Below are 72089 nucleotides of genomic sequence, written 5' to 3'. Positions count from 1 at the left end.
ACTACCTAAAGTGCTATACAGATTCAATGCAATTCCAATTAAAATCCCAATGATGTACCTTGCAGAAATAGAGCAAGCAATTATGAAATTCATCTGGAAGAATAAAAAACCTAGAATAGCTAAAGCAATCCTCAGTAGAAAGAGCGAAGCAGGGGTATTGCAATACCAGATCTTCAACTCTACTACAAAGCAATAGTAACAAAAATGGCATGGTATTGGTACCAAAATAGAAAGGTAGATCAATGGTACAGAATAGAGGACATGGACACAAACCCAAATAAATACAATTTTCTCATACTAGACAAAGGTTCCAAAAACATGCAATGGAGAAAAGATAGCCTCTTCAACAAATGGTGCTGGGAAAACTGGAAATCCATAAGCAACAAAATGAAACTAAACCCATATCTCTCACCGTGAACAAAACTAAACTCAAAATGGATTAAGGACCTCGGAATCAGACCAGAGACCCTGCATCTTATAGAAGAAAAAGTAGGTCCAAATCTTCAACTTGTCGGCTTAGGATCAGACTTCCTTAACAGGACTCCCATAGCACAAGAAATAAAAGCAAGAATCAACAACTGGGATAGATTCAAACTAAAAAGCTTTCTCTCAGCAAAGGAAACTATCATCAATGTGAAGAGAGAGCCTACAGAGTGGGAGAATATCTTTGCCAACCATACTTCAGATAGAGTGCTAATTTCCAGAATCTATAAAGAACTCAAAAAACTCTACACGAAGAATACAAATAATCCAATCAACAAATGGGCTAAGGAAATGAACAGACACTTCACAGAAGAAGATGTACAAGTAATCAACATATATATGAAAAAATGTTCAACATCCCTAGTAATAAGGGAAATGCAAATCAAAACTACCCTAAGATTTCATTTCACCCCAATTAGAATGGTGATTATCAAGAATACAAGCAACAATAGGTGTTGGCGAGGATGTGGTGAAAAAGGAACACTCATACATTGCTGGTGGGGTTGCAAATTAGTGCAGCCACTCTGGAAAGCAGTGTGGAGATTCCTCAGAAAACTTGGAATGGAAACACCATTTGACCCAGCTATCCCACTCCTTGGCCTATACCCAAAGGACTTACAATCAGCATACTACAGAGATACAGCCACATCAATGTTCATTGCTGCTCAATTCACAATAGCCAGATTGTGGAACCAACCTAGATGCCCTTCAGTTGATGAGTGGATAAAGAAACTGTGGCATATATGTACAATGGAATATTACTCCGCAATGAAGAATGATAAAATTATGGCATTTGCAGGCAAATGGATGAAATTGGAGAATATCATGCTAAGTGAGATAAGCCAATCTCAAAAAACTAAAGGACAAATGATCTCGCTGATAAGCGGATGAGGACATATAATGGGGCGTGGGAGGGGTTAGCATTAGGTTTAGGGTTAGGTTTAGGGTTAGGGATAAGGAGAGCGGTAAGAATGAAGGAAAGAAGGACTGTATAGAGGGAAAAGAGGGGTCAGAGGGGTGGGAGGGGTGGGGGGGAAGGAAAAAAAGTAATCAAACATCATTGCCCTATGTAAATGTATGATTGCACAAATGGTATGCCTTGACTGTATGTACAAATAGAGAAACAACATGTATCCCATTTGTATATAATAAAAAAAAAAAAGAAAGAACTAGGGCTAGCTCAGTGTTAAAGCATCCCTGGGTTCAATTCCAGTACCAAAAAAAAAAAGTGACTTCTGATCCATCTGTCATATAATCCCAATAAAGAAAAGAAATTAAAAAAAAGAACACAATTGATTTATGGGTATTGATTTTTATATCCTGCTACTTTGTTGAAATTATTTACTAGCTCTAGAAGTTTCTGGTGGAATATTTTGGATCTTCTACATATAGAATCATGTCATTTGCAAATAGTGACAGTTTGAGTTCTTCTTTTTGTATTCATAACTCTTTAATATTTTTTGTTTGTCTAGTTGCTCTGGCTAGAGTTTCCAGGACTATGTTGAATAGAATTGGCAAAAGAGGGCATCCCTGTCTTATTCCAGTTTTTAGAGGGAATGCTTTCAATTTTTCTCCATTTAGAATGTTAGTCTTGGGTTTAGCATAGATAGCTTTTACAATGTTGAGGTATGTTCCATAGTTTTCCTAGTGTTTTGAACATGAAGAGGTGCTGCACTTTGTCAAATACTTTTTCTGCATCTACTGAGATGATCATTTGATTCTTATCTTTAAGTCTGAAAGCACCCAAAAATCACTCCAGATGCAGGAACTCACACAAGAGATTTTATTAAGCAGACAAGCAGAGCATCTGCCCTGAAGAGTGAGAGAGAGAGAGAGAGAGAGAGAGAATGGTGGGGGAGCTATTCTTGAGTAGTGGACTTTCACAGGCTAATAACAATCTGATCAATGACTGATAAGGAAGTTCTTGGGCTAACAATCTGAACCAATGACTAACGAGGAAGTCTGCAGGCTACCAATCTAGGTTGTAAAATGGTGTTTTGGGTGGCAGAATAATGGCAGCAGGAAAATGCCAGAGGAGAGGTGACTGCAGCCTTGTTAACCAATTGTTCCTTCATTCCCCCATTTTTGTTTTTATGAGAAGATCCTTTTTGGGCATATGAGCGAAGATCTAGCTTCAGTAATTGCTTCCTGCTGGGCATGAATGTAAAGCTGATTCAGGGGATGGAGATGCCATTGCAGCAGTTGGGGGTTGGGGACTGGATAGTTCTCCTGGGGAGTGCACTTCTAGCCAGGCACCGATTCTTCCTTTATGAGGTCCTGATGGTTTTGTAATTACAAGCTTATTAATAGTCTGATTAGAAAAAAACTTTTTTTGAATCTGATTTTGTGCATATTTCAGTGTGCAGGGGCAAATGCCAGTATGATGGCAATTATAAGGAGTGGGGGACATAAATGGGAAAATAAGTTGCCATAGTTGACCCAAAATGGGCCATGAGGATCCTCAGGTAAGTTTGTTCCTTCTCTTCTCCAAGTCCTCTTGCAGCTGTTTGATCTTGTCCTTAGCAACACCTGATTGGTTGACATAGAAGCAGCACTCTTCCTGTGAGCACTTCCCTTTTTCTAGTGAACCCACAGGGTGGCTTCCATTGGAAGATATGCATCTGGAAGCAAATTGGAAGAGAGGCACTCCTGATAATTTTGGGTGCTGTTGAAAGTCAAAGAGCTGTTAAAGTCTAGGGCGCTAGCCAGGAAGTGAGAGAACCCTGCTCTCAAGCACATTCAACATCTCTGTATCATGAGAGAGTTGGTTAAATTGAGTATGTGGTGTGTGCTGGTGACTATTTGTGTTAAGAGTAGATCCTCTGAGCATCAGCTGTGGACATATGTAAAATGGGCAAAACATCCCTGGGGACAGTAGCAGTAGGTCTTCCAGCAGTCCCATGGGCAATCTGGGAGGAAGAAAATGGCTGGCACCTGGACAGATCTGTTGGGAAAAAATCCAATAGAAAAATGGCAAACAGGGCTAATGGCAGGTGAGGCAAGAATGTAGCTTGTGGTCCAATCCTCATGACTGGGTGTGGTTGCCTGGTGCCTCAGTGTTCTGGTCCTTGGCCTCCAGAATAGGAAGAAGGGTGGAGGGCTTGATGGCCTTCAACTTGAGGTGGTCCCACTGGAGTGGCCAAGCATTGGTTGGAAGAAACCTGAAGGTTAGAAGCTGAAGAGTAGTTTGTGGATTAAGAGTAGAGCTTAACCCAAGAAATGTGTAGCCATCCTGGTAAATCTCGCACCTTGACAGCTGTTGGCTTAGCCAGGATCACAGTATGGGGTCCCTTCCATTTGGGAGATACAGGGGCTGTAGCCTCCTACAGAGGAGAGACAAGGACTTGGTCTCCTATTTGAAGAGATTGAGCCAGGGGGCCAGACAAGGGTGTAGGCAGGCAGGAGTTGGCATAACCCCATAGGAATGCCCCAATGTAGTTTAGGAGAGGAATGAATATACAGAAGGAAGAGGGAAAGGAAGGAACATTATCCCAGGGGGAAGGATGGGACAACCATACATCAGCTCAAAAAGGGAGATATTGGGAGGTTTCTTTGGGAGTGAGTGAAGATGCAGAAGAGAAAGAGGCAGGAGTTTAACCTAGTCAAGGTGAAATTCTAAAGAAATTTACTTTACCCAATGACTTTGAGTGAAAGGCAGATGAGTTTTCAGTTTTGTTCTGTATTATTTCCTGAAATTTATCATAATTAATGGGTTTAATGGTGGCCTTTTGAAGACCTGCAAAAATGCAGGTTTAGAACTCATCCCACCACAGACGCCGATCCGCATGTTATAGTCCCATTTGGGCTTCCTATCTGGTAGTGCTTCAGCCCCAATTGGGTGGGGGGGTCAATTGGTGAACCTCATCTGCATAATTGCATGTCTGTTCCTGGACTCTTTTGCTCTTCACAGGGGTCAAGGTGTTGAGCATGATCATATAAATGTCATGCCAGGTAAGATCATAAGACTGGGTAAGATACTGAAATTCCTTAATGAAGTTTGTGGAGTTGGAGGTGAAGGAGCCTAGCTGCTTCTCTATCTGGGAAAGATTGGAGAGTGAGAAAGGAGCAAGGACTCTGATCACTCCCTCTGCACTGGCCACCTCCTGTAAGGGGGCTAGAACATGTACATGGGACCACGAGACAGGAGGACTGGGTGGGCTGGGTAGGAGGGGGTGGAAGCAGAAGCAGAATGGGGCAAAGGAGATGGAGGGGCACGGATTGGAGAGGCCTCTGCCACAGGGGACTGATATGGGGATGGCCAGGTCAAAGTCAGAGGAGGAGGAAGGATTAAGACGGGGAGAAGAAGCCAAAAGGAGGTGTTTGGGTTTGCAGGAAGAGCAAAGATCAGGTTTAGTGCACAAGAAAGGGAAAGTTTGAAGATAAGAAATCTCTTTCCACTTGCTCACTTGCTCACAGAAGTTGTATAAGTCCTGTAAAACATTGGGGGTCCAGGGTGCCATTAATAGGCCATTTTGTTTGATTATCGTCAAATATCATTACACAAGTGAATAAGTTTTGATGGTTTTAAGTCAGGTTTAAGATTGTCTAGTAGGCACACCAGTGGTGAATCTGTCAGAATGGAGCACACAGATCCCATGGTGGAGACTGATAAACAGCTGACTCAGTGTCCAAAACATCCCAAGGTCACAGACTAGTTGGCTGGAGAAGAGAAGACAGCACAATGATGGGAGTCGTCACCCCCCATCAGTGTGTGCTGGGCAAAAGGCGAGGGGATTGAGGACCTGGTGCCAGGAATTTCAAGAGGAAAAGTGAAGAGGAGCCTCAACCCAGAGAGAGAATCTCTACCATAAAGATCAGGGACCCACCTGTCAGATAAAGGTCAACTAAGGGGGCCAGCCATAACTGTAAAAGTCTTGGCTGGGGGAATCCCCACTCCTCAACCACCTCGAGGGTACCAGATGATCAACAGTCATGTCTCAGGTCAGTAGAGGAGTGCTTAAGTTGACCTAGGGGAAAACTCACCAATCTGAAGGCCTGTGGTGGATGTGAAACTGAGCATCCAGAAGAATGGAAGGTGAGACCACCGTCTGGGAGTCTGGGGCATCAGATGGGATTCCACTCACCTAAGTGGTGGTAGAAGAGCCCATCCGAGTCATGGCACCAATGAAAGCACCCAGAAAATCACTCTGGATGTGGAAACTCACACAAGAGCTTTTATTAAGCAGATGAGCAGAGCATCTACCCTGAAAGGTAAGAGAAAGAGAAAATGGCAGGGGAGCTATTCTTAAGTAGTGGAATTTCATGGGGTAATAACAATCTGACCAATGACTGATGAGGAAGTTTGCAGGCTCGCAATCTAGGTTGTAATATGGTGGGGGCGGGGGGCAGAATAATGGTGGAAGCAAAATGGCAGGGGGGTAGATCATATTTCTCTAGAAATTGTTTGATTTTTAATATATATAACTTGAACTCATGAAGCAATGGATAATTATACTGTTTAATTCTTGTAATACAGAACTCTGAAACAATTCAAAAGGTTTATAAATCAAACTTTAAATGATAATGGTGAATAAAGTTAAATCTGTATTTAAAAAAAAAAGAGTATGGAAAGGACAGTAAAGGTCGATAAGAGGGCCAGCAGTAGAACGGTCATTTAAACGTGTCCCTACATGTTAAAAAAACAGTTCCTATTTCTAAAATGGTATAAGTTTCTATCTCCCAAAGAGCAACTGCATAATCTGGCCTGTTCCCTCACACAAGACATCTGAAATATCAAGGACCCATCAAGAGGAGCTTATCAACTTCTCCTTATGTGCCTTTAAAAGACAGAATGCTGTTAAGACTTAAATAGCACTCTTGCCCCTCCCAGGAGCACTGTGCTGGGAATTCTTTCTTTCACTTTTTTTTTCTTTTTTCTTTTTCTTTTTTGGTACTGGGGGTTGCTTTACCCCATTCTCCAGTCCTTTTTTTTTTTTTTTTTGAGACAGGTTCTCATTAACTTGCTTAGGGTCTCACTAAATTGTTGAGGCTGGCCTTAAAGTTGCAATCCTCCATCCTCAGCCTCCTGAGCTCCTGGGATTACTGGCATGCACCACCACACCCAGCTCACCTTTCTCTTTAGTAAAATTCCTCTCACTTGCTTATCTCTGCATTGTCAGGGTTCATTCTTCAACTCAGTGGAACACAAACCCAATTCTGACTCCTGCTGGTAATAATTTGACATGTGGGTTATGATAATAACGTTTGCTTAGGTTTCTCTTCAGGGGTTTGAAGGCCACTTTTGCTGAAAACACTGACTCTTCACTTAGGCCTACAGACATTTGATGGGAGACTGAAATGGGATGACAATGTTGCCAAAAGTTCAATCCTTGTCCCTGATGCCAATCTAATAATGAGGACATACTTATGAGAAAAATGAAAAAGGAGTTTTATTGCTTTGCTAGCAAAGAAGAAACACAGGGGAGAAGAAGAAAACGAAACACAATCAGCCCCTAAACTTCCTTGATTACATGGAGTGAGGCATTATAACCTCTATACCTACTGTGGTCTAAACTCTGGCTGTTTGAAATTACTCTGGTAAACATTTCACAAAGTATATACTTTAAATATTACAATGTTTCCTTGTCATTTATATCTCTATAAAGCTGAAAGTAAATAAAGAGGATTCTGGCTGTTTTGAAATTATATACCTTGATACTTGTATTTAAAGTATAAAGCTGGGTTTGGTGACACAGGCCTATAGTCCCAACTATTTTAGAGACTGAGAAATGAGGATTGCTTGAGGCCAGCCTTGGCAACATAAAAGGACCCTGTCTCCTAAAAGAATAAATAAATAAAGTACAGTTGTGAGCAGGCACAAAACTCTTTAAATTTCTAAATAACATGAAACACACAAAAATGGAATTTTTCATCACAAAAATAATTTGCAATTAGTAAGTACCAAGAAATATTGGATTTAATTTTACCAGTAGCTATGATGGTACGGATGAATAAAATGAAGTCTAGGGAAAGAATTAATCTTACAAAGATCCTCCTACATGTCATACTCAAACCCTGTGTGCCATATTACAGTGCAGAAATGTGTTCTGAATTGGTTCCCACTCTTGGCTCGCTTTTGTGTTTGTGTGTGTGTGTATGCATGTGTATGTTGCTTGGGGATCAAACTCAGGGCATTGTACATGTTAAGTACATGTACTGCCACTGAGCTACACCCCTTACCCATTTTGTTTCACTTCATTATTATTATTAATAATATCAGCATACAGTAATTATACACATCAATGAGTTTCACTGTGACATTTCCATACAAACATAATAATATGCTTTGTACCACCCTTTCAGCTAAATCCTAACTACCTTTTCTTCCCCTTCTTTAATAGGCCTCCTTCTATTTTCATATCTTTTTACAATTGTATTTTCTTTTACATTCCACATATAAGATTTTTAAAAATACAATAATTGTCTTTCCAAAACTGGCTTATTTCACTTAACATGGCAATCTCCAGTTCTGTCAATTTTCCTGAAGATGGCATGATTTCATTCTTTATGACTACATAATACTCTGTTGTGTATATTATCCATTTACTGTTGATGGGCACCTAGGTTAATTCTGTAACTTGGCCATTGTATAGTGTCACCATAAACATGTGTATGTAAGTATCTCTTTTGTATGCAGACTTTGATTCTATCAGACATATCCAGGAGTGGCACAGCTAGAATATGTAGATCATTTTTAATGTTTTGAGGAATCTCCATGCCATTTTCCCCAAGGAACTTTACTAATTTACAAATGGTGCTGGGAAACTGGATTCCACCTGTAGAAGATTGAAACTAGGTCCCTCTCACTCTGTACAAAAAAGGGGGAAAAGTCAAAGTGGATCAAAGACCTGAAACTTTGAAACTACTAGAGGAAAACGTAGGGGAAAACTTCAAGATACTGGTTCAGGCAATGACTTCCTGAGTAGGATCCCGATATCTCAATAAGTAATAACAGGAATTGACAAGTGGGATTATAGCAAATTGAAAAATTTATGCAGACCAAAGGAAATAACTGAGAGATAGCCTACAGAATGGCAGAAAATCTTGTACAATTGTTCATCTGACAGAGAGTCAATATCCAGAATATATAAAGAATTTAAAAAATTAACACCAAAAGAACAAATAACCTGATAAATAAATGAACAAATGAGTTAAATGGATATTTCTCAAAAGAAGTACAGATCCCACTGATGCAGGAGGTTGAGTCAGGAGGATCTTAAATTCAAGGCCAGTCTGAGCAATTTAGCCAGACCCTATCTCAAAATAAACAATAAAAAGAGACTGGGGAGATAACTCAGTGGTAGGGCAACCCTGGTTTAATCCCTTATACTGTACGCACAAAATAAGAATCCTGGTACTGTTACTGAAATCTCAGTCCTTGTCCCCAGTGCTAATCCAAGAAGAATATAAGACTTCGAGAAAGAAAGGAAAAGAAGTTTAATTTGCTAGCAAAGAAGAAACACCCAGGATTCCTGGTGCTGAGGCTGTAAATCTTCCCGGAGGTGGGGTGTGCAGAAAGCTTTTAAAGAGGTGATTCAAAGGCTTACATTCCAGGTGTGCCATGTGAGGGGTATGAATTCACCTGTGGCCCTGAGAAAGTCATTTCTTAGATCTTCTGGTGACAGGACAGTTCAGGGTTGAATTAGTTTATCTCTGGCCTGTGTACTCAAGGACAGATAACTGGGCCTAGCATGGGAAGTAATCTTCTTTCCCCCAAGGTTAGGGATGGGGAGAGGGAGAAGAGAAAAGGAGAAAAATATGTCAGTTTTAAAATAAAATAAGCTGAGTGGCAGAGCAGCAAGAGTTATGTTCGAAGCATAAAGTGAACCCTTATTACAGTGTGTAGGGGGAACTCATACACTATTGGTTCACAATTTTATTTTATTTTTCTACCATAGTAGGGATCAAAGCCAGACCTCACACATGCCACCCAACACTCTACCACTTTATTTTATTTTGAATGAGGGTCTCACTAATTTGCCCAGTCTGGCATCAAACATGCATCTGCCTTGGCCTCTCCTGTAGTTGGAGTTACAAGTATTCTTCACCACCACTGTTGGCTGTTGGGTCATTTTTAAAATGAAATTCAGAAGCAAGGCTGACCTACCAACCTTACTGGCCACCTAAACAATGTATCTGCTGGTCTCGAAATTTATGGTGGGCTTTAATTCTTGGAAATAATGGTGCTTGTGAGGAACGGGAGGATTCATTGTGAAGCTAATCAAGTACCATCTGTGACCCTGTCATTTTCCTTCCAAGCATCCTACATGTTAGCAGATTACTTAGTTCACAGTCTTGCCCCAAACTGCCAGGGAGCCAGTGAGGGCAGAGAGGAAGAATGGGAGTGACAGGGAAGCAGAAGAAGGGACAGACCAAGAAGGGAACCCCCAAGAGGGAGGGACAAGTGCCTACACTCTCCACCTCCCCAGCATCTTCCTCAGTGCCCTGGTAACCTCCCTGTTCCTCAGGCTGTAGATGAGTGGGTTGAGCATTGGAGTGAGAATGGTGTAGAAGATGGAGGTGGCCCTGTCTCCCGCTGGTGTCCGAGTGGAGGCCCTTTGCATATAGCTAAATATGGCTCCACTGTAGTAGAGGCCCACCACAGCCAGGTGAGAAGAGCAAGTGGTCAGAGCCTTCTGCTTCCCCTCAGTGGAAGGCATCCTAATCACAGCCGTGAGGACCTGGGCATAGGAAGCCACAATGACTCCAAGGGGCAGCAGCAGCATGACCACACAGCATGCGTAGATGAGGTCCTCAAAGAGTGAGGTGTCGGCACAGGAGAGACGCAGAAGGGCAGGGACCTCACAGAAAAAGTGGTCCACCTCCATAGAGGCACAGTAGGGGAAGCTGAAGACTGTACCAACATCAATCACACTGTCAGACACCCCCCCCTATCCAGGATGCCATGGCCAGGAGATAGCAGGTCTTCCAGCTCATGAGCACAGAGTACCGCAGGGGGTGGCAGATCGCTACATACCGGTCATAGGCCATGACTGCCAAAAGGAAGCACTCAGCTCCTCCTACCATGACCACTAGGAAAATCTGAGCTGCACAACCTCCCCAAGAGATGAATATATGGCCTGAGAGAAAGTTGGCTGCCATCTTGGGCACCACAGCACAAACCATGGTCAAGTCCATGATGGAGAGCTGACTGAGGAAAAAGTACATAGGAGTATGCAGGTGCCTGTCACCCTGGATGAGCAGAAGGAGAAGGATGTTGCCAGTCAGGGCAGTAGCAAAGGCCAAAAGGACCAGGGAAAAGAGGAAGCAGTCATATGATGAGTGGCTGAGCAGACCTCTAAGGATGAAGTTTGATAGGAAGGTGTGGTTCCAGATCTCCATGGCCATGACCCTGAGAAACAGACAAAAGAAAAAATAAAATTATTTTCCTGCCATCTCCATGGAGCAAGGAAATAAACTCATTTTTTCCAAAATATAGACCCTGCATGTGAGAGTGATCTGTCTATGCTATCTGCAACCTCATTGATCATAGGGGTTGATCTGGCCAATGTAGCTGGTGTTCCCCCTTCTTCCCTCAACGCTCCATGTGCTTCCCTCCCAAAACTGCACTCTGTGGAAGAGGACCACCTTCCCAGTAGAGACTGGTTCTTTGGTCACCAATATGCTAGTGGCTGTGTTCCCCGGCTAGAACCTTCAAATAAGCTCTCAAAAAACAGAGTCTCATACCCTTTCACACTACCCGACCCTTTCTTCTTAAACTGAAAGCCCATTTTCTCTCAACTGTCCTCAGGGGTTACTAAGCCATTTTTGATCCTGTTTTAATTTTGAAAGATGAAGGATAAGGCAAGCAGAGGCAGGGAAATCAGAGGGTAAAGAAAGAGAGAAGGGTGGGTGAATAAATGCCAGGAGAATAGCTGTAGATATTGCAAAAGGACAAACAGATTTTTAAGAGGTAGGGAAAGTGAACTGTTGGAGGAAAAGATAAGGGAGAAGAGAGAGGCATGGTAGGTTTAAAGGCTAATACAAATTAAAAATAAGAGACATGACTCTTCTTGTTAAATATAATGGGAGACTCCTCCCTCCTACTTAGAACATTTAATTTGACCACTTGTAAATTCTTTCTGAAATGTACGTAAATATTTTTAAAGCTTTTAAAATTAAGTAAATTTCTTGCCAGCATTCTGACCAGGAATGTCTGATTTCTCAAGGACCTGAGAGCCAGATCTCTTCCAAATGTGATCATCAAGAAAGATTGTGGAGAGACTGGGGTCGTGGCTCAGTAGTAGAGTGCTTGCTGGCATGTGTGAGGCACTGGGTTTGATCCTCAGCACCACATAAAAATAAATTAATAAAATAAAAATATTTTTAAATCTTACAAAAAGAAAGAAAGATTGTGAGCAGGACATGGTGGTGCACACTTGTCATTCAGTGACTCAGGAGTCTGAGGCAGAACGAGGACAAGTTTAAGACCAGCCTGGGTAACTTAGCAAAACCTTGTCCCAAAATAAAATTTTAGAAAGGTCTAGGTATATAACTCAGTGGTAGAGTGCTTGTCTAGCAAGTGAAAAGCCCTGGATTCAATCTCTACCATCAAGTAAAGGAAGCTTATGGACTGGAGATAAAAATCGGTGGTAGAGTACTTGCCCAGCATGTGTGAGGCCCCATTAAGAAATATTGTGCCTTTATCTCTCAGTCTCCATGGGAGAGTAAGAATCTAAATTCAGCCAGGTATCTTCCTCCAAGACGCAGAACTACCTCCTATCAGAAAGATGTGAGAAGTTTATTTTTCCTTTGGATAAAGCTAATTAACTAGCAGATTGTCACTCCAAATGTCAAGTGAATTTAAGATAAATTATGTATGATAAATGGATGTCGGTTCCTTTTGAGATAGGAATTTGAGGATACAGAAAAATAAGCTGAGTCTCAAAAGGAAAAGTATCCATGAATAGTTAGAGTACAAGTAACTCATAAGCAACCCAGACCCTCCCCCACCATCCCTGGTCCTCCTACAGGTAACCGTAGGAGAGTAGTGTGAAAGCACTAGAGAAATTGGTTTGAAGTAACAAAACTCTGCCCTGCCTCTATATCCAATTCAACCCTTAGCTACTCTCCCTTTATAAATATTAATATCTGGGACTAAGAGATTGCTATATCTCTTTCTGGAGATGGTTCACATTCTCCCTTGAATGTACTTTGTTGTTTTACCCCCAAAGTTTCTCACTCTCAAGATTACTGATGTTGAAGCCAGGTCCCATGGCACATACCTGTAATCCCAGCAGCTTGGGAAGTTGAGGCAGAGGATTGCAAATTCAAAGCCAGTCTCAACAATTTAAGGAGGCCCTAAGCAACTTAGCGAGACCCTGTCTCAAAATCAAAAATATAGAAAGGGTTGGGGATATGGCTCAGTGGTTAAGTGCCCCTGGGTTCAATCCCCAGTATATACACAAAAAAAAGATGACTGGTGTTCTCCCAAAATATGATCCCCATTTCAGAAAAAAGAAAAAATAATGGAATTCAAGAATTTCCCCTAAGATATTGGACAAAGTTTCAGTTAGACGGGAGGAGTATGATTTAATGATCTATTTAGTAGCATGGTAACTACATTTAATAAGTATTATATATTTCCAAATTTCTGTAAGAGTAGATTTTTAAAATTCTCACCACAAAAAATGATAAGTATGTGGTGATGGATTTGTTAATTAGCTTCATCAAATCACTCTGTAATGTATGTACATATCATAATATCACATCAAGTATTATTGATGCTTGAAAATAAATAAATTTTAAAAATCCCTTAATAGAAATTGGAAAGACTATCAAGGAGAGACAAAGAACATTGAAACAGAGATGATAGGTGGGTGTTTATGAACAGAAGGAAGCGAGAGTGAGATACCTGGGGTCCTATAGTCATGCCTGGGTTCTCAGATATGCTTATATCTCTGGAAAACCTGGGAATATCTTTACAAGTGCAAATTCCTTGGTCTGTCCCCCTTCCCCCAAGGTTTTGGTTCACTGGATCTGGATGAGACTCTGTCTTTAGTTGTTTTTAAAAGTTCTTCATCCAGCAGCTCAGTAAGCTGAGGCAGGAGGATCATGAGTTCAAAGCCAGCCTCAACAACTTAGCAAAACCCTAAGCAACTCAGCAAGACCTTGTTTCTAAATAATATATATATATATATATATATATATAAAGGCTAGGGGTGTGGCTCAGTGGTTAAGCACCTCTAGGTTCAATCCCTAGTACAAAAAACAAAAAGTTCTTTGTGTCACCGGGCACTGTGGTGCACACATGTAATCCCACAGGCTCAGGAGGCTGAGGCAGGAGGACCACAGGTTCTAAGCCAGCCTCAGCAACTTAGTAAGTCTCTAAACAACTTAGTGAAACCCTGTCTCAAAACTTAAAAAAAATAAAAATAAAAAAGATGGGGTTGTGTTCAGTCCCTGGTAGCAAAAACAAAAAAAAAAAAAAAAAAAAGAAGAAGAAAGAAGGAAGGAGGAGGAGGAGGAGAAGAAGAGGAAAAGAAAAAAATTTTGTGTGATTCTGATGGGGAAATAGGTTCACATACACTGGCTTAGAGTAATGTGGGTACATAACTCTGTTCTCTTCTTGGAAGTGGTAAGAAAGCTGTCTGGAGTCAAAGACTGAAAACAAATATGAAAAAGCATAGGACACAGACCTAACAAGTTTCAGAGATAAGTCAATAAAGGGAGTCAGAGCAGGCACAGAGAGGTAGAATCTAAGATCAGTATAGGCCAAAATACACAGAACACAGGGCCAAGAGGCAACAGGCCTTCCTGCTGACTTTGAAAATCAGTTCAGAGCCTGGAGAATGATGATAGCAATGTGCCCTAGGAAACTAAATTTAACATCTTCCTGGTTTCCAATGCTGACAACCTTTGTGAGTTGGCCACAAGAAGTAGTCTCCATATCCATCCTGACTCTCTGCAGAGAGATTGAAGTCAACCAACTCCTTCCAATTCCAGTCACCTTCAGTTCCTCATCTGTCAGGTCCTCTCTCATCTCCTCATTGTCTATCAACTGCATTCAGCTCCCCGATATTCACCTTCTACTTTACCTGCAAATCCTTGGCAGTGTCAGCCAGTGGTGACCTGGTGAAGGCTCCTTACACACACTCTTCCCCCAACTCCAGGGGCTCCAAGCACAAATTATAGAAGTAACCATCCAAGATGTTCTGTTTCTTACAAGATTGATAATGAGCTCATGTCCCAGCTTCATACCTCTAATTACAGGGCATATGTCTTGGGACACCAAACACAACTCTTAATGAGCTTAGGGACTAGATAGACACTCTGTATCATAAAGGAAACCAAAATAATGAATTGGCTTCAGGACAAAACTCATTCCCCATATCCCTAACTCTGAAAAGTACCCTATACTTCCATCTAAATGAAGAAAGAGGGGACATTCCGTGACATACCAATGTATGCTCCCTAAGAGGTGTATCAACTCTAGCCTTACCTTAGGCACTGAATGTCAGAGTGAATATCTATTTATCCTCTGGGAGTTTGGGGAGTTTTTTATTTGTTTTTGTTGTTTTGTTTTGCAGTACAGTGGATCTAACCCAGGACTTTCCACGTGCTGGGTGAGTGCTCTACCACTGAGCCACACCCCAGTCCCACTCTGGGAGTTTTGGTAATGGATATCAGGAAGTGGAACCTGGTGAGATATTCCATGACCCTTGTTCTCAGTTTATATCTTATACTTCTATACAGTTAATCATTGTTCACTCAACAAGTGAGCACCATGGAAATCCAAATAAAATAAAAACTTGTTTATCCAGAGTTTTCTATAGCAAGGGTCAATCACTATCATTTGACGATTTGCAGAGACTGAAAGAGATGTGGGAAAGCTTTCAATTAGCAATAATCATGCCTCAGATAAACCTCAGATAAACTTAGTGGCTTTGATACTGCCACTACAGAAAGCTGGGGTGGGAAAATTTTAAAGTGGGGGAAAAAAAAAAAAAAAAAAAAGAGAAAGTGTATTCTGACTGGAAGCTGTTGGCCTGGAGAAGCTGGAGACAGGCTAACTAGAAACAAGTTGTCCTATTCATAATTGACTACAGCAATATTGGGCTTTCTCTGGTTGATTCTAAGTTGGAAGCTGGGGAATGAATTAGAAAAGCTGTCAGTTAGTAGTCAAGTCCTGGCCATTTAGTGCCAGTTGTTGCAGAACTTATTGTTTAACTTCCTACATTATTACTAAAGATAGCAATCTGATTTCCTGCAAAGATGCATAGCATCTGGTTTCCTGAGCTTTTTATTACAAATATGGAACTTGGTTTCCTGAGCAGTTTGCTGTAGACTGTGGTCAGAGTTTCATTTTTATACATGATCTATCCATTGTCTATTTATATTTATTTAAAGTTTCTCAGTGCCTATAAATGTAAATATCTAAGACTGATTTTTTTTTTCTTTTTTTTTTTGGTACCGGGTAGTTAACCAGGAACACTGATCACATTCCCAGCCCTTTTAATTCTGATTTTGAGACAGGGTCTCACTAAGTTGCTTAGGGCCTGGCTAAGCTGCTGAGGTTGGTTTTGAACTTGTGATTCTCCTGCTTCAGGCTCCCAAGGCCCTGGGATTACAGATATTCACCACTGCATCTGGCAAAGACTGTCTTTTAAAAATTGTCTATTAGTGCATAACGATTATGTGTAATATTGAGTTTCATTGTGGCATATTAATACATGCACATAACATAGGCTGACTTTCGTATAGTACAGCACTCATGAGTTTCAGAAATAAATCTCACTGTTTATGATATAATACCTACTTCCATACTACTGGATTTGATTTACTAATGTTCTATTTGTGATTTCTGTTCTTATTCATGTGGAGCTTGGCCTGTCATTTTCCTCTCTAGTAATATCCTTGTTAGTTTATGCTGTCAATGAGAGACTGCTCTAATGAGTTGGAATTTCAGAAGATATATTAGTCAACTTTACTATAACCAAAATACCTAAGGAAACCAACTTAAAGGAAGGAAAATTTGTTTTTGTCTCAGTTTCAGAGGTTTCAGTTCATGGTCAATCAGCTCCATTGCTTTGGGTCCAGAGTGAGTAGAACATCATGGGGAAATGGTGTGGCAGAGGAAAACTGCTTAGCAGCAGGGAAGTGGAGGGGGAAAGAGCTGAGGAAACTGTACAGTCCCCAAGGGCAAACCCCACAGTGATCATCCAACTAGACCCCAGTTTCTATGGTTTTTACCACTTTCCAATACTGCCATCAAATAAGAATCCCTCAGTGGATTAATCCATTGATGAACTCAGAGTCCTCATGATCCAATCACTTCTCAAGAGCCTAGGGACCAATGCTTCCACAAGTGAGTCTTCGGGGAAATTTATATCTAAACCACAACAGAAGATTTTGTTAAAGGTTGGTATTGTAAGTGCTTAGAAGAATTCCAGTAACACATTCTTGTACCTAATACATGCTCTCACGTATATGATAGTTCTATGATAAACATTTGAAGAGATGAAAATGCTAATTACACTGATTTGATAATTATACATTGTACATATGTATATATATTAAATTATTAAACCATACCCATAAATATTTGCAAATATGTCAATTAAAATCTTTTTAAAAGTCATATTTCTTCTAAGTACAACTACAACTGCACTTTACCCATCTAAATGTTATAATTTTTATTAGTTAGCTAAAAATAAGTTGTAGCTGCTTTTGATCATGGATTGGATATTTATATATTTGTTTATTTTTGAGAGTGAATGTGTTAGCTTTTGGTTACTATAACAAAATATCTGAGAAAAACAACTTAAAGGAGAAAAATTTATTTTGGCACGCAGTTTCAAAGGTCTCAGTTTACAATTGGCTGACTCTATTGTTTCTGGGCCCATGTTGAGGCAGTTTCATGGCAGACACAGTGTGGCAGAGCAAAACTGTTTAGCTCATAGTAGCCTGGAAGGAGAGATAGGGAAGAGACCTGGAAAAACATATAGTCCCCAGCGCATGTCCCCAAGCACCTACTCCCTTCAACTCAGCCCCACCTCCTGTACTCCTGTGGTTTCCACCACCCCCAGTAGTCCATTTAGCTATGAATCCATCGGTAAGGATTAATGGATTAATCTATTGATGAGGTTAGCAGCCTCATGATCCAATCACTTCCCAAAAGTCCCACTTTTGAACTCTGCTACATTAGGAACTAAACCTTTAATACATGAGACTTTGGGAAACATTCCAGACCCAAACCATAATATGGGGGATCTTGCTACATTGCCCAGACTTGTCTTGAACTCCTGAGTTTAAGCAATTCTCCCAATGCCTTCCAAGTAGCTGCAAGTATAGGTGTACGCCACTGCACTCAGCTGATCATTGTGTTATGGGGCGCAACTTAAGAACAGACTGATCACCACTGAGAAGTCCAAATTTGAGAGTCTTTATTAAGCTGGCCGGTTGACTGCCTCACACAATGCCCCCAAAAAATTGTTATTGGGAGAACAGCCCTGACCACAGGGTTGTAGGGGTTCTTATACCAAAAATCACATCAATCATAAGTGTCTGTTGCTATGATTCGAAATTACAAACTAACATCATGAGATCATCAACAGAGGGGGAAGTGGGTCAAAATGACCCTTACCTAGGTACAAACTAAAGAATGGTTACTAACATCCACACAATCACTGTTCACATGGTACATTGTTTATGAGCAATAGGAATCAAAAGAGAGCAATTTTTCTTTACATAGGAATTATCATTCTGTATTATTGAACATGTCACACTAAGTAACTGATAATGGGCACAGAGGCGAGGTGTTTCCATGGGAGAAGCTTATTTCCTACATAACATGGAGTCTCAGAGCAAAATGGAGTCTGGTTAGTCATTTCCCTTAGAGTCTGGCCTATAACATTCTCATGGAGTCAGATCTGTCAGCCCATCACAATAGGTTATTCAAAACTGTATTCTTTAATTTCCATATTAGTTAGGGTTCTCTGGAGGAACAGAACCAGTAGGATGTATATATAATTATGAAAAGGGATTTGTTAGTTTGGGTTATATAATTAGAGGCTGGATAGTTGAATGATGGCCATCTGCAAGCTAGAGAGCCAGGAAAACTAGTAGCTGCTCTGTCCAAGAAACTGGAAGCCTCAGAACCAGAGGGACCAGCCCCAGTCCAACACTGAAGGCCTGCAAACACCCTGGAAAGTGGCTGATGTGAATCCATATTCAGAGAAGATAGAGTCTGATGCCTTTGTGACAATGGCAGCAGCAAAAATACACCTATTCAAGAAGAATGGAAGCTTGCTTCCCTTCTTCCTCCTTTTTGTTTCATCTAGGCTTCCGGTCTAATAGGATGATGTGATCCACATTCAGGGCAGGTCTTACCCCTTAATTTGACTGACCCAAATATCAATCATTGCTGGAAACAACCTCACAGATACATGCAGAAGTGTGCTTTACCAGTTTTCTAAGTGTCTGTCAATCCAGTCAAGTTGACATCCAAGATGAATCATCATAGTTTCCAATTAAGCACTCTGGTTATTTTCTAGTAGTTTCATTATTATTAATGAGAAAATGCCCCCAACTTGAAGGGTGGCTTGGGTGAGCTGAAACATCTATGAAGTGTCACATCCATTGGAGTGGACAATGGAGAGAAGCATCCAACAGGATAAGCCAGATAGAACCAGGCAGGAAGCTCCTCAATGCTGTGCATCAAAGTCAGTCTGGTCAATAATTCTCATACTTAACATAAGCTCCTCTGTGAATGGCTTCTGCTCAGAAATTAGCTTACTGCTTCAGGCCAATGAGGAACCCTTAACCCTGAGCTGTTAATACATATATAAATATATATCATATCAATGATGTTTCAACATATGTTTACATTGACCTGTTTACATTTTTTTGATTTGCCCATAATTATTTTATTGACATTTTTTATTGTTACAAAGGGAGAGCAAAGTGTTAAGAATATACAGAGGAAGTCATGCACATGGAGGATACATATCATTTTAGATCTCAGGAAGCAGTAGGCATCTGGTGGATCTTTGAGGAAACAGAAAAGGAGGGAAATCCGATAAAGAGAAAGACCAGCTTAAATGACAGAAAAAGAGAAGCCAAGAGATGCCATATCTACCTGGAATATAATAATATAATAGAGGGACTAAATGAAGTCTTGTGTGTGTGTGTGTGTGTGTGTGTGTGTGTGGCCAAACTGGGGAATGAACCCACTGACTCTCTACTCCTGAGCTATATCCCCAACCCTTTTTAATTTTTTTTTTTTTATACAGGTCTCACTAAGTGGCTGAGGTTGGCCTAGAACTTGCAATCCTCCTGCTTCAGCCTCCCAAGTATCTGGGATTACAGGCCACTGGACCCAGTTCATTTAATCTTTTCAGAGATCATAAGGTCTCTGGGGAAATCAAGGTAGGAAGAACAAATTCTTCAGAAAATTACGAGGGTCACAGAATGAATGAATGAAATTAAAGAGCCACAGACAGAAATCAGGAAACAGCAGTATTTAGGTTTTGGCAGGTGAACAGAGGGTGGCAATAATGTCACAGGGTTGCCATTTGTTGAATCACAACTACTACCTGCCAGGAACTATGTTAAACTCTTTACAAAATGATTCCTAATTGTTGAAGCAATCTCACAAGGTAGGCCTTCTTATTTCTGTAAGGAATCCCATGAAAACCACGCTGGACACAAGAAATCACATAAGGGAGTTTATTAAGCAAACAGTGTGTCTCCCTGCAGGGTAAGAGAGAAAATGAGAGGAAAAGAAAAGGAAAGAGAAAGGGTGTGTGCAAGAAAGAGTGTGAAAAGCAGGAGGAGAAAGTAAGCAAGTGAGTAGGAGAGAAAAGCAAGAGAAAAAGATGGTGGGGTAGCTACTGTGAAGCAGTTGAATTTCACTGGGCTAACAGGGGACCAATAATGGAGAAGGATACTTGCAAGCTGACTAGCTAGGATAGCTAGTCAATAGCTAGCTAGGATGTTCAGAGACTGACAGTAGTTGGGAGGTGGGGAAATGGCTGCAATGGAAAGGGCGGAGAGAGAAGCTTTGTACATTACATTCCCCCGTTTCGGTTTTTATAAGAAAATCTTTTGTTCTCCGGTTCTTTCCAAAGCCTTCTCTCTCCTTCCTGCCTAAGTGGCTGGGGCTGGTTTTGCAGGTGAGATGTAAAAAGTCCATTCTCCCAGGGGCAGTCTTCAACTTCCACACTTCCAGAGGCAGATGGTTTTCATGGACTTCATTTCCTCAATTTGACTGATCCCCTATTTCTATACTAACTGCCTGTCCCCAGTTCTGGCTTCATTCACCCCTCTAATTTTAGGAACTCCTTTACTGCTGTAGGGAAAGGTGGATGATGACCATTCTGGCTTCTTCAAGCTGGAAGGGGGCAGCATGGGGCAAGCAGTTTGGAGTTCCCTTTTTAGAAATTGGGTTAATCGAGGGGTCCATGGTAGAAGTCTGGTTGGGGAAGAGCAGGTTGTAAAGGCATCTGGGGATGGGTACTTCTATGAGAGAAGAACAAAAAGACATGAATACTGAAATGAGATTAATACAAAATAAATGTTGCAGAATCTGGAACATGCCAATGAATATCATAAAGATGACAGAAGTCAATAATTCCTCACCAGGGGGTGGAAGAACTGAGTTGTTCCCATAACAAGGCCTAGCAAAGGCTGGAGAGGACAAGGCCTTTATTTGGGAGCTTTAACATTGTCTAGGTTATCAGGAATGTAAACACAACATTTAGTAGAGATACTAGCAAACATAGATTAAGCCTACCTGTGTCTGTAGGCATTAAACTGACTAAAACTTCTGACTCTGGAAGTTTCTCTTCATAGTTATCAGGCACATTTGCCTAAGAATCTCTCTTTTGTAGTTTTTAGTCTTTATTCTAGTGGGCTAACACAAGTGTACATCTTAAGTTACATTTAACTATTATTTCTTTTAAATGCCCAAGAATGACTATATTTTGGTTTTAACTGTTTTGCTAGGTGTTTAAGATCAAGCTGGTCAAAGTGACCTATTCCTGTCTGTTAAAGAGTCGGCTGAGTTCCCACAGGGGTCACTCATAGAGAACTTAAGAGCAGCTTCTTAGCTCCATTAGTGCCATTGGTTAGGCAGGGTCTCCTCCATGAGGTGGTTTCCCTTGGAAGAATTAGGGGTGTCTCCCTTTTTCCATGACCCTCCTCTGCAGCAGGTGCACTGAGTGGCTTTTCATTCTCTAGTGGCCTCATCAATCTCCTTGATCAGGAGGTTGTGTGACCCACCCAGAGTTGCAGAGCTCCTTAGAGAAGTCCTCTTGTTCCATGGGTTCAGACTGACTTTGAGGGCAAGACCCAAATATGGACTTTTCTTGACTTCTGTATTTAATCTCAATCTCTGAGTTTGATCTTAACCATCAAACAAGCCAGTCTCACCAGTCATAAAGTAAGAGTACTGGGCTTTAACTTCAATGTCTATAACTTTACAGTTATTTACCCCCTTTTATCTAATTGGAGTCTACATTATCTGTCCTATAGGTGTTGACTTTTCAAGTTAATCTACAGTGTACTGCTGCAAAATATCAGGCAACAGCTAGCTTTTACAAGGAAATACACAATGGAATAACCAACAGTAGAACATTCAGTTTGTGCAATAGCTATCTTGAATTTTGGCTGAGTTATTCATTATATCCCCTGTTTGAGATCACAGTAATCTTTACAACAAACATCAAACTTTTGAACACAACTTTAAATGAGTTAAAGTCTGGCTTACTTTGGAGCCATTCTAAAGTGCAGCAGGGTTGTGAGGCAGAGCCTTATCTCAGGTAAGGCAGGGCTTTTCACAAATCTTAGGTAAAATGTTCTAATCCTGAAGCTAATTTTTCCTCTTTTGGCAAATTCTCAAGTTCAATGAGGGGCAAAGGAGTATTAGAAAATAAAGGTTTATACACAGAGTTTGAAGATTAAGCTGAGATCAGATGGAGCTCTGTTCTCTGATGGAAATGCAGATCTACAGAGTTATGTCAGCAATCTTTATATATGTATGTAAGCATTATTCTTTGTTTTCAGAAAAGTTACAGAAACTAGGACATTAATGTAACTTTTTTTTCAGAGCTGCAAAGTGCAATGTTAGGAGCTCTGTGTAGCTCTCAAGGAAGTCCACTGTCCAAAGTTACTGTTGTGCCTCTGCACAGAAGCACTCCCAGGCACCAGGCATGCAAGGTGGGAAGGAACCAGAGAAGGGAGCTGATGAAACACTGGTTATCTAGCAAAAGAATCACTGTTGTCCCATTTTTGCTACTGCGCATTACATTCTTTCTTAAATGTATTGACTCCTGAGTCCATATGAACATTAGTTAACACAATTTAACATTATATCTAAAACATGAATTAAAGAAAGGCTGAGAGAGCTTTTAACTTTCCTTTTGTGTGGCAAAATGGCAAAATGCTTTCATTTTTAACCTTTAAACATATCAGGCTCTCAATAACTTTTAGAAATACATTTACATTTAAATTTCTTTTATCTCAGTGTAACAAATTTTACATATATCCTATTGATGACAGGACCTATAATAGAACATTACCATTACAGACAAGTTTAATTTGGAGAATAGCAGCTTGATAAATTTTCTACTTTAAAGGCTTGTATACCTGGAAAATATGAACACATTTAATATACAAAGAATAATGTTTTTAAGTATGTTACTCCATGAAATAACTTTATAAATTAATCAGATGTCTCTGACAAACACATTTGAGTAATCCCATACATGTCGACTTTAATTCACTCATCTTATTGTAAAAATATCAAGATGTCAGACAAGTGTACTGACAGTATTTGCCATCTCTTTCCTATTGAAGAAAAGCCCTAGAAAAATTGACGTTAGACATTTTATAAACATCAACATTTTATTAGTTTGACCACCTAGAGACTTTTGAGCTAATTTTAAAGATATTTTACTTCTATTAGTTTACCCAATTTAAATTGAACCTTTTTAAATCACGTGAATTAAAAGTATTTGGTTCCATTTTTTAAATTTTAATTTTTATGCACACTTATATTTAACACAAAAGCAAAGGCCTTATAATGTTTATCTCCATTGCAATGTAACACATGTTCAAAAATAACTCTAGAGTTGAATAAAAATCATTAACCTAGGTATGTAGGATCCAAATTGTGAGCTCAAAAATATACCATTTAAGAAAAACAAGAGTCCTAGAAGAAAAATGATAATGGCCATTAATTATAGCATGAGAAAAATGGGAAAGAGAAGGGCAGAGAGAAGAGAAAAAAAGAGAGATAAAGTGTTGTGTTGCAGCCCAGGAGAAATTTAAAATGGACACTTTTTTTCCTTGGGTTTGAGACAGGTCTCCCACTGCGCCTTCCTCCATTTACATTTCAATGTAAGCCTTGACTGAGATCTGAAAGGGGCTAACATGTTCTAGCAGAAACTTGATGCCTAGGACATTTTAACCCTTTTTCCTGGTTAGTAATCAATTAAGGTTTGGATGCAGAAAATTGTGAAACATTATCTCCCGCTACTTATGGGGAATGGGGCTGCTATATCATACTTCTTACTGGGACATGCCACTGATGGTTGGACTGGTTACTCCCTCCATATCAGGGCAGGAGGACTAGGTGGGCTGGGCTGGGGAATGGAAGCAGAAACAGTTGAGTCGAAGTTGGAGGAGGAGGAAGGATTAAGAGGGGGAGAAGAAAGAGGTTTTTGAGTTTGCAGGAAGAGCATAGAAGCATAAGAAAGAAGAGACTTGAAGATAAGGAATACCTTTCCATCTGCCTGCTCACTCATGGAAGCTGTGTGCCATTTTGTGACCATTTTGTATTGATTATCTAAATGGTACTGTGGCCAAATATCATTAAGTTTTGATGGCTTTAAGTTGGGGGTCAAGCAAAGGGTTCCCAGAGGTGAATCTGCTGGAATGGAGGACCCAGATCCCATGGTGGAGACTGATACAACTGAGTCTATGACCAGGGCATCCCAAGGTCAGAGTAGTCGACTGGAGACGAGAAGGCAGCACATAGATGGGTTTGAGTCATCACACAAACATCAATGTGGGGCCAGGCAAAAGCTGAGAAGAGTTGAGGACCTGATGTCAGGGTTTTTGAGTACGAGTGCAAGTGGGAGCACGAGATGAGCCTCAACCCTGAGAGAGAATCTCCACCATAAAATCAGGAATCCACCCGGCAGATAAGACCAACTATAGGGGCCAGCCATAACTATAAAAGTTGTGGCTGGGGGTACCCCCACACCTCAGCCACCTTGAGAGCCCAGGACACTCGATGGTCACTTCTCAGGTCAGCAGAGGTGTGTTTAAGTAGTCTAGAGTGGGGACCTGTCTAAGGGAACTCACCAATCTCAAGTCCGGTGTTGCATGCAAAAAGCTGAGCATCTGGGCAAATGGAAGACGGGGCTGTATCCAGGGTCACTGGGGCGTCAGATGGGTTTCCACGTGCTTAAGACACAATGGAAGGACCCATCTTGAGTTATGGCACCAATGTAAGGAATCCCACGAAAACTACGCTGGACGCGAGAAATCACATAAGGGAGTTTATTAAGCAAACAGAGTGTCTCCCTGCAGGGTAAGAGAGAAAGTGAGAGGAAAAGAAAGGGAAAGAGAAAGGGCGCATGCTACAGAGAGTGGAAAGTGAGGAGGAGAGAGAAAGTGAGTCAGGGTGAAAGAAAAGCAAGAGAAAAGATGGCAGGGTAGCTACTGTGAAGCAGTTGAATTCCACCAGGCTAACAGGGGACCAATAACGGAGAAGAATATTTGCAAGCTGACTGATGAACCCAATAGCTAGCTAGGATGTTCATAGACTGACAATAGTTGGGAGGTGGGGAAATGGCTGCAACGGAAAGGGTGGGGAGAGCAGCTTTGTACATTACAATTTCAGTTTTTATGGAGGAGGACATTGAGGACTCCAGATTAAGTATCCTGTCCCAGTTGCATGGTCAACAGGTGGTAGGGCTGGGAAAGGAACCCAGATCTGCCATGCTCTGAAGTCACAGTGCTTTCCACGTCCCTTCTTTTCCATGTTCCATCCTTCACATGAAGGGTTGGAAGAGAATGACTTGGGTGTTTACAAGGATCCAGTGAAGATTAAAAAACATAAATTCAGGGTTTCAAGATGGCGGACTAGGGGGCGGCTGCATTTCATGTTGCTCCAGGATGCAAGATTCAAAACAGGAGATAGTGAGAGACTTGGGACCAACTCAAAGCCGCTGGGTGAGTCTCTCCCATTGGGAAGTCATCCCGGATGGGACGGTAGCCCCGGAACGCAGGGAACTTTGTGAAGTAGAGTTGCCCGGTGAGACGCCCCTCCCCCCACAGGAGCGGTAAACAGGGACAACTGGGATCATCGTAGAGGAGGCGGCTCAGCACAGCGCTTGGACTCGGAGCAACCACTGGGGCTCCAGGCGGCTGCCTGAGGAGGAGCTGCGTGGCGAGCTGTTTGAACTCAGAGCGAGCACTCCTGAACACTGGGAGGTTGCCCGGAGGAAGAGGAGGAGTGCGGCGGGTCGCTTGACCTACGAGTAACTGCATCAGAGCCACAGGCGGTTGCCAGAGGAGGAACTGCGTGGCAAGCTGTTTGAACTCAGAGCGACTGCTCCTGAGCACCGGTGGCCTGCCTGGAGGAGGAGCACGGTGGGTTGCTTGGTCTAGGAGTGACTGCATCAGAGCCACAGGCGGTTGCCAGAGGAGGAGCTGTGTGGCCAGATGTTTGAACTCAGAACGATGGCTCCTGAACACCGGGGGGTTGCCCGGAGGAAGAAGAGAAGTGCGGCGGGTCGCTTGGTCTAGGAGTGACTGCATCAGAGCCACAGGCGGTTGCCAGAGGAGGAGGCGAGTGGTGAGTTGATTGGACTAAAAGCGACCGCTCCTGAACACCGGTGGCCTGCCTGGAGGAGGAGTGTGGTGAGTCACTTGGTCTCGGAGCCACCGCTCCTGAACACACAGGGGACTACCCCAAGGAGGAGGAGGAGGAACAGGGCGGGTCACTTGGACTCGGAGTGACTGCCTAGGGCTACGGGCGGTTGGCGGGAGGAGGAGACGCGAAGTGAATTGCTTGGGCTCCTAGTGACTGCGTCGGAAACCCAGCCGCTGTCCGGAGGAGGAGGTGTGTGGCGGGTCTCTGGGTATTGGAGCTATTGTACGGGGCTCCAGGTGGCTGCTCAGAGGAGGGGCCACATAGCCAGGCAATTAGGTGCAGAGCAGGGTCCCAGGAGCTAGGTGGCTTCTTGCTGGAAGAGTCGCACAGAGACACACCTGGGGTGGAGCGAAGTTTCCAGGACTGCGGGCAGATTCTCTGGGAGAGGCAGCCTAAGGAGACTCGCCTGCGAAGGGTGAGGCTCCCAGGCCCAAGAGGTAGGTCCGGGCCCCTGGGAACGTTGCAGAGGAAGACAGCCCAGCCCAGGCGGTAGTTGTAGATTGAGGGGAACCTCTAGGAGGGGAACTGACCAGCGACACGTCCCCACCGAGTGAGTCTTCCCTGCCGGGTGAGGTTTTCCCACAGGGTCGGTAAAACCAGAGACACAGGCACAAACAGGACTTGCCTCAGCCCACAGCCTAGTTCCCCTTTGGATGACCATTGGTCAACAAGTGGAGGCACCTCTGCCCACTAGCAGGGAATATACGCCACCTGAGGGTCACCACCCCTAGAGAGGCAGCTTCTTCGTGGAGCTCCGCATTATCAACTTCCTCCAAGACTTCAGGCTACTGAAGGATAAGAGGGAATATACTAGCAATCTTCAGGGACATTATATTTCAATAGAGGAAATCTGCAATAGCCTAATGACCCACTGATTCCTGAACAATATGAGAAAACAAGGGAAGAAAATGCCCCAAACAAATCTAGATGTTACATCAATAAAATCCAACGACAGCATGGCAGAAGAAATGACAGAAAGGGAGTTCAGAATGTACATAATTAAAATGATTAGGGAAGCAAACGATGAGATGAAAGAGCAAATGCAGGCATTGAATGATCGCACCAATAGACAGTTAACAGAGCAAATTCAGAAAGCAAAAGATCATTTCAATCAAGAGTTAGAGATATTGAAAAAAAAAAAACAAACAGAAATCCTTGAAATGAAGGAAACAATAAACCAAATTAAGAACTCCATAGAAAGCATAACCAATAGGATAGAACACCTGGAAGAGAGAACTTCAGATATTGAAGACAAAATATTTAACCTCGAAAACAAAGTTGAACAAACAGAGAAGATGGTAAGAAATCATGAACAGAATCTCCAAGAACTATGGGATATCATGAAAAGGCCAAATTTGAGAATTATTGGGATTGAGGAAGGCTTAGAGAAACAAACCAAAGGAATGAATAATCTATTCAATGAAATAATATCAGAAAATTTCCCAAATCTGAAGAATGAAATGGAAAATCAAATCCAAGAGGCTTATAGGACTCCAAATACACAAAATTACAACAGGCCCACACCAAGGCACATTATAATGAAAATAGCGAACATACAAAATAAAGACAGAATTTTAAAGGCTGTGAGAGAAAAGAACCAAATTACATTCAGGGGGAAACCAATACGGATATCAGCAGATTTTTCAATCCAGACCCTAAAAGCTAGAAGGGCCTGGAACAACATTTTTCAAGCTCTGAAAGAAAATGGATGCCAACCAAGAATCTTATACCCAGCAAAACTTACCTTCAAATTTGACGATGAAATAAAATCATTCCATGATAAACAAAAGCTAAAAGAATTTACAAAAAGAAAGCCAGCATTACAGAACATTCTCAGCAAAATATTTCATGAGGAAGAGATAAAAAACAAAGAAGCAAATCAGCAAAGGGAGGAATTACCCTAAAGGAACTGTCAAACAAAGGAGGAACCAAGATGTGTCAAAAAATAAATAAATAAATAAATAAAATTTTAAATATGAACCAAATGACCGGGAATACAAATCATATCTCAAAATAATCCTGAATGTTAATGGCCTGAATTCATCAATCAAAAGACATAGACTGGCAGATTGGATTAAAAAGAAAGATCCAACAATATGTTGCTTGCAAGAGACTCACCTCATAGAAAGAGATACCCATAGACTAAAGGTGAAAGGATGGGGAAAAACATACCATGCACATGGACTCAGCAAAAAAGCTGGAGTATCCATCCTCATTTCAGATAATGTGGACTTCAAGCCAATGTTAGTCAGAAGGGATAAAGAAGGACATTTCATACTGCTTAAGGGAAGCATAAGTCAGCAAGATATAACAATCATAAACATCTATGCCCCAAACAGTGACTCATCCATGTATGTTAAACAAATTCTTCTCAATTTTAGAAACCAAATAGACCATAACACAATAATACTAGGGGATTTTAACATGCCTCTCTCACCACTGGACAGATCTTCCAAACAAAAATTGAACAAAGAAACCATAGATCTCAATAACACAATCAATAATTTAGACTTAACAGACATTTATAGAATATACCATCCAACCAAGAGCGAATACACTTTCTTCTCAACAGCACATGGATCCTTCTCTAAAATAGACCATATATTATGCCACAAAGCTAATGTCAGCAAATACAAGAAGATAGAGACACTACCTTGTATTCTATCAGATCATAATGGATTGAAGTTACAAATTAATGAAAGAGTAAAAAACAGAAACTACTCCAACACCTGGAGATTAAACAATATGCTATTATATGATGAATGGATATTAGGAAGGAAATTAAAAAATTCTTAGAGGTAAATGAGAACAAAGAAACATCATATCAAAATCTCTGGGACACTATGAAAGCAGTACTTAGAGGAAGATTCATTTCATGGAGCACATTTAATAAAAGAAGTAAAACTCAACAAATAAACAACCTAACACTACAGCTCAAAGCCCTAGAAAAAGAAGAACAGACCAACACCAAAAGTAGTAGAAGACAGGAAATAGTTAAACTCAGAGCTGAAATCAACGAAATTAAAACAAAAGAAACAATACAAAAATATGACAAAATAAATAGTTGTTTCTTCAAAAAAATAAACAAAATTGATAAACCTTTAGCCACACTAACAAAGAGAAGACGAGAGAAAACCCAAATCACTAAAATTCGGAATGAACAAGGAAATATCACAACAGACACGACTGAAATACAAAACATAATTAGAAGCTATTTTGAAAATCTATACTCCAACAAAATAGAAAATTTCAAAGACATCAACAGGTTTCTAGAGACATATGAATTGCCTAAACTGAATGAGGAGGACATACACAATTTAAATAGACCAATTTCAAGTAATGAAATAGAAGAAGTCATCAATAGCCTACCAACAAAGAAAAGTCCAGGACCAGAGGGGTTCTCAGCCGAGTTCTACAAAACCTTTAAAGAAGAACTCATTCCAATACTTCTCAAAGTATTCCATAAAATAGAAGAGGCGGGAACCCTCCCAAACTCATTCTATGAGGCCAATATTACCCTGATACCTAAACCAGACAGAGACACATCAAGGAAAGAAAATTTCAGACCAATATTCTTAATGAATATCGACGCAAAAATTCTCAACAAAATTTTAGCAAATCGCATACAAAAACATATTAAAAAGATAGTGTAACATGATCAAGTGGGTTTCATCCCAGGGATGCAAGGTTGGTTCAACATCAGGAAATCAATAAATGTCATTCACCATATCAATAGACTTAAAGTCAAGAATCACATGATTATTTCAATAGATGCAGAAAAAGCATTTGATAAAATACAGCACCCCTTCATGCTCAAAACACTAGAAAAAATAGGGATAGTGGGAACATTCCTTAACATTGTAAAGGCCATCTATGCTAAGCCCATGGCTAATATCATTCTAAATGGTGAAAAACTGAAAGCATTCCCTCTAAAAACTGGAACAAGGCAGGGATGCCCTCTTTCACCACTTCTATTCAATATCATCCTTGAAACTCTAGCCAGAGCACTTAGACAGACCAAAGAAATTAAAGGGATATGAATAGGAAAAGAAGAACTCAAACTATCCCTATTTGCTGATGATATGATTGTATACTTAGAGGAACCAGGAAATTCCACCAGAAAACTTTTAGAACTCATAAGTGAATTCAGTAAAGTAGCGGGATATAAGATCAATGCACATAAATCTAAGGCATTTTTATACATAAGCGATGAATCTTCAGAAAGAGAAATCAGGAAAACTACCCCATTCACAATAGCTTCGAAAAAAATAAAATACTTGGGAATCAATCTCACAAAAGAGGTGAAAGACCTCTACAATGAGAACTACAGAACACTAAAGAAAGAAATTCAAGAAAACCTTAGAAGATGGAAAGATCTCCCATGTTCTTGGATAGGCAGAATTAATATTGTCAAAATGGCCATACTACCAAAAGTGCTATACAGATTCAATGCGATTCCAATGAAAATCCCAATGATGTACCTTACAGAAATAGAGCAAGCAATTATGAAATTCATCTGGAAGAATAAAAAACCCAGAATAGCTAAAGCAATCCTTGGCAGAAAGAGTGAAGCAGGGGGTATCGCAATACCAGATCTTCAACTCTACTACAAAGCAATAGTAACAAAAACGGCATGGTATTGGTACCAAAATAGAAAGGTGGATCAATGGTACAGAATAGAGGACACGGACACAAACCCAAATAAATACAATTTTCTCATACTAGACAAAGGTTCCAAAAATATGCAATGGAGAAAAGATAGCCTCTTCAACAAATGGTGCTGGGAGAATTGGAAATCCATATGCAACAGAATGAAACTAAACCCATATCTCTCACCATGCACGAAACTAAACTCAAAATGGATTAAGGATCTTGGAATCAGACCAGAGAGCTTGCATCTTATAGAAGAAAAAGTAGGTCCAGAGCTTCAACATGTCGGCTTAGGACCAGACTTCCTCAACAGGACTCCCATAGCACAAGAAATAAAAGCAAGAATTAATAACTGTGATAAATTCAAACTAAAAAGCTTTCTCTCAGCAAGGAAACTATCAGCAATGCGAAGAAAGAGCCTACAGAGTGGGAGAAAATCTTTGCCAATCATGCTTCAGATAGAGCACTAATCTCCAGAACTATAAAGAACTCAAAAAACTCTACATGAAGAATACAAATAATCCAATCAACAAATGGGCTAAGGAAATGAATAGACACTTCACAGAAGAAGATATACAAGCAATCAACAAACATATGGAAAAATGTTCAACATCTCTAGTAATAAGAGAAATGCAAATCAAAACCACCCTAAGATTCCATCTCACCCCAATTAGAATGGCGATTATCAAGAATACAAGCAACAACAGGTGTTGGCGAGGATGTGGGGAAAAAGGTACACTCATACATTGCTGGTGGGGCTGCAAATTAGTGCAGCCACTCTGGAAAGCAGTGTGGAGATTCCTCAGAAAGCTTGGAATGGGAACACCATTTGACCCAGCTATCCCACTCCTTGGCCTATACCCAAAGGACTTAAAATCAGCATATTACAGAGATACAGCCACATCAATGTTCATAGCTGCTCAGTTCACAATAGCCAGATTGTGGAACCAACCTAGATGCCCTTCAGTTGATGAATGGATAAAGAAACTGTGGTATATATATACAATGGAATATTACTCGGCCATAAAGAATGATAAAATTATGGCATTTGCAGGCAAGTGGATGAAACTGGAGAATATCATGCTAAGTGAGATAAGCCAATCTCAACCAATGGACGAATGATATCACTAATAAGTGGATGATGACACATAATGGGGGGTGGGAGGGGTTAGTTTTAGGGTTAGAGTTAGGGTTAGGGAGGGGGGCAAGAATGGAGGAAGGAAGGACTGTATAGAGGGAAAAGAGGGGTGGGAGGGGTGGAGGGGAAGGGAAAAATAACAGAATGAATCAAACAACATTACCCTATGTAAATTTATGATTACACAAATGGTATGCCTTTACGCCATGTACAGAGAAACAACATGTATCCCTTTTGTTTACAATTAAAAAAAAACATAAATTCAAAAAATAAAATAAAATAAATTCAGAGTCAAGCAGAATATTTACAAGTTTCACAGGATTCTTTGGATCCTGGTTCCTAGATTTTCCAGGGATGAGGTGTGTTTTTTGTTTTGTTTGATTGTTTTTTTTTTTTTTTTTTTTTTTTTTTGTAGCACTGGGAAATGAACCCAAGGCCTTGCATGCTAGGCAAGGGAAGGTAATTTGATTTGGGAGATTTCCTTGAGGAAGAGAACTGACTGGAGGAGTCAGATCCTATGGTGGATCCTACGCAGTGATCCGATAGTTGGGGTGAACCTGGGGCCTAACATCGCAGACCATGCTAAGAAGGTGGGCAGGGTTGCACTCCTGGTTTCTCTGCTGGGAGCTCTGCATGCCCTGTACCTGGCGCCTTGTGGCCTGCTCCAGTTCGGCTGACAGGTTACCCTGGGAGCCCATGGCCGCCTGCTGCTTGTTCTGGAATTCCGGCTCTCGATCTCGGCGGTATTGCTCCACCTCCATCTGTGCTTCCTCCTTTGCCTGCTTCACTCTCTGGGCATTCCTCTTTCTGGCATCTGCCACCTCAGCAACCTGCTTCTCAGCTTGCAGGAGCTGCTGGATTCCCTGGGACTGACTGGCCATTCCTGTCCTTACAGCTGATGCTGTTTCCAAGGGGTGTCATTATATTTTTGACATGAAGAACTGCTCAGAAAATGATACCCCCAGAACTGGTGTTTTGACATACTGAGAATTCCTAAAACCTAATTCAGAATCCCATGATGTTCCTTTATTTATGGTTTGGATCTTAAATGTTCCCTAAGGCCCATTTGTTGAGGGCTTGGTCCCTTGTTGATGGTGCTGTTTGGGAGGTGGGGAACCTTTAGGGGGAGGGACCTAGTGGGAGGAAGATAGGTTATTGGGGGGGCATGCCCTTGAAGGGGATATTAGAGCCCATTCCTCTCTCTGCTTCCTGGTCACCATGAGTTAAGCAAATTTGTTCCACCATGTGTTCCCTACCATGTTGATCTGCCTTGCCACAGGCCCCAAAACAAAGGAGTCAAGTGATAATAGACTGAAACCTCTGAACCATGAACCACAGTAAATATTTCCTTAGTTTAAGTTGATTATCTTGGGTATTTTTTCACAGCAACAGGACACTGATTAACACACCTTTTCCCCCTCCCAGTGCAAAGAGAAGATTTTTGTAAAATTCTTTTATTCACCTGTTTGAATCCACCAAAAGAGGAACACAATTGTCTTTAGTCTTTTTACAAATTGTATTAATCAGAAAAAACTAGACTTAAGCCACAGAAAGAAAGACTAAAGTCAGTCACTGACAGAATTTTGTCACACACACCATTATCCTCTATTTTGGTGTCATACAGAATCATTTATAATCCATCTTCTGTCCTGTGGGCAAAACAAACTTTGTTTCAGGTTCATTTTTGTCTCCAAGTACAATTCCCCTGAAAATCTTTACATTCTGTTCATCTCATATGGAAAAAAAGGAATATTTAAGTTGCTGAATCATGTTGGTCTACTAGGTGATCTCACTCCTGTAATCCCCACCATGCTGTAGTCTTCCCCCTTTTGTATGTTAATGTGTGTGCCTTTTCTCCCATTTAATCTGCCTTTGTCAGTTTATTCCAGTGAACCTTCAGAGTTCAGAGGACAAGAGGAAAATTTCCCTTTGCCCCTGTAGGTCCTATCATGCCTTCAGGTTTCTTCTTTGATTTCTTATTGCTGCTATAACAAATTACTATAAAACTTAGTGCTCTAAGACAACACAAATCCATTCTCTTGCCATTCTAGATGTCAGAAGTCCAAAATCAGTTTCATTGACTTAAAATCAAGGTGTTGGCAGGCTGACTCCTTCAGAAGAATGTTTTCTTGCCTTTTCAGCTTCCTTTGGCTGCCTGTATCCTTTGGCTTCTGCCTGCTACTTCTATCTTTAAAGCCAGCAGAATAGCATCTTCAAATCTGTCTCTGTATTTATTATTGTCTCTACTTCTAGTCCAAATCTCCTCAACCCCTGCCCCTGCTTTTTCTTCAGTGCTAGGGATCAAACCCAACATCTCATTCATGCTAGGCAAATGTCTTACCACTAAACTATACCTCCAGACCACCCTCTTACAATGACTTTTGTGATTATATTTAGGGTCATATAATTCAAGATAAACTTCCCTTCTCAAAACCCTTATCTTAATCAACATCTGCAAAGTCTTCTTTGTCATATTTATCAGTTTCTTGGAGCTGCTATTACAAATACTATGAAAATTATGCAAAATGGATTCATTTCTGTTACACCCCACTAAAATGGAATTAAGAGACCTCAGGAAAAACATGCAGGTCATAGACAACTACTCCAGGAACTATATCCTAAAACAATTTCAATGGAATAGCAAGCTATAACTTTAAGACTAATTTTACCTAGTAAATAGTCACCCCCAATCAGAGCCCACCAGTGCCAATGAGTTTTTTTAATACAGATACGACTCAGGTGACTGTATCCTTCCTTCTTACTTTCCTCAAAGGGAGAGAGGAACCATTGTCAATGGCAAATGGTCGCTGCAGGCTCAGGAGACAACAGAAGGCTCTGTTTCTACCTTGTGGTTTCCAATATTCTACACATTGAGAAACTTCTAGTAACAAATTATGGAAACAATCTCTGAAAGCATAATTATTCAATGAGCTATCTTTGAAAACTTTTCTTTTTCTCCAATAAAACTCCAAACTTCCTTTTGTTTCCTAGACCTGCAAAAGGCCACCCCAGCCTATGCATGAATGTCCTGGATTATAATCCTAGTCTTTGTTTATTCCCAAATAAAAGTTTCTTTATATTAATTCACCTTCATATTTTTGTTGGATTTTTGGCAGTATCAAGAACTGATGGTTTAAACTGTCACCGTCCAGTGGGACATAAATACACATACACCTCAGATTGTCATGAAGGAGTTTTTTTTTTTTTTATTCAGATAACACCCTCTATATATAAGCAGTCTCATGCATAAGCAATTTCCATCAGATATGTCCACCCAATCCTGTTAAAGATCAAGCAATCACAAGCTCAAGCATACATGTAGCCAATTGTAATAGCTTCCTGTTTTTCTCCAGGCATACCAAGGATGCTCTTTGGCTCCCTGCCAGCCCACATCTCACCCTGTTTGTTTATAAAAAGACCGTGCCTGTCTTAGGTTGTCCATGACAGAGCAATATCCTTACCCGCCATCGGAAAATGAAGCTTATATCTTCATTCCCTGTCTTAGGTTGGTATGAGCTCTTCACGAATCTTACCCATCTCTGACTACCGGTCTAGCATAGCCAAACTTGGGGGGAGGTTCCCACATAACCTGCTAAGTTGTAGGAGCCATTTGGGAAGGGTGCTAAGTCAGGAGAAAAGGGTACAGTGGGTAACCCTAATGTGGAATTAGTGGTAAGAATAGGAGGATATAGATTGGAAGAGTTAGTAAGGGGCAAAGGGCAAGGCCACGCCTTTACTATCCCCCATAGGTAACGCATGGCTCCTCCATTAACATGGTGAGGGATCATTAGCAACAGCATTTGGAGGACTTCCATATCTTCTTGTTGTTCTTGGTTTTCTATTGAGGAAACCTTGACCAATCTTTCAGGCACCCAAATTGGCGATTGTGCGTCCTGCTGGAAAACATAAACAGATCCTCGGGTTCAGATTAATACTGGATCCAGGCCTTTCCATTGTCCCGATAGAATGTCCTTCCAGAGCACTTGAGGTAGATGTTTTTTATTAGGCTCTGAATGATTGGCCCTCAGAATCGAGATTTTAAAAATTTAAAATGAACAAGGCAACAGATAATTTGTCTTTTGGGGATCTGTGTTATGCCCCTATTCCCCCTTTTTGTTTATAAAGCATGTTTTAAAGTGTTAAATGGGCACGCTCAACAATGCTTTGTCCAGTAGGATTATAGGGAATTCCTGTGACATGTTGAATGCCAAAGGTGGAACAAAATTGTTTAAAGACCTGGGATGTATATCCAGGACCATTATCTGTTTTAATTTGTTTGGGGACCCCTAGGATGGAGAAAGAATGTAAACAGTGTGTTATTACATCTTTGGTTTTTTTCTCCAGCATGAGCAGAGGCCATAATAAATTCTGAAAAGGTATCTATTGACACATGGATGAATTGTAGTTTTCCCAATTCTGAATAATGAGTTACATCCATTTGCCAAATATGATTGGGCTGAAGCCCTTTTGGATTTACTCCTAACGAGGGGTTAGGAATAAGTGTAGCACATTTAGAACAAGACTTGACTATGTCCTGAGCTGTTGCCTTAGTAATCTGATAGCGTAAACATAGAGTAGAAGCATTTACGTGAAATTGGGAATGAAAATTTTTTGCATTTTCAAGTGCATCAAAGATATGTGGGTCTCTGGTGGCCTTGTCTGTTAAATCGTGTAAACTTAGAGGACCTGGAAGGCCAGTATGAACCCAAACATGCCCAATAAAAAAAGGGCTTTTTCTATCCCAAATAAGTTTTTGTAAAGATTGTAAATACTTAGTGATGGTGGAAGTGAGGAAGAGCAGACCAGTTAATTCTAAATTTTGAATAGCATTAACAACGTATTTGCTATCAGAGAATAGGTTAAAGGGCTCATGGTGAGTTCTGAATACTTCTATAGCTACTAATAGTTCTGTTTGTTATGCAGATAGAGTATTAAACAGCAATGTTTCTGTAACATTATTTACAGTAATAGCACCCATATCATTTTTTGATCCATCAGTAAATATAAGGGTAGCTCCTATAATAGGTTCTTTTCAGGTGACTTTGGGGAAAATTATAGGATGTTGACTCCAAAATTGGAGAAGAGGATCAGATGGCAAATGATTGTCAAACACAGCAGAAGTACTAGTAAAGACTATAGCCCGTGAATTTGAATTATTAATAAGATATTGTATCTGATCAGTAGTATACGGAGTAGTTATTGTTGAGGGATGTGACCCAAAGGTGGAAAGGGATACTTTTAATGCCCTAAGGATTAATTCTGCCACAGATCCAGTAAACAAGGATAAGATATTGTTAGGGGCATAATTCATGTGAACCCATAGAATAGGACCCTTTTGCCAAAACACTCCTGTGGGTAACTTATTTGTGGCCAAGACAATGAATGATAAAGGCTTAGCTAGGTCAATACAATCAAGATGAACCTTTTCCATAGCTGTTTCAATAAGCTTGAGAGCTGTTCGAGCCTTAGGGGTAAGCACCCGCTTAGAAAGGGGATCAGAATCACCTTTAAGAGTGTCAAACAGGGGGCCCAAACTTGAGGTGGGTAAGTGAAGGTAAGGTCTAATCCAGTTAATGTCACCTAATAGCTTTTGAAAGTCATTCAAAGTCTTAAGTTGGTCTACTCAAATACTAATTTGTGGGTTTAACCATAGTTGCATTTATGATAGATCCCAGGAAGTTTTTGGTGTCTGTCATTTGTGACTTATCAATGGCAATATGTAAGCCCCACCTTTTTAGTGACTTTATTAAGGAACTATAACAATTTTCCAAGACAGTTTTTTCTTTATGAGCTAACAAAATATCATCCATATAATGATAGATTAAAAGTTGAGGGTTTGCTAGGTGTATGAGTTCAATGGCCTTGTTTACATATATTTGACACATAGTGGGGCTATTGGCCATGCCTTGTGGGAGAACTATCCATTCATATCTTTTATTAGGAGAACTGTTATTAAGTGAGGGCACAGTAAATGCAAACCTTTTGGTGTCTGAGTAATGTAACGGAATGGAAAAGAAGCAATCTTTTATGTCAATTACAATAGAGGGCCAATTAACTGGAATAGTCAATAAAGTAAGTAATCCTGATTGAATAGGTCCCATGGGCTCCATTATAGAATTTACTGCTCTTAGGTCATGTATTAGCCTCCATTTTCCTGATTTCTTTTTTATTTTGAATATTGGTGTGTTGAAAGGAGAGGTGGATGGTTTGATGTGTCCAGCCTCTAATTGTTCTTTAACCAATTGTTGGGTCACTTCTAATTTGTCTTTTGAGAGGGGCCACAGAGGGACCCAGACAGTTTTATCAGATTTCCATGTTATTTTAATTGCTTCAGCAGCCCCTAATGAAAATCCAATCCCTTTCTATCTTGTTTTGGAGTAACTAAAATGGGTGAAATAGGTCCTTGACTATTTTTCCCAAGACCTTTTCCCCATTTGTGTCTTTGGGCTAACATCATTTGATTAGCTTTTAGATTACTGTATGGGATCTTGGATGTGAGATATAAATCCATCTGTTCCATGATATCTCTCCCCCACAAGTTTACCGGGAGATGTTCAAGGACGTAAGGTTGGACGGTACCACTATGACCTTCTTCATCCTTCCATTTTAATATGGCTGCGCTTTTGTTAGGATTGGAAGCTATACCCAATCCCCTTAAAGTCTGATCTGCCTGATGAAACGGCCAGGCTTTGGGCCATTCTGTAATTTTGATAATACTTTTGTCAGCCCCAGTATCTAATAAGCCCTCAAAACTTTTGCCTTCTATCACTAACTTTGTCATAGGTCTATCTTTTAAATCCAATGTTAACATGATCATATTTTGGCCAGTAGAACCTAACCCTTAATTTCCCCTAATAATATTCTTTGATGGATATTGATCATGGCAGCTGGCTAAGACCAACAATTGTGCTATGCGATCACCCTGAGCTAATAGCTACACCTCTTGGTGAAGAAGCAAGGATTTTTATTTCTCCTGTAAAATCAGGGTCTATAACTTCAGGGACAATATTTAATCCTTTTAAAGCAGAAGAACTCCTCCCCAGAACCGAAGTTGGTATTGGTTGTACTCCCATCTCTGGAGTTAATACTGCTCTGGTGGAGGCACAGAGGTCCAATCCTGCACTTCCTCTTGTTTGTCTAGTTGGGGAGTCAAGGGGTAATAGGCCCGAGGTACGGACTGGATAGCCCCATATATTTGTGGACCCTGAGTCCGGGGGCCCTGATTCCCATTTTTTGGAGGTAAAGGGTTACCATCTTTGTCTCTAGTTGATTTACAGTCACTTGCCCAGTGTTTCCCTTTTTTACATCGGGGACATAATTTTGGCACAGGACCCTGGAGGCAGTCCTTTTTATGTGTCCATATTGTTTACACCGATAACACTGTTGGCCTGGGTGGGAGTTGGCATTGCCTCTAAGACCCTGTGCAAGTGCTGCAGCCATCACCTGACCTTGAATAAAAACCTCATTAATATCCCTACAAGCCTTTAAATAGGCTCCAAGGTCTTTGCTTTTCCAAGGTCTTATTGCTTCTTTACACCATTTATTTGCTTGCTCATATGCAAGCTGTTTGACTAAAGGCATAGCCTGGTCTACATCTCCAAATATATGTCCTGCTGTTTGAATCAATCTGTCTACAAAATCGGCATAGGGTTCATTGTTGCCTTGAATAACCTTAGATAACTGTCCTTGAAGATCGCCAGCACCTGAAAACGTTTTCCAAGCTTTAGTGGCAGCAGCACTAATTTGTTGATACACACTGGGGTGGAAATTAATCTGGTTTCCTTGCCCTTCATATGGTCCTTGGCCTGTCAGCATGTCTAGATTCCATTGAGGATTGCCCGCAACTGCATTACGTCAGGCAGTATCAGAACATAACTCTTGGTTGGCCATCTTCCACATAAGATATTGTCCCCCAGATAAACATGCTTTTGCTAAATTACCCCAATCAGTCAGAGTAAGATTTTGACTTGCAACATTCTCTAATAAAGAAATGGTAAATGCAGCTTGTACTCCATAGGACATAACTGCCTCTTTTAACTGTTTCACTGTTTAACTGTTTTATATCTAATATTTGATGATATCTCTGATTGTTTTGATCTTCAAATACCGGGAATATTGGGAACACTGATCGAGATGCTACATCAGCCCACTGTCTGGGGGCTGCCCCTGTGCAGCAAGTACATGTGCCCCTACAACTTGGAAAAGAGTGGTGACCTGGATTATATGCCAGAGGGCGGGGCACAGTAGGGGCTAAATGCCACTGAGAGAACTTCTTTTCTAGCTCTGTCTCAGATAGTTCCTGTTCTTCAGAGTTACATCCCTGTTCTGAGTCTGAACATCTACTTTCTCTTTCAGAAGCTCGACTTGATTGTTCTTCTTTTACAGTTTCTAATATCTCTTCCCCTTCTCTTAGCTGTTCTTGAAATTTTGGTTTTTTGGAAGTCAGACAGAAACAAACTAATGTCCATATAGGCAAAGTACCATGAGGGAGAGGCATTTTTTCATTTTGTTTACGGAGGTCCTTTCCCAAATGCTCCCATTGAGGGACAGTAAGGAGCCCTTCTTCTAAGAATCAAGGACAGGCTTCTTCTATAGTTTTAAGGAACGTCCGCACAGTCTAAAACTGTGTGGAGTTAGACTTTAACGGAGTTCCATTTTCTCTTAACAATGCCTTAAGAGAGCCTTCCATGCGAATCCATGAAATTTCCAATCCCATGGCTATAATATGGCCTCTCTGATCACCACAACAACAACAAACAGAAACCAAACAAGAAAAAGTAACAAAAATATTAACACAACTAACACCTTACACACATTCATTTACTACAGGACGTCCTTTGCTGTCTCTTGGGACAGACTTCTGTTAAGTTCCTTCACTAGGGGAGCCTTAAGGCCACTGTTTCCTCGAATAGGGAAACCTGCTAGTTGACTGCTAGTTGACTGTGCTAGTGAAAAATTTTCTCCTTTATTACTTACTTGAGCACTCACCGTTCCCCATACGGGCCACCAAATGTTGCTGTCCAGCGGGACATAAAGACACATACACCTCAGATTGTTATGAAGGAGCTTTTTTTTTTATTCGGATAACACCCTCTATATATAAGCAATCTCATGCATAAGCAATTTCGATCAGATATGTCCACCCAATCCTGTTAAAGGTCAAGCAATCACGAGCTCAAGCATACATGTAGCCAATTGTAATAGCTTCCTGTTTTTCTCCAGGCATACCAAGCACACCCTTTGGCTCCCTGCCAGCCCACATTAAACATTTATCATGTCAGTTCTGGAGGCTAGAAATAGACAATTGATGTTTCTGAGGGATGAGGGACAGTCTCTTCCATACCTCTCCAAGCTTCTGATATCTTCATTATTTCTTGCCTTTTTATGAGATTCTCCTGTGTCTTCATATACTCTTTTGTTTATGCCTGTACATCCTTTTGTCCACATTTCCCCCTGATTACAAAGACAGTCCTCTTGGATTTGGATCCACCCTAATCACCTCCCTTTACTTTGATCATCTTTAAAGACCCTATTTCCAAACAAAGTCATATTCTGAGGCAGTAGAGGATTCCAACATATCTTGTTGGGGAGGTGGAGAGATGAAATTCAACCCACAGCATCATATAATATTCATATATTCTGGGGATTAGAATGTGGAAACTTGAGAGGAGGCATTACTCAGTCTACCACAGGTGGTACCATTGACCTTAGATGACCAAAAAATTCTAAGTCCCTTGACATGGAATGCCATTCCACAGGCCCTGCCTTTTTTGGCTTCCCCAGACCCTTCAAGTTCCTTAGACTGTCTCTCAAGCAGAGCAGCTAGTTTAAGGGAAAGGGCTGAGGCAAAGTGAGGACAGTTATATTTCTTTCTTTTTTCTCCCCCAGAAAGTGATGTTTATTGGTTCACCATTAGAGTGTTGGTTGTCTGTGTCCTTTGCCAGTCCCCCACTAGCAGAGTCCATATCTGCCTTTGTCACACTTTGTCCCCAGACACAATAGGATTCCATCAAATATTACAGATGAATGAATTGACAGTGTGCCTAGGAGTTGGAACCTGAGCTCCTGGAAGTCCTTGCTCTGCCACCCACTCTTATCTTTGAAATTCTGACACCCAGGTGGTCTCCATGGACTCCTTGGGTACATCCACTCACCCATCTTTAATGCTAAGGCTGGCCTCACCCTCAATTACAACTTTGTGAAGCTCATTTCCTCACTGACCTGTGCCCTCAGAGGAAGGGTGGGGCTTGATTCTGAGCACGGTTCCACTTTGGAAAACGGGGATCCCTGAGGCAGTGGAAACCCTTGTAGCCAAAAGCCACACTAATTCTTCCAATTCTCCTAATGGTCTAAACTCCTTCCCACCTTGGGACCTTGAGCCACACAATTTCAAACTCTTGGAACCCATTACACACCTTGCCCACCTCCATCAATAGCTCTCTCCCTGCAGATTAAAGCACAACATTTTAGAAGAGTTCTAACAGTTTTAGAGCAGTCCCTCAGGACACAACTTCATCTTAGATATCAGAAGCGTAATAGATAAGTAATATTACTTCTATTTGTTTGATGTCTGCTCTTCCCATTGGATTACAAATGCAAGGGTAGACATGGTCCAACTTGTTGAAAGCTTTACCCCTAGCTATTTGCTCTGTGCCTGTTGCATATTTGTGGAATGAATAAGCTGAGTCTAGTAGATCTGAACTATTTCCTACAGACTGAGAATTCTTTATTTAGGTGGGGTTTAGGCTCCCATTAGCTGGTATCAGTGAATTTCAACACCCCATCAACACCTAGGCACATGGGATGTTGTCCCTACTCCTTTGAGTCCCTTCAGTCCACTAGGTTCCCCATTTTTTTCAGAAGTTTTCTTCCCAGACATATGGAACCTGCAGAGAACTAAATTTCAGCTAGAATAGCTTTCTCATTTCACCCCTGACTGCAGGTCTTTCTGGTTCTTAGAGAAGGGACAGATCTGAGGACCCTACAAGCATTGATTTTCAAAGTCATTGAACCTAAGATTCATTTGAGTTAACAATTTTTATCTATTTTCATAAAATATTTAAAAGGAATGTTCAGTTTATGTCATCTTCATCTTTCTGGTATCACTGTTGCTTGAGAAAAGAAGGAAGTCATCCCAAAGCTCAGAGGGAGAAGACTGAAAGTCATGGGAAAAATACATTCATGAGAATATGAAGCAGCATCAAAGAGTGATCAAGAGCAGGAATTCTAGAGTCAGAGTTGGATTGTCACCAATTACCAGCTGTGTGAACTTAAGCAAGTTGCTTGGCTTCTCTGTTCCTTGTTGCTAAAGCAGGTTTATAATAATAGCATGTAACTCATAAGGATTATTATGAGGAGTAAATTTATCAATATTTGCAAAGGTCTCAGAAAAGAACAAAAACCAATTGCATAATAAATGAATTATAAATAAAATGTGTTCTTCAATAATATATTTTTCCTGGTTTTATTATAAGAATATATTCATGATCAGACATAGTGGCACATACTTGTAATCCCAGCAACTGGGGAGGCTGAGGCAGGAAGATCACAAGTTCAAAGCCAGCCTCAGCAACGCAGTGAGACCCTGTCTCAAAATAAATTTTTTTCTTTAAAAGGGCTGGGAATGTGGCTAAGTGGTTAAGCACCTCTGGATTCAATCCCCGGTACTCCCGCTAAAAAAAGAAAGTATTCATAAGAACATGTCTATAAAAGGATGCATTAATCATAAGTACAATAGCCATATAAAACTATCTAATCAATAAGACCACACAAATAAAAATAAGCTTAAGTTACATTGCATGAAGGGCAAGGGGCCAGCACAGTGGGACAGTACCAGGAATATAATGGAGGCAAGCCAGAGCCAGTGATTGCTGTGTCAGAGGTAACCAGGGTGAGCTCTCCTGCCAGAATAGGAAAAAGCAGAGCAGTTAGGTCAAGGGAAAGGGCTGAGATGACTGGCTTGCCCCTATTGCCTTGCAAGCAGAGGCACTTGAAGATAATGCATCAGAAGCAAAGGCCAATGAGAAGAGGAACCTGCGTAACATTGTGGCTCACGCTGTTTGCCTACTTGCCTGGAGCCAGGCCTGTTTTGTCTGTATTTCCTCCCACTGGCTCACAGGTGCCTGCAGTGATGGCGTTCCCTTTACCCTGAGTCTTCAGGGTCCCTTTTGTGTTTCTTTCCCCTTAGGGAGCACCTTCTCCCTTTAGTACTCTTTTTCATGTCCCAAGGTATTAAAAGTTGTCTTGTAATTAAAAAAAAATCATAAAATATTCTGTATTCAATAATCCATTGCTTTGTATCTATTGTTGCCTTCCAGCCTCCCTCCCTCAATGCCACTGTCTAATGCAGCACTTAGCCTTCTGGAGCTGGAGCAAAAACACAGCCAACCTTCCTTGTATGTCTCAGTTAACTGACATACACAAGCTTCCAAATCATCTTTGCCGTTTTTTTTATGCCTGCAATGATACATCTATACATCAGTTAACAGTGAATCAGAGAAGATTCAATGAATGCCAGATATGGCAGAGGATAGGGGAAGGTGTGTTAGTCATCTTTGTGTTACCGTAACAAATTACTTGAGATAGTAAGAAAGAGAAAAGGTTTATTTGGCTCAAATATAAATATTTGTACTGGGGATTCAACCCAAGGTGCTTTACCACTGAGTTACATCCTCAGTATTTTTTTAATTTCCTTTAAATTTAGAGACAGGATCTTGCTAATTTTCCCAGGTTGGCCTTGAACTTGTGATTCTCTTACCACAATCTCCTGAGGGACTAGGATTATACACATGCCTGGGCAAGATTTCAGAAAGGACATTTTTTCCTTTGGTACAGGAATAGAATCCAGGGTCTTGCATACGATAGGCAAGTACTTCATCTCCAAGCTACATTCCCAGCCCTTATTTTGGCTCAGTTTCAGAGGCTTTGGTCCATGGTCAGTTGGTCCTATCGCTTTTGGTCCTTTTGTGGTGAAGCAGTTCATCATGATAAGAAGTACGTGGTGGAGCAAAACTGTCACCTCACGGCCTGGAAACAGAAAAAACTGGGAAGAGAAAGAGTAGGTCCCACGATTCCCTTTGAGGGCACACTCCCTGTGACCTAAAACTTCTCTCAGTTTCCACCTCTTAAAGGTTCCACCACTTCCCAATAGGGCCAATCTGGGGACCAAACCTTTTTTTTCCCCATATTTTTAATTGGTGCAATATAATTATACATAATGGTGGGATTTGTGCATAGGATATAGCTATATAATTTGCCCAATATCACACCTGGGGACTAAGCCTTTGACACATTTGCTTTGAGGAGACATTCTAGATCTAACTGTAGAAGGCTTAAGAAAAAACAAGATATTAACATTGCCTCAAAATATCTGTACATAATTACATATTAAAGAAAGAGAAAACAGTCTGAAGAAACCAGAGAACACTTTAAGCAAGTGGTCAAAGTTAACCCTCAATAGTAAAGAGGCAAAAGTCACTTGCTCAGAATTCCATTCTCTGAGAACGAACCCATCACCTACACAGTTCAGTATTCTAAGAAAGCTGCATTGTCTTAATATAATCATAAGGAATCAGGGAAACCTAAGTGATGGGCACTTGGTAAACTAAGATGCCTGTATTCTTCAAAAAGATCAACATCAGTTGGGCACAGTGGCACAGACACAGAAGCACACACTTGTAATCCCCATGAGTCAGGAGGTTGAAACAGGAAGTTTGCAAGTCTGAGCCCAGCCTCAGCAATTAAGAAGACACTGTCTCAAAATTTAAAATAAAAAGGACTGGGTTTAAGCCCCGGAATTTAAAAAAAAAAAAAAAAAAGATTAACACTACGTAATGACAAAGAAATGCTGAGAAGGACTGGGGTTTCTAAAAAAAAAAAAATGCTGGGACAATTGGGGATATTGAATTATAAACTGTAGATTAGAAAAAGTATTGTGTTATATGACAAGAGCTCCAAAATGGTAAAGCTGGGTAAAATACAGATGTTCATATTATTCTTCCAGGTTTTTGGGGTTTTGTTTTTTGTTTTTGTTTGTTTGGTTTTATTGTGTTTTTCCTTGTTTTGTTTTGTTTGTTTTGGGGTGGGGGCATTGGTACTGGGGATTGAGCCCAAGGGGAGCTTTACCACTGAACTACATTCCCAGACTTTTTTATTTTGAGAAGCAGTCTTGCTAAATTGCTTTGGGTCTCACTAATTTGCTGAGGCTGACTTGGAACTTGTGAGCCTCCTGCCTCAACCTTCAGAATCACTGGGATTACATGCACCACTGCACCTCGCCAGTATTCTTCCAAATTTTCTGTAAATTTGAAATTTTTTTTAAGAAAAACTTTTGTGATGGGCTGACAGATCTGGCTCCATGAGAATGTTATAGGCCAAACTCTAAGGGAAGTGACTAAATAGACTCCATTTTGCTCTGAGGTTCCATGTTATGTAGGAAATAAGTTTCTCCCATGGGAACACCCCACCTCTTTGCCCATCATCAGTTACTTAGTGTGACATGTTTAATACAATGGCAACTCCTATGTAGTGAAGAATTGCTCTCTTTTGATTCCTATTGCTTCTAAACAATGTACCATGTGAACAGTGATTGTGTGGATGTTAGCAACCATTCTTTAGTTTGTACCTAGGTAAGGGTCATTTTGACCCACTTCCCCCTTTGTCGATGATCTCATGATGTTAGTTTGTAATTTCAAATCATAGCAACAGACACTTATGATTAATGTGATTTTTGGTATAAGAACCCCTACAACCCTGTGGTCAGGGCTGTTTTCCCAATAGCCATTTTTTGGGGCATTGTGTGAGAGAGTCAGCTGGTCAGCTTAATAAAGACTCTCAAATTTGGACTTCTCAGTGGTGACTGGTCTGTTCTTAAGTTGCACCCCATAACACTTTTTTTTTCTTGTACTGTTTCATTGTTAACACAAATTCCAGACCCCAGATTCATCTGAAATTTTTTAGATAAAGTGTGAGATTAAAAGCCTGACTTTAGTGTGCCAGGGTAACACCATAATCCAGCTCTTTTCATTTTTTTTCCCCTCTTATTTTTATATTTTGCTATCACTGACCAAATCTGCTACCAAGAAAAAAAGAAAGAGGTGAGATCTTACTAGGTCTTACTAAAGTTGTGTGAATTAAACCATTTATTCCTAGTCACGGGAGAGTCATATAAACCCATGGGCAACCATAGTGTAAGGCTAGGTCTGATTAAGTTCAGAAATTACCCAATGCTTACTGGAACTAAGAAAAGCAGTTTTTTTGTTTGTGTATACTGGGAATCAAACCCAGGGTCTCAAGCATGCTAGGCAAGCACTCTATCACAGAGTCACAAACCACCATCACTACCCCATGAAAGCAATTGCAAGACCCATAGTAATGTTGTTTTGACAAAGAAATTAACACTAGCCCTAGTTCCCTCCCCATATAATTTTGGGGACTTCTGGTAACAGTTGAGGGAATTCTGAATTTTTCCCTGGAGGCCTGGGCAGGAGGTGGAGGTCTTTCTCTATTTTGAATATCTGGTTCTCTTTAGATGTTGTTTTTGCTGTTTTCAACGTCTCTTTGAGTCAAAGCAGAATGGGGGACAACCATTAAGCTTTGGGACTGATATAATGGAGGATGAAAGTCCTAAGTCTCCAAGAAAAGTTGACCACTTCCTCCCTCTTTCTGTTGCCCTGGTGACTGACAAATGCCACAATTCTGTAGAATTGTGACAGGTAGTGAGGAAATAAACATAGTCTTGTGATTCTGAGACCCGCGGTCCTCTGCATTGTGTCCCTCTGGGGCACAGTGTCAGCCACTCTGGGTTTCCTCCTGCAGCCTTCGCCTCCCGGGATCGCTGCTGCTGAGTGGACTCGGTCTGGTATTGGCTCGCGCGCTAGGGACAGAGCTCCAACGCGCCCACAGGAAAGACCGCGCGTACCGGGCCTGCGGGCCACTGGTTCTTGAGAGTTGCCTGCTTCTGTAAAGGGGGAGAACCATGTTACCAAGACCAGGATGAGTCTCAGGGCCTGCTGTAGTTCTCCAGCAGGAGGCGCCTTCTTGCCTAAACCCGGCATCCCCCAATATGCGGACTAAAGTACCCTCGCAGGGATCTCCTATGCATTCCCAACCCTGAACTCCGGCCCAGTGAGTAGGATGCCTCTGGGAGAGAGGATCTGCAGCTGAGGCTGTGGCTTCCCCAAGAATGTTGGTCCAGCAGACTGGGAGGTTTACTTGTTTTTTATTGGAGAGATTAGATGGAAATTATGCATCAAGAGGCTTCCAGGCTTCCCTACCATGGGAAACTTCCTATATTCCTTGTCTAATATCACCTCTGTCTTGGTGGGAAGGAGCTTTGATTAAGGTAAGACAGCTGGAGTGGTAAGAATTCAGGAGCTCCCTCTTTTCATTTCCACCTCATTTTCCAGATCTGACCACTCTCTCCAGTTAGGGCAAGACAACATGATCATATGGTCTTGGAGAGGAGAGGCTGCTGTCCTGCGACATTTATCTTCCCCAGCTCTGGTTGTGGACAGACCTATCAGCTCCCAAGCTATGGTGCTGTGAGGAAGGGGTGAGGGTTTAGTAGTGGGTGTAGGAGAGTTCTTTACAAAGGTTTTACAAAATTTTTAAAAGTTAGCCAGACATAACTATGATTTTTCTTCATTACACAGCACCACAGATACATATTGTCACCAGGACAACAGAAAAGAGAGGAAGAGTCACCTCTTGGAGGACTCAAGACTCAGGACTTTCTCAGTTATTTGAGTTCCAGTACCTAAAGTTGTCTTCAATTCTGTTTCAACTCAAAGAGAGCAGTGAAAACAGAATCATTTATCTGATGCAAAGTCATTATTTAAGGAAATTCAAATTTTCAAAGAAGAGGAAGACCTCCATCCTCTGTCATGGGCTTCCAGGGAAAATTCATAGTCACTTCAATAACTGTCCAGAAGAGGTCTATAACACCATGCAAGATGTTTTCTTTCTTTCTTTCTTTCTTTTTTTTTTTTTTTTTTTTTGCAAGATGTTTTCTTTAAATGAGGACTAGAAAATTAGAAAGTTCCCTTCCATCTTCTATTCTGAAAATCGAGGAATGGATGACTGAGCTCAGTTTGCAAATCAGACTTGTCCTGGAGACCAGATGGTCCTGTTTCACAGAATGGGCAGAGATTTTGGAGAGTTACCATGAGCCATGACTGTGCCACTTCTTAGGCAGCAACCGTAAGCAGATGAACTTTAAAAAGGTTGCCTTACCTCTATGAGCCTTAGTTTCTCTTGTCTGTCAAATTGGGATTAAAACTTTACAAAACTTTTAGGGAGATTAAATGAAATATGTGTGAAATGCCTGACATGCAACAGGTGCTTAAATCAATGACCTTCTATCCCCTGGTGCTTCTTCCCTACTGACAACACTGACCCCAGAAAGAAATTATTCACTTGTGTCATAATTTTGTGTGTGGGCATGCTGGGGATCAAACTCAGGGTCTCATGCATGCTAGGCAAGTGCTCTACCACAGAACTATACCCCCAGCTCCTCTCATCTGTTAAATTGAGTCAGCAACTCACTTATCCAGGGTACTAGTGATAAATGTGTGAGCTGAGATAAGGCACCAAACAGGAGACATATCCCTTCAGAGGTCAGTCAGATGGGTGCTCATGGCCTCAAGTCACTGGCTATAAATAATACCCCTCTCATATTCCTTATACACATAACATATTATTGAGGAGGGGGTTGGTCTATGAGGGGAAATAAGAGCCTCTCCCTCAAAAAAGAGTCTGGGGAATGAAAATGATCAAATTATGCTAATATATGAATATCTGACAATGAATTCCACTATTATGTAAAATTATAATGAATCAATTTTAAAAATTGAAAAAGAAATTACACTCCTAGAAATTTCTCTTACCTTTTATATTCTCAAATAAAATGCAGGAGAAACTAGAAGAACTACTAATGGCAATGTGGACTAGCATGTCAGATTAGAATCTGGAAGTGTCCCAAATATGAATATAAGTACCCTGACTATACATTCCTCCCCAGAGAAATTCTACTAATTGACAGTAGAGATGGAGCTGAAAAATGAAGGTAGCTCTCCTAATCACAGTATAGCCAGGGCCCTGCTATAGGTAAGTGCATATGTGAACTCATAATGTAATTCAACCCCCTTCTATCTCAAATCCTAATATGAGTAAATAATATTCTCAGCTGGAGTGGCAATATAGGAAGTTAAAAGTTGGATTGAAGACCAATAATCTCATATTAAACCAAAGCAGAATTGAAATTGGTCCAGCCACCAAGTCAACTCTATTAATGGTGGGATCTAAGTGATCTTATCCCAGCTGCCTGACAGAAGGAAGGGTATTCCCTCTCTTGGAAAACAAAATAAACAGAAAATTATCTAATTCAGTCTACAGGTTTTTTTTTTTTTAATTGAAAATGTCCAACAGAAAATCAGGAAATTATAAAACATGCAAATAAGGTCTCAAAATGTGACCTGCAAAAGAAAACATCATTAATACAGATAGACCTATAGATGACACAGATTTGGAAATAGATTATACTTTAATGAATTTAGAGGATAAGACTATCAGAATGGACAAACAGATGGAGACTTGCAACACAGCAATGGAAACCTTAGGAAAAAAATAAAATTGAAGTTCTAGACCTAAAAAATGCAATATCTGAAATAATATTGAATGGGATCAACAGTATCTTGGACATAAAACAAGAAATTCAGTGACCTAGAATGGAGATAGGCAAATCTTTTCTGTAGAAAACTAGATAATAACAGTTTAGGCTTAGTAAATCATTGCTCTCTGACACAACTACTTACCTCTTGCTGTTTAGCACAAAAGCAGCCTTACACAATATGTAAATGTACTAGCAAAACTATTTATAGAAACAGCCAGTGAACCAGATTTGACCTGTGTGTCACAGAATGCTGATTCCTGAATGGGAAACTAGTCAATAGAAAATCCCAAACTAAAGCACAAAAAGACAAATGAGTGGGTAAATAGAACTGTATCAGAGACCTATGTGACAATGTCAATCTAGCATATGGGTCTAAAAAGTCTTTGAAAGAGAAAAGGGATGATTAAAAAAAATTTTGGTAAACCTAAATTTTTCCAAAATTGTAATGATACTCCAACATACAGATTTAAATAATCTTAGGGAAATTCATTCAGAATGATAAAAAAAAAAAAAACCACACCAAGGCACATCATTATCAAGTTATTGAAAACAAAAGATAAAATCTTTGAAGTGACTAAGAAAACAAGATGTAAGTATAAAATGGACAGTCAGCTTCTCATCAGAAATAACAAAGAACCAGTGCAAAGACATTTAAAGTACTGAAAGAAAAAAAAATCAACCAACTATTTTATAACCAGAAAAAAAAAAATCATTCAAGAATGAAAGAAAAAGATACAGTGGTGCTTACTTGTGATCTCAACAGCTTGGGAGGTTGAGGCAGAGGATCACAAGTTCAAGGTCAGCCTTAGAAATTTAGTAAGAACCTCAGCAACTTAGTAAGAACCTGTCTCAAATTTTTAAAAAAGACTTGGGATGTATCTCAGTGGCAAAGAACCCTTGGGTTCAATCCCTAGTTCCAAAAATAAAAATAAACTTAAAAATAGAAAAAAAGGGGTCAGGGTGTAGCTCATTATTAGAGTGCCCTGTGTTCTCAATCCCTAGTACCAAAAAAGAATAAATAAATAAAATTTCAGACATACAAAAGCCAGAGAATTTATTTCCAGTAGCTTCAACCAGACTTGAAAGTTTTTCAGGCCAAAGAGAATAATACAAGATGGAAGAACAGGAGTAAAAAGCAGTAAATATATAAATAAATATAATACTATTTTTCCTTAAATGGATTAAAATACTATTGCTTGCTTAAAACAAAAATATTAAAAATGCATTGGGGTTTTAATCACATAGAAGTGAGTATATGATAAAAGAGCCAGAAAGAAACATAAAAGGATCTATGATGTTTTAAATTTTCTATATTGTGAGTCATTACAACAAACGTGTACTACAGTACATGTAAGAATGCATAATATAAACTCCACATAAGAAATTAAGTAATTAAATAAAATGTGATTAAGAAAAGAAAGATTTATACCTAAAAAGTTAATAAAGGACTTGGTGCAGAGGCCCACATCTGTAATCCCAGTGACTCAGCAGGCTGAGGCAGGAGGATTTCCAGCTTGAGATTAGTCTTGGCAACTTAGATCCTGTCTCAAAATAAAAAAGAAAAAGGGCTAGGGATGTAGCATATCCCTGGATTCAATCCCCAGTACCAGGAAAAATAAGTTGTCAGAGATGATAAAATGAAATATGAAATAATTTTGATTTGTCCAAAAAATGTAAATAGGAAAAACAGTATTTGGGGACAAATACAAATAATAAAAGTAGAAAATTAAGAGTAAAATGATAGATTTAAATCCAATCAGAAAAATAGTTAAACTAAATATAAATGAACTAAACAGTCCAATTAAAAGAGATTGACAGACCAAGTTTAAAAAAAAAAAAAAACTATTATGTGTGCTACATATCATAAACATCTCACTTTAAAAATAATAGGATAGAAAGACAAAGATACACTTTGCAAACATAAATCATAGAAAATTTGTTGAGACTTTTAATATCAGAAAAGTTTTAGAAGTGTTATCAAAAATAAACAAATTCCACCAGGCATAGCGTTTTATGCCTGTAATTCCAGCTATTTAGGAACTAAAGTAATGGAATGCAGAAAGCCCCCAAAGAAGAGGGCAGGACTTGGGGTAAGATGACTTTCCTTAGTAATGGGCATTTCCTGGAGAGGGACAAAACAGCTCTCACCTGCTGACTCTCCCAGTAGCTGTGGAATGAAGACTTCTCTCTTTGTAACCTGATAGGCCCAGCCTTTTACTCAGCATGAGCATGATGGATTAAACTGACCTGTTAATTTTATTAACTCTGGTCAGAAAGGTGTTTTGTTTTCAGTAGGGCACATTTGTTTCTCCTCTAATCAAACTACAATTGGCTGACCCAGGTCCCCTGGCTGCAGGGCCCACATCATCAGATGGCAGCATCAACTTAATGTCCTCCACCACAGGGACACCTTCCCAGGAGTTTCCTCAAAGCCCCTGCCACTTCCTTGTTCCTCAGACTGTAGATGAGAGGATTGAGCATGGGGGTGATCATGGTGTAGAAGGCAGAGACCACCTTGTCCTGCTTGGAGGAGTGGTAGGCCTGGGGTCGCATGTAGGTGATCATGGCTGCGCCATAGAAAAGGGAGACCACCGTCATATGGGAGGAGCAGGTAGCAAAGGCCTTCTGCCGGCCTTCCACAGAGCGCATGTGGAGCACTGCCACCAGGATCCGCAGGTAGGAGGCAGAGATGACAGAGAAAGGCAGGAGCAGCATGAGGACACAGCAGACGTAGATCATGGTCTCATAGAGGGAGGTGTCAGCACAGGCCAGCTTGAGCACTGCGGGGACCTCGCAGAAGAAGTGGTCGATCTCCTGGGAACCACAGTAGGGAAAACGGAGTGTGAAAACAGCTTGGATCAGCCCATCCACCAGTCCAAAGAGCCAGGACCCCGCCACCATGAGCCAGCAGATTCGGCGGCTCATCACCACCGAGTACCTCAGTGGGTTGCTGATGGCCACATAACGGTCGTAGGCCATGAAGGCCAGAAGGAAGCATTCATCCCCCAGGAGGGTGAGGAAGAAGAGGATCTGGAGTCCGCAGCCTGTAAAGGAGATGGAACCACCGCCCAGCAGGAAGTCAGCGGCCATCCGTGGCACAATGGTGGAAATGAGCATGAGGTCCATGAGCGACAGCCAGCTGAGGAAGAAGTACATGGGACTGTGGAGGCTGGAGTCCACATTGATGAGGAGGATCATGAGCCCGTTGCCAGAGAGGGCCACCAGAAACATGATCATGATGATGGAGAAGAGGAAGAGGTGTAATGGCGTGTGGGTGAAGAGGCCCAGGAGGATGAAGTGGGAGATGAGAGTCTGGTTTCCCGCCCAGGCCATTGTTCCTGCAAGGCACTGGAGAGATGGTAGGGATCTGGAAGCAGAAGGTTTACACTTAGAATTACAATACCAAGGAGGTTTCAACTTTGCTCAATATGTTGTCCTTTTTAAATGTGACTTTGTTTAGGAAAAAATGTGTGGAGTCCTTAAGAAAAATGCAGGTGATGGTGGTTGTTAAGTTTTAGGACTTTCTGCAGTAGTTAAGAAATTCATTTTAAGCTTTTTAATTGTGGGAAACTGTTTCTGCCTCTGCTGGGAATTATTCTTTTCTTTGGCACACAATCAAGGATTTGGTTTTTTGTTTTGTTTTGTTTGTTTTTTTCAAAAAAAGTACTTAAGCAGCAAAATTTATTAGCCACATGTGCTGGGCAATTCAGGTTACTTGTCTTAAATTGAAATAACAAATTATAATATAGAATGATAGTAAAAATTGAATTGGGAACATAAGCAATGCTTAGTAGTTTAAAGTTGATAACAACTGACATTACTGTAGCATTTCTCACATGCCAGACACCAAGATGAGCACACTGCTACATCCTCACATTTAATCCTCATAACTACCCTGGAATAAAGAGATGATCATCATCTCCAATTCACAAATGGGGAAAATGAGGCAAAGGCAAGTTTTTGTTTTTTTTTTTTTCAGATATGAAAGCTTAAAGTATTTTTAAAGAAACATAGTAAATAAAAAGTTGGAGACAACCCAAATGCCCAACATGAAAAAATAAATAAATAAATAAATTACAATATAGTCACATGGCAAAATAATATTTAGTCAATGGAATATATATGACATTTTCATAGATCACAAAAAAATTTATTGAATATTCTTAAGTGTTTCTAAAGATTGGAAGAAAATATGCCAAGCTATTAACAGTGTGATTTCTTCTAGGTAGTAAATAAAGTCTATCTCCCCTTAATTTCTTTGTACTTTACATATTTTCTCTAAGAACACAGATGTATAGTTTAACTTTTAAAATAAAATTACACTGTACATAGGCTCAGCACACAAAATCATCTGCTCTCTCATAAATACCACCAACCAATTAGCAAATGCTGGAAAAGTAAGAAGATCTTATTCATAATTGCAACAAAAACTATGAAAGCTATAATGTATGTAGGAAAGAACCCTAAAGTTAAACATTATGAAACTTTGGTGAAAAACAATTTTAAAGGGCTGAAAAAAACTACGCCTGGGCTGAGGACCGCAAAAAAAAAAAAAAAACAAAAAAAACTACACCTATTCCTGACTCAACACTGTGTGTTTGTAAATTTTTCACAAAATTAATTTGTAAAATTCATGTGATCACATTTGAAATACTAATAAGACATTTACATTTTGAAAATGGAAGGATAGAATTGAAGTTCTTTCAGAAATTCCCCCAGAGCAGTAAGGAGATCAAGAGCAGACATATGGTCCTTGTTGCACAAAATTGCAATACTTTAAACTGAACACACAAAATATCTGGAAGGGACAAAGCTAGTAGAGACTGAGCAGGGTGGAGGAGAAAGTGGAAAAAGGACACCACAGCACCTTCCCCAAAGAGAGGGGCAAAGTGAAAATTGCTGTTTTATACTAGGTGCAAAGTCTACTGCAAGAAATCTCTCAGGACCTGATTTACTCCAAGCAGCAGAGGAGAAGAAATGGAGCAAAGAATCACACAGACAAAACAATATTTGCAGGAAGAATTCTGTCTTTGTGGCAGGGACAGGAGAGAGAACTTGCATTACGGATAACCCTAGAGTTTCCCATCTCATTAGCCTGAGAATTTTAACAGTTAACCTAAATACTAAGGGTCTAAAAAACTCCAGTTCTAGGTTAAAATGAATGATTGGACATATCTGTCATTCTTACCTCCAAAAATACCACTAGAATGACGGTAACCACAGATAACAATGAAAAGATAATTAAAACATTCTTTTATACTCTAGAAGCAATTGGACATGTGCTAACTGACTTACAAACTGTTAAAGGCTAAGTTCTACTCTGACAGTGGCCAAAAAGAACAATAACCACAGAACTGATACAAGGGCTCAAGAACCGGTGGCAGTAGGCACCAAAATAAGTAGAGGTGAAGGTGAGACCAAAATATGGATTGCTTGAATGTCTAGTAGAGAAACACATTGATGTAGAGATCTCTTCCCACTCCACACTGGCAGATCTTGCCCGTCCCTTACCCTGGGCAAAAAAACACAAGACAGATTCCCCAGGGAAGGTGAAACAGAATTCAAGACCACAGGAGACTCAGGGAAGGTGGCAATGCCCTGAACATTAGTAGAAAGGTGATAAATGTGGGATGCCGCCCTCTTCTCCCTCTTAGCTCTCATTACCAGAGCTATTCCCTTCTGGAAGGAAATTAAAAGAACTGTACCCCACAGCCAGGGATCTGGCCCAGGAAATATCTAAAGATATTAATGTTGGAAAACTTTGTAAAAAGCTTATATCACTCAAAGTGAAGACTTAATTAACATGCCCCACCCACATATTCAGAGAACCCTAGTTTTTTTTACCCCACACTTTAATATAAGCACATAACCAGACAGCAATCAAAAACAGGCAGCAGACAACCAGAAAATTTCCCACACTTAAGAGAAGGAAAATCAAAAAACAATATGGAGGAAAACAGAGAATCTTCAAGGCAATGAAGTTTTTTTTAAAAATTCTTTTCCACATGAATGAGATAAGGTAATATTTTAAAAAACAAGAATAAGATACTATAGAAAAGGCAGTATACAGAGAACAACGAACTATTTTCAAAATAAAAATACATTTTGAGCAGTTCTACTTCCAGTAATTCAATAAAAATATCTGATAAATATATTTGTATATATGCAAAATGACTTACAAGGCATAGATTTATTTTCTACTCGAAGTAGAAAAAAACTGTAAAAATCTAACCAACAGAGGAAAGGCTGAATAAACAATGGAATGATGCAAATTAGAAACAGAATGAAATTACTTCTTATGTATTGATATAGAATCTTAATATTGTTTAAAAATACAATGATATGAAAGAGGCAATACACAGAAGTGTGTGTAACAGGTATATATGTACAATTTGCATAACATGTTATATCACATACAGGATAGTTATGTATCACAATTACAGATTACACATTGTTATACAAATTATAATCATATAATTGTACTGGATTGGAGGTGTAACTCAGTGGTAAAGTGTAGCAAGCATGAGGCCCTGGTTTCCATTCCTAGTACCACAAAGAGAATATAATTATATTAAATTATATATCTTTAATATATCATGTGCTATTAATAATATTATATTTTACACATATTTGTAAAAAAGTATGTGTATATGTATATATACATGTTTCCATAAATAAAAATTTCTGAAATAAAATAGAAGAAGCTAATAAAACTGCCTCAGAGGAAAGAATCAGAAGAATCAGATTACTATGATTAGGGCAGAAAAGAGAGTCTAGGTGGTATACACATTTTCACCTTTAGAATTTTAATCTTTGTAGAACAATAAAATAAATATAATGTTGATATGATATTCAATAGAATTTGTTGTAAAAATTGGTAAGGTAACAACCAACATGTATGGATAGCACATTATAGTTACTGAGTAAATATCTACTGAAGAAATGGTTAAAATAATTTTGGGGAAATTACCTTCTCAAAATACAGTATAATACTACATTAATTTCTCTTTCTTTTCTCCCTTCCTTCCTTCCTTCCTTCCTTTCTTTCTTTCTTGTTGGTGATAAAAGCCAGGACCCTGCACATGTTAGGCAAATACTCTACAACTGATCTACATCCCCATCCTGTAGGACAATATTTTTAAGCACATAAAACAAATAATGATTAGAAAATATCTTGGGAAAAGTAAACTTAATAAGTTCATATTTTCATAGGAAAAGTTAACATTGATTGCATACTAATCCAAGTATCCAATCCTCTGGAGTGTAGGGAGGTGATCCCTTTGTTGCCAAAGCAACCTGGGCACACACAACCAGTCATAGTCCCTAGAAGCAAATCAAGAGTACCATCCTAGGGAACAATGGTGAACCTCAGAGAGCAACAGGACAGAACGCAATTAAGAGAGAACACACAAGAGAAAGAAGGGAGGGATCAGAATGGAAAGGAAAGAGGAGAAGCACTAACAGTACATCAAGAGGGGAAGGGAGAGATTTTTAAAAGAGTAAATGGAAAAGGAGACAAAAGAAAGAGACATGAAACAATGGAGAAAAATAAAAGAAGGAAAATGTTAAAATATCAGAAATTACTTTTACCCAGAAGAAACAGAAGGAAAACAAGGGACAAAGTGACAGAGTGCAGGAAACATAGGCACCGTGAGAAAGGAGAGCAAACATGCCGATAAAGAAGGGTCAGAGGAAAGAACAACACAGATGGGACCAGAGACAAGAAGGGAAAGGGTACCTGGCTGAAGGGGCAGCCAGGCAGAGGGACAGAGCACTCCTCTTGTCAATATTGTAAAGAGCCCCATGACTTCAGGGATGCAGTGAGAGCTGGCATCTCTCTGCCTCTTCCCATCCTGCTGGGAAAGGCTGTAGAGAAGCCTGCATTGCCTTCAAATGCTCTCACTCCTGTGTAACCCTTGACCCTTTCAGTGTTGATGGAATGGGAAGGCCAACTGGATCAATCAGCAGAGGGTCTACACAGGGAACAGTGGAGGGCACCTGGTACTGAATGCCAGGCTTAGGAGTTGGGACCTTAAAACATTACCAAGAAATGGTTAAGAGTTGGGGCTTAACCAATTATTAGATCTGAGGGCTTGGGCAAGAGCTTACTGAGCTTTTCATCTCATCTGCTAAATGAAGACAAGAACAATCACTTTCCAGGGTTGTTATGAAGATTAAAATAGTTACTGTGTTCAAAAGCTCCAAACACTTGCCTGCTTCCCATACAAAAAGCTCAATAAACAGGGACCATTTTCAGACTTGGTCAAAGGACACAATGACTGACAGACGAGGAGACTGAGGAGAAACTGTTTGGAAGCAGCTGTGATGGCCCAAGCAGGAGATGGCTTCTCACTGTGTGACCTTGGGCAGATTCCTTAACCAATTCTGCTGTTCAGTTTCATCATCTATATAACTAGGGTAATAACTGAACAAGAAATATTTCCTTATATGGCAATTAAGGATAAATAATGTATGTAAAAGGCCCTCCTGCAAGCCTGCTACCTAGTACATGCCCAATATATCATGACCTCCCATCATTTATTAAGCTCTGCAAAAGGTGGTAGCAGGAAGACTATAAAAGATGAGGGGATTTTTTTGAAAATGTTGCATAGGTATTCAGAATTTCCAGGTTGAAAGGGAACTTGGACACTGTTTATTCTGACTTGTATCTGATGAAATGATTGGTTTTTTAATAAATGCTTTTAAATCAAGTGGTCAGATAAATTTATCTAGTTTTATCTAATCCCTTGCTACCAGATGACACACAAATTTCCACCATCAAAGCTTTCCCAGGTAACTATAACACACATACATTCAGTTGGGCACCAGTAGGAGATATTTTATGGCAGGAAGGTCTTCCTGCATCCTTCAGACCAGACCAAAACCCAAGGTTGTACATAGAGATTCCTGAAGAAGCACAGTTGGGAGTTTTGTTGGAGAACTCTGCACCAAAAAGGAGGGAAATCAGATCCGCAAAAGAACTTTCCCACAGAGGAAAAAAAAAAAAAACCTATAAAGTAGAAAAGAAGAGTGGAGAAACACCAAAGCATGTTTTTCCAAATAAGAGCAGAACCCTGACTATCTTTCAAGAAGAAGGGGTACAGAAGAGAATATGAGAAGAGAAAAATACTTGGTAGCAGAAGAATAGCAAGCAGCAACTTGTTTCCAAGAAAAAGAAATGTAGATGGATGTGGTAGATGGACGGGAGTGAGTTGAATTACTGTTTTTCAGGCAAAATCTAAATCTAATAACCATGTATTAACAGGAACAGATAACTCTCCCAGTACCCTTTGGGGTGTAGGAAAACATGCATCAATTTTGGAGAATTCAAACATTGTTCAATCCTCCCTATACATGAAAAGAAAAAAATAGTGTCCACTCTTACCAAAACCTATGAAGAGACCCCCAAGGAAGTAATTTCCTCTCTCTGGATGGGTAAAACAATACTTCCAATCTTGTCTACTGCCCAAAGAATAAAGGATTATGATAAAGAACTCAATGTTTTAAAAGCCATGTCTAACCATACAAGAGTTTTCTACCTGGAGAAATAATAAGCAAAATAATATCAAGATAGTTGTAAGGCGGGCAAACATTACTAAGCATTTGGTAACAGAGGGAAGATATAAGACACAAAGAGGGAGAGCTTTACCTGAAATCACAGAACCAGTGACACCAGGATGGGCTGGGAATCAGGAGCTAGGCAGCCCAATCGATGGTGAGCAGAGTCCAGCACCAACCAAGATCGGTAAGTTAGATCTGCAAGATTACTCTGAGCACAGGGAAATCAATGTACCTCCATGTCCTTGAATAAAAATGATCTGAAAAGAAAGCAGGAGGGACTTAGGAGAAATAAAGAAGAGAAATTTGTAGGAGAAAGAAAGGTTCATGTTCATAACTACTCTAGAATCTCATCTATGTTGAGAGCAGAGTGGGAGTAAGCTGGATCAGGAGGGGAGAAGTCTCTCTCCGGGATTGAGGGCAGAGCTTCTCACCTATTGATGAGACCCTTTGCTGGGTCAGGTTCAGTGCCTGGCCAAGAAGTTTTCTTCACTGCCACCCCTCACTCCCATCCATTGTTATCTCCTCTGCTGTGACTAAGCAAAGTCACTTCTGTTTTCACAAATCCTTGGAGACCCTTCCTTTGCCAAACCTTTGTCCCCAGTCTCTGGCAATTAAACCTCCAAGGGAAGACAGCTTCCTGAAAAGTTCTCTGATCATCTCAGCTACTTCGACAAACAAAGTCTTTCCCAGGGGAATGTGGAGATGAAAATGAGGTTTCTATGGGCGAATCTGGGAAGAATTGGCTTTCCTCCATTCCAAAAGGAAATGGGAATGTTGACCTGAGTTCTATGTTTTTGGTCCACCTTGGTGAGAGTCATTAAATAATATATGTAGGTGAAGTCAACAGGGCATCTTCTGGAATATGCCAGAACCATTCCCCTCTGCATCCTTCTGACTGTTCCCATTACCTAGGCTAAATGAAGAAACTCCTATCTAAGATTACACTGACTCTTCTTAACTCTGAGATCAATTCTACTAGAATTCAGTACAGTCCCTAAGAATGTATATGCGATGGTTTGGACATGAGGTGTTCCTCCAAAAGCACCTATGGTAATACAGGAATGTTTGGAGATGAAATGATTGGATTGTGAAAGCTACATCCTAATCAACCTATCCTAGTTTGAATGCACTGGGTGTTAACTACAGGCAGGTGGGGTGTGACTGGAGGAAGATGGTCACAGGGGGCATGCCCAACAAAGGCCTTCTTCCCTGCAGCCCATCCCCACCCTTTGCTTTTGTCTGCAGTAAAGTAAGCATCTTCCCTCTACCATGCCCCTCCACCATGATGTTCTGCCTCATCTTGGGCCCAGAGCAATGGAGTTGGAAAACCATGGACTAAACTCCTGAAACCATGAGCCAAAATATACTTTCTCTTTTCTAAGTTGTTCTTGTCAGATATATTGGTCACAGTGACAGAAAGCTGACTACATAGTACAAAAAACACACCAAAGGTTATTTGTCCCTGGTGCTGACCACATGCTGTCAGCTCACAACCAAATAGGCTTCCCACTCTCCTGTTAGCTCACAAGTAAATAGGCTTCTCTACTAAGAATTTTTCAAAAATAAAGATAGCATAACACAGAGGCACTAGACTTTAGAGTCAAATAAAGTTGGATGGGACTTTTATTTAGACTTGTCCTTGTTCAAGGGACTTAACCTATTTGAGTCTCAGTTTTCTTATCTGTAAAACAAATAATGGTGTTCATTGCAAAGTGTTCGCTGTGAGAATTAAAATGAATGGACAATATAAACTCATCTCATCATTATAGGTCCTAAGAGTTGTAGTTACTAGTGTCACTGCCCTTCATTCTCTCCAAAAATTAAAAACAAACACAAATACACACTTGAGAAATATAATTTAGAAAACTCACTGAACAAACAACGACAGCCTATAGCAGCAACAAAAACAAGTGCTAAGGATAGGAAAGAATCTGCTTTACAGAGTCATCACATTATAACATTCAAAATGTCCAGTTCTCTCCATTACAAAGCATGGAAGAATTAAGAAAGCATAGCCCACTACAGAAGAGATAAACAAAAGTCATCCCTGGGTAAACAGTAGGTTTACTAGACAAAGACTTTAAATCCACTGACTTAAATATTCCCAAAGACCTAAAGTAAACCACAAAGAAGTAGAGGAAACTAGGAAGCCAATGTATAAATACACAGAATGCCATTAAAGAGAAATTATAAAAATGACTCAAATGGAAATTCTGGGGCTGAAAAGTACAATATCTGAAATGAATAACATTTCATGAGAGAGTTTTAGCAGGTTTTAAAAGGTAAAGGAAAAATCAGTTGTAGCCGCCACTGCCCTGACACCACCCCTGGCTGCCACCACCTGGAGGCCCATTATCGGGGTGCCTGCAGGTTTGATTGCACACAGCCACCTCCATCTTGGGAATGGGTCAGGGCCTAGTGAACCAGGGTGCCTACAGTTTTGCCACCACTGCCATCTCAGGGCAGAGCCGCCTCTGTCTGGGAACACTGGCCAGGACCTAGAGGTCCAGTGTCAGTATGCCTGTGGGTTTGGCTGCACTGGAAATCTTCCTGCTTGGCATGCTGGTGGCTGCCATCTTGCTGCTTCTTCACAGGGTCACACCTTTGTGTGAGCACATCACTGGTGATCTCTCTGCAAGTTGAAATGGAACTGAGATCTTGGGACCGCATCATGGCCAAACCTGGGGTATCTAAATCCCAGATCCATCAGACAGTGACTGGGTCTGCATGGGCCAGTCTGGGTCTAGCAATGCTGGAAAAAGTCAGAGACAGGGATTTTTCTCAGTGGGGAGCACAGGTTGGAGGCTGAAGACAGCTGGAAGTCCTGAAGTGCATGGGGACAAACAGAGCTGGCTACATTAGGTTCAAAGGTTGGAAGAGGATGTGAGGGCATCTTGCTAGCAGCTTGCCCAGCCAGCAAGCCCAGCACCTTCTAGACTGGATCAATCATCACTGTTAGGTCAGAAATTAGGTGACTGTAGGGGATAAAGCTGAGCGGCTGGAACAAAGACCAGTCCACCAAAGGTGTCCAGAAAGTTTGCAGCAAGGTGGATAGAAAGTTCCACTGACCTTTTACACCCACCTGTCACTCAACAGGACCCCCTCCCATCCCAGTCTATAAAAACCCTGGGCAGCCAGGGCCACGCGCTATTTTCTCTGGGTCCCTATACCCCCGGGGGTCTGGGAATTTCGCCCGAGAGCCAAATTCCAATAAAACTCGCTTTGGCCACTTTTCTGTCCCATTTTATTTGACTGCTAATTGTGCCCGCGGAGACCCGCCGAGTTTACATTTGGTCTCGCAGTTGAGCCCACCAAGCCTGTCCGAACTTACAATCACATTCCAGACAACCCCACCTGTGGGTGGAGAAGGGAAGCTGAGAAAATTTTGAAAATCAATGGAAACAATTGTTACATTTTCCATCAAGATTTTTTACACTCTAACATCACTACCACATTTGAAACCAAGTATTGAGGACTAGGCTATATGAATAGTATTTTACAGTTTTGTTGTGTATTTTTTTTTTTAGTTTGTATATAATTTTCCCTCTTACTTATCTGTTTCCCTGGAGTCTCTTTCTCTTTCCTGCTAATAGTCAATCTCTATCAATTTCTCTTTCACTCTTCCTAAAATTTTTACTTCTACTTTCTCTCCTTTCCCTCATAAGCATCATATCTACATCACTTCTGCTTTCTCTTTATCCATCATTTGAAATTGTAAACCCATTTAGCAAATTTACTCTTTATATAGTAGACAATAATTGAACACATCATTTCTTTTTATTGCTGGAGCTAGTAAGTTTAAGGCTGTATATTAATTACATTGGGTGCTGTTAATATTGATTTTATCCTTAAAAGTAAGGTACTGGAAACCTTCAGAGATACTATAAATCTATAGGGTAGAATCTGTACTGCCTCAGATCCATACTGTTAGATGGGAAAACACACAAACAACATGAAAAAACAAGGAAATGAAGCACCTCAAACAAACCAAGATGCTCCTATTGGAGCAGAGAATCCATAGACAACACAATAGAAGACATTTCAGAGAAGGAATTTAGAATGTACATAGTTAAACTGATCTGTGAAGTAAAGGATGGTATAAGAAGTGAAACAGAAAATACATAAAGTGAAAGATCATGTCAATAAAGAGGCAGAGATTCTAAAAAAAAAAAAAAAACAAGCAGAAATCTTCAAAATAAAGAAATCAATAAACCAAATTAAAAGCTCAATGGAGGGCTGGGGTTGTGGCTCAGTGGTAGAGCACTTGCCTAGCATGTGTGAGGCACTGGGTTCAATTCTCAGACCCACATATAAATAAATGAATAAAATTAAGGAAAAAAAGAAAAAGAAAATTCAACGGAAAGAATCACCAATGGACTAGACCACTTGAAAGACAAAACCTCAAGCAAGGAAGACAAAATATATAATCTTGAAAATGAAGTTAACCATGCAGAGAAGATGGTAAGAAACCATTAACAGAACTTCCAAGAAAGGTGGGATAACATGAAAAGACCAAATTCAAGGTTTATCAGGATAGAGGAAGGAATAAACCAAAGGAATGCACAGTCTTTTCAATGACATATCAGAAAATTTCCCAAACCTAAAGAACAAAATGAAAAATTAATACAAGAGGCTTACAGGACCCCAAATGTACAAAATTACAGCAGACCAACACCAAGGCACATTATAATGAGAATGACTAATGTACAGGATAAGGATAGAATCTTAAAGGCTGTAAGAGAAAAAAAATGAAATTACAAATAGGGGAAAAACAATTCAGATCTCAGCTGATTTCTCAACCTAGACTCTCAAAGCTAGGAGGTCTTAGAATTATATATTTCAAGCTCTAAAAGAAAATGGATGCCAACCATGAATTTTATATCCAGCTAAATTAAGATTCAGATTTGAAGAATAAAAACCTTCCATGATAAACAAAAGTTAAAAGGATTTACATCGAGAAAGTCTGCACTACAGAACATTCTCAGCAAAATATTCCATGACAATAAAATGAAAAAAAAAAAAGTGAAAACTACCAAAGGGAGGAGTTACACTGAAGGAATACTCACTCAAAGGATAAACTAAGTCAAATTAAAAACCAGAAATAAATGAAAATGATTGGGAATACAAATCACATCTCAATAACAACCTTGAATGTTAATGGCCCAAATTCAGCAATCAGAAAATATGGACAGGCAGACTGACTTTAAAAACAAGACCCAAAAATATGCTGTCTCTAAGATACTCTCACCTCATAGGCAAAGACATCCAAAGACTGAAGGTGAAAGATTGGGAAAAAAACATGTCACTCATATGGATCACATAAATAAGCAGAGGTTTCCATCCTCATGTCAAATAAAGTGAACTTCAAGCCAAAGTTAATCAGAAGGGTCAAAAAAGGGCATTCATACCACTTAAGAGAATTATACATTAGCAAGACATAACAATTGTAAATATTTATGTCCTAAACAATGTAGCATCTATGTACATCAAACAAACCCTTCTCAATTTCAAACAAAAACTAAATAAAGAAACTATAGAACTAAATAATACAATCAATAATTTAGACCTAACAGACATATATAGAATATTTCATCCATCAATGAGCAAATACACTTTTTTCTCAGCAGCACATGGATCCTTCTCTAAAATAGACCATATCTTATGCCACAAAGCAACTCTTAGTAAAGGCAAAAAATATAGATAATAACCTGCATTCTATCAGATAATAATGTAATGAAATTAGAAATCGATGATAGAATTAAAAATAGAAGTTACTCTAACACCTGGATACTAAATAACACACTATTGAATGACAAATGAATAGCAGAAGAAATCAAGGATGAAATTAAAAAATACTTAGAGGTCAATGAGAATACTGATACAACATATCAAAATCTCTGGGACACTGTGAAGGCAGTACTGAAAGAAAAGTTCATTGCATTGAACTCTTTCATTAAAGAATAAAAGTCAGTGAATAAATGACCTAACATTATTCCACAAAGCCCTAGAAAAAAAGAGGAGTGTATCAACACCAAAAGCAGAAGACAGGAAATAATTAAAATCAGAGCCAAAATCAATGAAATTGAAACAATTCAAAAAATCAACAAAACAAAAAGTTGGTTTTTTGAAAAAATAAATAAAATTAATAAACCCCTAGTCACACTAACAAAGAGGGAGAGAAAACTAAAATTTCTAAAATATGTGATGAAAAAGGAAATATCACAATGGATGCTATTGAAATACAGAAGATAATCAGATATTGTTTTAAAAATTTAGACTCCAATAAAATAGAAAATATTGAAGACATCAACAAATTTCTAGAGACATATGAACTACCCAAACAATCAGGAGAACATACATAATTTAAATAAATCAATTTCAAGCAATAAAATTAAAGATGCCATCAAAAATCTACTGACTGAGAAAAGCCCAGGACCAGATGGATTCTCAGCCAGGTTCCACAAGACCTTCAAAGAAGAATTATTACCAATACTCCTCAAATTCCATGAAATAGAAAAGGAGGGAACTCTTCCAAACTCATTCTATGAGACTAGTATCACCCTGATACCAAAACCAGACAAAGACAAATCAAAGAAAGAAAACTTCAGACCAATATCCCTAATGAACATAGAAGCAAAAATTTTCAATAAAATTCTGGCAAATCACATACACAAACATAAAAAAGATAGTTCACCACAATCAAGTAGGGTTCATCCCAGGGATGCAAGTTTGGTTTAACATACAGAAATCAATAAACATAATTCATCACATCAATAGACTTAAAAACAAGAATCATATGATCATCTCAATAGATACAGAAAAAGCAATTGACAAAGTGAAGCACCCTTTTGTGTTCAAAACACTAGAAAAACTAGGGATAGTAAGAACATATCTCAACAGTGTAAAATATATCTGTTCTGAAGCCAAGTTCAACATCATTCTAAATGGAGAAAAATTGAAAGCATTCCCTCTAAAAATTGGAATAAGACAAGGATGCCCTCTTTTACCACTTCTATTCAACATCATCCTCAAAACTCTAACCAGAGAAATTAGGAGAAAGAAATTAAAGTGCTACAAATAGGAAAAGAAGAACTCAAACTATCACTATTTGCTAATGACATGAGTCTATATTTAAAAGATCCAAAATATTCCACCAGAAAACTTCTAGAACTCATAACGGAATTCAGCAAAGTAGCAAGATATAAAACCAATACCCATAAATCAAATGCATTTCTGTACATGAGTGATGAATTCACTGAAAGAAATTAGGAAAACTACCCCATTCACAATAGCCTCAAAAATACTTGGGAATCAATCTAACAAAAGAGGTGAAAGACCTCTACAATGAAATCCACAGAACACTAAAGAAAGAAATTGAAGAAGACCTTAGAATTTGAAAAGACCTCCCATGCTCCTGGATAGGTAGAATAAATATTGTCAAAATGACCACACTACCAAAAGCGTTTTACAGATATAATGCAATTCCAATTAAAATGCCAATGACATTCTTCATAGAACTAGAAAAAACAATCATGAACTTCCTTTGGAAAAATAAGGGACCCAGAATAGCCAAGGTAATCCTTAGCAAGAAGAGTGAAACAGGAGACATCACACTACCAGACTTTATACAACAGAGATATAGTAACAAAAATGGCATAGTACTGGCACCAAAACAGACATCTAGACCAATGATACAGAACACAAAACACAGAGACAAGCCCAGATAAATATATTTATCTCATACTAGACAAAGGTGCCAAAAACATTCACTGGAGAAAAGAGTCTATTCAACAAATGGGACTGGGAAAACTGGAAATCCATATGTAACAAAAAGAAATTAAACCTTTATCTCTCACCCTGTACAAAAATCAACTCAAAGTAGATCAAAGACTTAGGCACTAGAACAGAGACTCTGTATCTAATAGAAAAAGTAGGCTGGAGTGGGTGGGAGAAGGAAAGAGAGGGGACTAAGACAGACATTATTACCTTATGACATGTATGATTACCCTAATGGTGTGAATCTACATTGTGTACAACCATAGAAATAAAAAGTTGTACCCCATTTGTGTACAATGAATCAAAAAATTTTTTTTTAAAAAGTAGGCCCAAATCTTCACTATGTGGGCCTAGGATCTGACTTCCTTAGCAAGACTCCCAAGTGCAAGAAGTAAAATCAAGAATCGATAAATGGGCTGGATTCAAACTAAAAAGCTTCTTCTCAGCAAAGGAAACAATCAATATGTGAAGAGAGAACCTACAGAGTGGGAGAAAAATCTTTACCACATGCACCTAAGATAGAGTACTAATTTCCAGGATATATTAAGAAATTTTTAAAAATTAACATTAAAAAAAAACCCAACACAATCAATAAATGATCTAAGAAACTGGACAGTTCACAGAAGAAATACAATTGATCAACAAATATATGAAAACATGTTCAAAACCTCTAGCAATTACAGAAATGCAAATCAAAACTACTCTAAGATTTCATCTCGCTCCAGTCAGAAAGGCAATTATCAGGAATACAAGCAACAATAAATGTTGCCAAGGATGTGGGGGGAAAGGTGCACTCATACATTGGTGGGACTGCAAATTGGTACAACCATTATGGAAAGTGATATGGAGATTCCACAGAAAACTTGGAGTGAAACCACCATTTGACCCAGGTTTCCCACTCCTGGGTTTATACCCAAAGGACTTAAAATCTGCATATTTCAGTGACACAGTCACATCAATGTTTATAGCATCTCAACTCCCAATAGTTAAACTATGAAACCCACCTAGGTGTCCTTCAGCAAATGAATGGATAAAGAACACACACACAATATGAAATATTACTCTGCCTTAAAGAAGAATGAAATTATGGCATTTGCAGGTAAATGGATGGAGCTGGAGACTATCATGCTAAGTGAAATAAATCAATCCCAAAAAACTGAAGGCCAAAAGTTTTCTCTGATATGTGGATGCTAATTCACAATGGGAGGGTGCTAGGGGAAAATAGAGTTACTTTGGATACTTTGGATTAGGTATAGGGGAGTGAAGGGAAAGTAGGGGGTATTGGGGTAGGAAGGATAGGAGAATCAATCAGACATTATTACCCTATGTACATATATGACTACGCAACTGGTGTGATTCAACATGTATAACCAGAAAATTGAGACCTTATACTCCATTTATGTGTAATGTGTGAAAGTGCATTCTCCTGTCTTACATAATTAATTAGAACAAAATTTTTTAAAAAGAAATAAAACTACCATATGACCCAACAGTCTTACTGCTGGTTATATATCTAAAGGAAACGAAGTCAGGGGCTGGGGAGATAGCTCAGTTGGTAGAGTGCTTGCCTCGCAAGCACAAGGCCCTGGGTTCAATCCCCAGCACTACAAAAAAAAAAAAAAGTGAGGAATATTGTGTCGGGGGCCGCGGACCCCACTCCGGCTTGAAGGCTGAAAAGACTGTACCCTGGCACTAAGCCGGGGCAACATAGACTGCAACATCAAGGACTGGCACAAAGCCGGGGCAACCTGGTTTGCAACATATGGCTGACGCTGCCGAAAGAACTGGCCCCGGCACTAAGCCAGCAGCTGATAAAGTGGCCCCGGCATTGAGCCAGGGCCAGAAGGAACTGCTTTGATTGGACAAAAGTGACTCGTGCTTGCACACGCCCTTTAGTTGCTCTGATTGTATTATATTGTAATCTTGCTCTCCCCGCATATTCTGTAACCTGATTGGATTATAATTCATATAAATATGACCGTGACTTCTTAGTAGAGAGGGAGAAAAGAGAAACCATGGTTATCTAATAATAAGGTCCTGACTAAACTGCTGAAGGAAGTTTCCTGTGTCATGCTTTCTTGCGGGCGAGGGACGCGACAAGTGGTGCCGAAACCCGGGAATTCAGAACCTTCAGCGGTCAGGGGGTGCACCGGTAAGCCCCACAGGTAAGTGGGGTCCACATATAGTGGGACGCTCCTCTGTAGACATAGAGAGAGCGGGGATTAATCCCACAGGTAAGTGGGACGCTCCATAGAGAGAGCGGGGATTGACGCTCCTCTGTAGACAAAGAGAGAGCAGGGATTTACTTTACATAATTTTGCTTTCGCTTTCATTCTGCTGGCTCTGAACACTGCTTTTATTATGGGCAATTCTCCATTTAGTTCGTTAGTACAGCCTTTGGATTTAGTACAGCCTTTAGATATTTTGTTGCGCTCTAAAGAGCTCAAGGTCAAACACAGTACTTTACTAACATTCATAGAAAGAATTGATAAAGCGGCTCCATGGTTTGCTGTCTCTGGGAGCTTGACTCCTGCTAGTTGGGATAAGTTGGGAAGAGATTTGGATTTTCTTCAGGAGCAGGGACAATTGGAGAAAGGAGTGATACCGCTATGGAAATTAATAAAAGGATGTATTCGTGATGGTAGATGTCAAGAAGCTGTTCATGAAGGACAGAAAGTTCTTGAACAATTACATGGGGAGAAGTCCGAGGATTCTATGAGTACTTCCAGTAAACATAGTGCAGGAGAGCAGGTTTATGGAACTATTCCAAAGAGGAGACTGTACCCAGATTTAAAAGCCCTCAGAACACCAGAAGAAACAGGGGAGTCAGAATCAGACGGTGATGAGAAAGTAAAAGAGCTAACGCAGCACTTACGGAAGGTGAAGATAAAAGAAGGGGGAACTAAGAGGCAAAAAGATTTTAGACAAAAGGACTATGAGGAAGAACAGAAGCCAGCTCTAGCCTATGATCCTCCCCCATATGTGGGAGGGGTTCCAGGTACGGGTAGAGCTTTTAACTCTGCAGCTTGGAGGGCTGCCCATGTAGAGTTGAGGTTTGCCTGTCCTGTATTCCAGGACAATGATGGGGGAAGACATCAGGAACCCATAGAATTTAAAACAATAAAGAATATAGCAGAATCTGTCCACACTTATGGTGTGGATGCTGCTTTTACTATCGCCCAAATAGAGGGGCTCAATAGATTCTGCATGACCCCCTCGGACTGGGCCAGTTTAGTGAAAGCTTGTGTTTCCCCAGGTAAATATTTAGACTGGAGAGCCTTCGTGTTAGAGGGGGCCAATGAACAGGCTGCACACAACCAAGCTATGGGCAAACCTGCCTGGGATGTGGATATGCTTCTGGGGCAGGGTAGATTTGCCAATCAGCAAACAGGCTTTCCATTAGAGGTTTATGAACAAATTAATAAGATCTGCATTGCTGCCTGGAAAGCACTTCCTAATAAAGGAGAGGTGCGAGGTAACTTAACAAAAATTGTCCAAGGCCCCACAGAAGCTTTTTCAGATTTCGTGGCTAGAATGGTAGATACAGCAGGGAAGATCTTCGGGAATGCTGATGCAGCTATGCCTTTAATTAAACAATTAGTATATGAACAATGTACAAGAGAATACAGAAATGCTATTAATCCATTTAAAAGCAAAGACATAGAGGCTTGGATGAAAGCTTGTAGAGAAATAGGTGGCCCATTAACAAATTCAGGCTTAGCTGCTGCCTTCCTTCGCATGGAAGGACTATTAAAGGCTTTATTAAAGGCTAATGGAGCACCTTTAGAGGTTTCCTCAGCTAGGAAGTTTTTAAAAGCTGTAGAAGACAAAGCCCCTTGGTTTTTAGATAAGGGCTTGTTGGATCAAGAGAAACTATCACAAGAGACAAAAAAAGGCCCCCCTCCTGATCCCTTCCACACAGCTCC

At 40.1% G+C, this 72089-nt stretch overlaps 3 protein-coding genes across 4 annotated transcripts; all 3 read right to left on the bottom strand.

Moving 5' to 3' along the window:
- Nucleotides 1–9890: 9890 nt before the first annotated feature.
- Nucleotides 9891–10830, bottom strand: LOC124987489 (olfactory receptor 2M3-like). Its single transcript, XM_047556764.1, is given in 2 exon segments — nt 9891–10361; nt 10363–10830. Coding segments are annotated over 2 exon segments (939 nt in total).
- A 21853-nt stretch (nt 10831–32683) lies between these two features.
- On the bottom strand, nt 32684–33037 carry LOC124987587 (V-type proton ATPase subunit G 2-like). 2 transcript variants are annotated; one of them, XM_047556874.1, is made up of 2 exons: nt 32936–33037; nt 32684–32815 (listed from the first exon to the last, which is right to left on the bottom strand). In XM_047556874.1, exons 1-2 carry the CDS (start codon nt 33035–33037, stop codon nt 32684–32686), a joined length of 234 nt encoding a protein of 77 aa, XP_047412830.1. The 2 variants fall into 2 exon arrangements, with proteins under 2 accessions (XP_047412830.1, XP_047412829.1); XM_047556873.1 differs by having other exon boundaries at nt 32684–33037.
- Nucleotides 33038–53211: 20174 nt separating this feature from the next.
- On the bottom strand, nt 53212–54159 carry LOC124986413 (olfactory receptor 56-like). Its single transcript, XM_047554786.1, has one exon. The coding sequence runs from the start codon at nt 54157–54159 to the stop codon at nt 53212–53214; it is 948 nt and encodes a 315-aa protein (XP_047410742.1).
- Nucleotides 54160–72089: the final 17930 nt, after the last annotated feature.

The sequence above is a fragment of the Sciurus carolinensis genome, chromosome 6 (assembly GCF_902686445.1).
Source record: "Sciurus carolinensis chromosome 6, mSciCar1.2, whole genome shotgun sequence".
NCBI lineage: Eukaryota > Metazoa > Chordata > Mammalia > Rodentia > Sciuridae > Sciurus > Sciurus carolinensis.
This window is presented reverse-complemented; position numbering and strand designations above follow the sequence as displayed.

Bases quoted from the DNA above. Each gene is read 5' to 3' on its own strand.
- LOC124987587 (XM_047556873.1), bottom strand. From the start codon at position 33,037: ATGGCCAGTCAGTCCCAGGGAATCCAGCAGCTCCTGCAAGCTGAGAAG.
- LOC124986413 (XM_047554786.1), bottom strand. From the start codon at position 54,159: ATGGCCTGGGCGGGAAACCAGACTCTCATCTCCCACTTCATCCTCCTG.